At 37.4% G+C, this 60,948-nt stretch overlaps 4 protein-coding genes across 4 annotated transcripts; 2 read left to right on the forward strand and 2 right to left on the reverse strand.

The window, feature by feature from the left end:
• The first annotated feature begins 32,588 nt into the window (after positions 1-32,588).
• LOC124639371 (adenosine deaminase 2-like) lies at positions 32,589-41,190 on the forward strand. Its single transcript, XM_047176703.1, has 2 exons — positions 32,589-34,185; positions 40,746-41,190. Exon 1 carries the CDS (start codon positions 32,628-32,630, stop codon positions 34,137-34,139), a length of 1,512 nt encoding a protein of 503 aa, XP_047032659.1. The 5' UTR covers positions 32,589-32,627; the 3' UTR covers positions 34,140-34,185; positions 40,746-41,190.
• LOC124639368 lies at positions 34,248-39,829 on the reverse strand. Its single transcript, XM_047176700.1, has one exon. The coding sequence runs from the start codon at positions 39,739-39,741 to the stop codon at positions 34,453-34,455; it is 5,289 nt and encodes a 1,762-aa protein (XP_047032656.1). The 5' UTR covers positions 39,742-39,829; the 3' UTR covers positions 34,248-34,452.
• Positions 41,191-45,145: 3,955 nt separating the features above from the next.
• Positions 45,146-47,506, forward strand: LOC124639369 (adenosine deaminase 2-like). Its single transcript, XM_047176701.1, has one exon. The coding sequence runs from the start codon at positions 45,200-45,202 to the stop codon at positions 46,745-46,747; it is 1,548 nt and encodes a 515-aa protein (XP_047032657.1). The 5' UTR covers positions 45,146-45,199; the 3' UTR covers positions 46,748-47,506.
• A 9,071-nt stretch (positions 47,507-56,577) lies between these two features.
• Positions 56,578-58,264, reverse strand: LOC124639370 (adenosine deaminase 2-like). Its single transcript, XM_047176702.1, has one exon. It carries the CDS (start codon positions 58,190-58,192, stop codon positions 56,651-56,653), a length of 1,542 nt encoding a protein of 513 aa, XP_047032658.1. The 5' UTR covers positions 58,193-58,264; the 3' UTR covers positions 56,578-56,650.
• Between the last annotated feature and the right edge of the window lie 2,684 nt (positions 58,265-60,948).

The following is a 60,948-nucleotide window of genomic DNA, read 5'->3' on the forward strand; positions in this document are numbered from 1 at the left end:
AATTGAGACTAGAACATTTCTAGTGCTTAGGTAGGCTTGAGTTTTAACCAATGGTGTGGCGAAGATTTTATGGAACAACCCTTTGGTGGAAAGATGTCAGTTTGATGGGAGAATGAGCTTTGATGTTGACTGTGTTGTTTGATGTTTGGTTTGTGATATGTTTAAATACATATAGCTAAGGTACAATAAGTGAAGCTAGACAAAGGTAGAATAGGTATGTCGATGTACATGATAGATGGGTGTTTAAATACTGATGATTAAATTCTTGCATTACAAAAATGTGAATACAGAATAACAAACTTCTAAACTCAAAAAGAGTTCTAAATCAAACCAAAGTGAATTATGCAATAATAATCTTTACAATCAAATAATATCACCACCACTCATCCAGGCTATTAACTCAACAAATAACAACCATACAAACCGCTTACATTCGTAAATCAACGCAAAGGGACTTACTATAAATCCAAATATTTATAATGTTACAAAAGTTAACTTACGAAAATTCGCGAAAGGGTGCCTGAGACACGTGTCGCCCTAGAGGGAGCCCTTGCCAAAATACGTTGACCTACCGCAGGCCTTCGACACAGTGCAACACAAGACAAAAGAGGGGAAGATAGTCACATAGTTGAGGATCAACTTACGCTAGACGATCCCCAAAAGAGATTTCATTTAATACGTTTAAAATTTATTACACTGCTTGTTTGTTTGGCGGTCGAAAACAATTTCGGTTATGAAGTGGTTTTTTATGATCCCCTCATCAATAAAGTTTATTATGTTCGTGGCTATTGAATTATCATTGCGGTGATAAATTAAGTCGAAATGCGGCGTGGGAATGACCTTCGTCATCTTTGTTTGAAGTGATCACGTAGGTACTTTTTGTTGTTAGTTATTTGAATTAAATTAGGGTTTATTACTTGATCTTAAAAAAACGCATCTTTTTTATATTTATAGAGTTATAATAAATGTGACACTATTTAAATAATGGGACTCCTAAGTGAGTTATGCAATATGCATGTCTTGATTTAGTAAAAGTTAAGATTCTATATAATTTAAACTAAGTACAAGTTAGCAGCTTATTGTAATATAAACTACGAGCATATAGTGTTAGAAGTTTGCTACAACTTTCGGTACCTAGGTATCATTTGTTAAAGGTTTGTTCAACAAAACTTGACCATTTCAAGTCACAACCCCTCACTACAAAGTTAATCTAGCAGAACTACCAGCAAAAAATATTCAAAGCGCAAACTATTGTAGTCTCCCAAACCAAGGGGAGAGGAGACAAATTATTATTTTCCATAATATCATCACACGACCATTACGCGTCGCCAGCGATGCGTGTCCAAAAATTTATTAGAACATTTTTGCGTTTTTTCGCACGTCCGCCACGTCGCGCCGCCGGGGAGACACTGAGCTTTCCGGAAGTTGTAAAGTAGTGATTTGTAACGCACGCGCCGCGGCGCCTGACGCCACTTCCGTTCGAACGCCATAATGACACTGCAGGCAAGATCCTACGTCCAAATGTCTTGTCTCATCCCCTCATCCCACACCCTACATACATTTATTTCCATCGAAGCTTTTACTTTTATGCTCTGTTTAGCTAAAATTCTCTCTCCATTTAATTACGGCGGGAGTGTAATGTGTTTGGCAGATGACATGGCCCTTAATGAGTCGGATAAACGTGTTTTTCGACTGGCCGTTACGATGTCTGGCCTTTCAAGCGATTCGGGCAAATACGATGGTTTCAACGATCACTTGATTGATTGTTATTTTGTGTCTGTCTATTTAGTTAAATTCTGTTTATCGTCAATTTCAACGTTATTTTAGGAAAGGTTAAATAGGCTTTAAAAGTATCTCAGTATCATAGGTTTTTATAAAACATTAGAAGCTAAGTGTTCTAAAAAGTTTAATTATTACAATTACAATCAAAAAGCAACCCAAATTGTTGTTGCCTGTACACTTATTGCTAAAGTTTTTTAGAAATAATATGCACTTTATCTGCCTTACAGCACATAAAAGGATAACATCTCTATATCTTTAGTTCAAAATAATCGTCTTCCAACAGTAGAATCTCCACGTACATCTACACATATTTTGTAACCTCTGCATCAATCAACAGCTCGGCACATATATCTGGGTTACTGATAGCTTTAGTATCAATACACGAAGATTGCTCAGTTTATGCAAATTGCTCTACTAGAGACGGCTACTGTAATTTGAATTCGAAATTACCTGCGATCTGTTTTGTGGATGCTTGGCTATGTTTTAGCGGTAGTTGGTAGCTTGGTTGTATAGAGGAAAAGTTCTCTAAATAATTTTAGTCGTCCGAAGTCAGCTTATGGAACATCCGAAAGAGGATGAGTATTGCTAGTTTTGAAGAACTGCTTCTTTTGGCACAAGATAGGAAAAATCTCTGACGGCTATGGAGAGCCACTAAGAGAAAACGTCACACAGTGAATAGTATTGTTTTGTTTGTACATTTTTATCATTGTAAAGTCAGCCGTAGTTAACTTCTAAATTGCAAGTATATTGATATATTATGTATATTATATATATGTATATTGCAAGTTATTTGAGGAGAACTGTGTGTGCCTGTCGTTAGTGTCAAGAAAAATAATTATATTATGGTTAGCATCCGCATAATTTTGTAAACATTGTGCTCGCAAGCTTGCTTGAATTTCATATTTGTTATAGGTACACGTAGTTTCGATTTAATGCTTTTCACATAGTAAAATGACTGATATTTTAATAAACAGGCAAAATCCTAAAATACTCCCAAAACCAACCACAACCCAAAATCTCTACCCGCCACAACTGTGACCACACATCCTACGCAACTCACAATGAAATAGTTTCAATTCCTGAATTAAAACCTCCGATTGTGCCCTAAGCTATGACCGTCCATCTACCCGTCCACCCAGCCAGCAATTTATGGACCTCAGTATCACTCTTTACGGCTTTAAACCGATCGTGTTAAGTTTAAAAAAGGTTGCGACGCGCAAACCTTTTTTGTGGTAAGTGCAAAACTAGTTTGAATCAAGATTGCCGTGAAAAAAGGGTTCTTGATCTGCTAATTGGTGTGGATTAAGAGTTATTAATTAAAGGTCTATAAAAGTAAAGGATATAAGGAAAATTGAAGCTGTGTACTAAACACTGACAAATACATAAATAAATACACAAGAATCTAATTTGATTCTTAAAAGTGAGGAACCCATTTAGAGGCGTTTTTTTTTATTCAATGCAGAATTTTAAGCATACTTCTAAGATGTATTTTATCAAAATTGACTCTCCTCATGTTGCTGCCGTTGCTGGATTTTAATTCATCTTGGAAGCTGAAACAGATAGAAAAAGTAATAATTAATTTTACAAAACAAAAACTACTAGTTCACAACTTATTCTAGGAAACCCACACAATCCCTATACTCCATAAACGCTATACATTAATTAATATGCAAATATACATTTGATGTACATTGCGTGGCAATTAGCCGTCACGGCCGATATGTTTCAAACATGACGAGAAGTGTAATTATCAATGAATTTGTACTACATAATCTATTAGGACTATTATAACGCTATTAGGTATAATTTTTGTTGTTTTTGTGGAGTTGGGGATCCACAATATTATTTTTAATGATTTTTTTTTCTTTTGGTTGAAGTGTTATGGAAGAATTTTGTTAAGAAGATAAAAAATATGTATATTTGAGAACTTATTTTGATACAATTGACACTGAATGTATGTACGGGGTACACTTATGTAGTTTCTGATTATCATAATATTGGTTCAACTCAAGAAGTAAGTATGCAGCTCCCATCTGACTTCTCCACAACCAAGCTACCAGGACAAACCAATACCTGACGGTAAGACTGATTGTCAGACTAGAAAGTAAGTAACAAAGTCAGAAGTCAAAAGGCTTGTGACTACTTGTAACGACTCAAAACATATTTTATTTGACAGTCAGGATACAACAACTTAATATACCTCCCGGAAAATATTTAAAGAGAAATATTTTTTTTAAATAAAATACATGCAGAACCCACAACATTCATTCCACATTCACAACTCCTTAACTACGAACTTTTCGCCCTCACCCATGCTCCTTGGAGCGAAACTAATATATTTGCTTCAAACCATGATACTGCATCCAAGTGTTACAATATACCATGTAAATACAGCCCCATGGCAACTACGGTCACTTAGCACCATCATTACACGGTGTTATTATAGTTTTCTTAGTAAAGTTGGCAGTGACCAGTGTTGTTAGGTCTCCGGGATCGGGTAATGTAACGTCCTCTGTTTGGTACACAGGTGTATCAATTTAGAATAGGGCATATTAAATCATCCTCTTTCTCCTGCACTTTTAATTTTTATGTGAGTTTGGGCCAGAATTTATGTCTTCTTCTTCCACACTTTCTTTCCAGTCTTATCGTTTCCAAATAATCCATCCACCATTTCTTTGGTAGTCTTTCCTCTTGAATTAAACATTTATGTTCTCATAACATGATCATCATTCTTCCACATCTCGTACTGTATAACCTTACTCATTTCATTGTATATCGTGAGAGGAAAGAAAAACGTTTAAATCTAGTCCATGATTGAATGCTTTCTAGTCTTTCATCTGGGAAGAGGCACTGTCATTTTGTTTTTGATTTCGTAACAACGCTGGTAAAAAGGGAACAACATTAAAGTGAATTTCATAGAAAACTATTAACCTAACTCAAGTTCCGTAGACACATCTAGCAACTGTATACAAAGCAGAGTATCCGAGAGCTCACCTTACACTGGTCTTACAATACCGTTGATATGATGTTATTAAGGCGTTTAAACTTTTTTGCCGTTTTATTGTTAGAAAGCTGTAGCAAATGTCATTCGGACGCGTTCTTGTGGCTCCAGGTATGCATACTGCATAATAACCTACGTTGTTGCTATGCGGTAATTTTATAATGTACATGCAAGTTAAATTAAGATGAGGTTATGCTTACCTGGGCATTTTATTCTTTACTGTATTATATTCTAGAAGGCAAAATTCACCCAAAAAATAAGACCAGCACAAATAATAAGACACGGAATAAAAACAAGGCATTTACTTTCAGACTACCCACTTAGGTAAACCATCAGAGCAATCAAACCGAAGGGTAAATATTGTAACCAATAAACCACGCAAATAAAAGAACAGCAACAATAATAAAAATATCTCATACCTAACTATTTTACACCACTCAAAAGAAACCGCAGCGTTCATAATAACACACGAGCAGTCCAATTAAAACAAATCTCAATTAATAATCTCGATTGCAGTCCATTCGAATACAACAATACTCGAAAAAACCCAATGAAAAGGACATCCTTATTTTCATAATTAAAATCGACTAAACTGATTTACGAGCTCTATATACCCACATCACTCGAGATATTTAATTGGCAGGATCTTAGTGCTTAATTTTATGCACAGGAAATAAACCATTCAGCCTAAAGATTGTTTTTATTAGGTTGGCAGCACAAAGCCACAAAGGGCCATATGATATGACAGATTTACTGTAAGCCCCAATGCGTAGTCAAATTAGACGGATATATCCATCTACCTTACAAAGTTTTTTGTGTGATTAAGGTTTTTGATGAAACCGATGAATAGTAATATATTCCTTACTCGATTATTTATTTTCGGGATGCTCATGTCAGTTTTTCGGTAGCCATTTTGTTCTGGAATTAATTGCACGTTTCGAACGATAAGCCGGTGTGTTTTGTTATGTAAATTCTTGGTTTTTAGAGCGGTGCGGGAATCGCTTTTTAATATGGGTTAAGTTGGTAGTAAAGTATTTAGGCCTCGCAAAAACATTTCAGGATATGCTTTGTTAAGTTCAATATTATATTTGTCTTATTAGGAGGTCTGACTTATGGAAAGGAGAAAAGTTGCTTTAAGTATATTCAACTTTTTGTGTTGAAAATTTTCTCCGAATCCGATTACATTTACTTGAGGAATGAGGATCATACCGTGGGATTGAGCAAAAATCTGGATTGGTAGAGAAAGGGTACGACCAAAGAAACAATGGATTTTGGAAATAATGTCACTTGCGAGATGACGTTCGACAGAAAAGCGACGAAAAAGAATATGCTGCGTTGAACCCAAATGAAATTGGGATAGGTAAGGGCACGAGAACGAGGCATTAGCTAGCCCTTTCTAACTAGACCTTATACTCTCTCTGCAAAATAAATGATAAACCATCCAAACCAAAAACAATTCTGCCCCCAACTATTGACACACATAAACTCCAAATTCAATTGGCGCTAATACACGACACAAACCAGGGCTGCCAGACAAACAAAAGTGTAACAAACCCAACAGTTTTGTTGACATTGTTAGTGGTCAAATAGCAAAAATATACCGCGTAACCGTGGAGAATAAAATTACTAGCGGAGGTGACACGGAAAATGTACTAAGAAAGTAGCGCGCCAATATGCGGGTGTTTGAGGGCCAGAAAAAGTTACTTTTCGCCTTTATGCGCCTTCTTCAAATACATATATTATGTTGACAGATGTCTCAAAGAACCCGAACACTTCGTAAGTTCACTTGTAACTGATCGCTTTGGTCATGTACACCGTACGAATTTGACGTAGAAGAAGGCCCCAGACCTACGTGGCGCTCAATTCTGCTAATTTTACTTAAGCGACATACTATTGATATCCAACTCACATTCAATCACGACTGATTTACGATTGCCATACGATTGTAAAGCACCCTACCAAGGTTACCCTGTAGACCAATAGCAATCCAATGGAATGTCATTGGTCTTATATTAGTAGTAGAATGCCCGCTAAGGTTAAAACTGCTATTGAGATTTATTGATATGCAAAGGCCACAGGAGGATTATTGAATTAGCTGAATTGAGCTCCTGCATTATGTCATCTCCGCTTATCTTTCTTTACTCAATGCGCATAACGAACTGGTAATCCGATTCGGAGTGGTCAGTTCTGTAAAGTTTCGATCAGCAATCAACTGTGCCAACAGATCTGTTTCGTGGGCAAACAAGCCGGGGGCAACCCTATGGACACACATTGTTTGTGTGTGCGTGGAATATAAAAATATGGTTTTGATTGTGTGTGTGAGGGCTGTGATTTTTCTATCGTTTTTTTGTATTCTTTCAGTAAAATAATATTACTTATCTATACTAATATTATAAAGAGGAAAACTTTGTTTGTTTGTTTGGTTGTAATGAATAGGCTCAAAAACAACTGGACCGTTTTTAAAAATTCTTTCACCATTCGAAATCTACATTATCCACGAGTAACATAGGCTATATTTTATCCCGGTACGGGCAGTAGTTACCACGGGACGCGAGTAGAACCGCGGGAAAACGGCTAGTTTATTATATTTTCATTTTTAGTGTGTCTTGCAGTTCTCCGCATTTTCACCCGCGTCCTGAGATCTTCGAGGGGTCGTCCAAAGTGTAGTTATATGTCAGACAAATTAGTTTAACTTCACCTTCTCGGTCAATAGTTGGCAAGAGCTATGCTCTAGAATTAAAAACGTATTAAGATAAAGAGTAGCCTGAAACCTTGAAGGCTGGTAAGTAATGTAAGTATCTATAACCTACCTATTTCCAGATCAATTTGGATCCTAATCGATTCAGACGAAATACAGCCACATAATATATTTAAACCAACTTTTGTGTTCAAAATCGTGTGACGTAATAAATGACATCTACTTTGATGCACCCATCTCGACCCACACGACAATGATTGTGCAAATCTAAATAATCTCACAATCACAGCATCCCTTACCATAAATTATTCTCTAGCGAAGTCCCGGCACCCTCTAGCGTCATTTCCTGTTCTAACCGGAAGCAGACAGCCGCCATTTTGGCGAGCACGCGGCAGGAAGCAGGCGCACGCGCAACGCCGTCGTCACTTCCGTTTTGTCTATGACTTTAGGATTTTAGAGAAAATATTTTGAAAATTTTGTTGTGTCCAGTTAGAGTGATTGGTTTGAATTATGGCCATTTACGACCACTACTTATATTGGGGTAAGTTATATTTTTGCACTCAAATAGTACCTATTTAAATAGTTCTAGAACTTTAACTTCAGTAAGAGATTTGTTTCTCTATCAGATCGTCATGTTAAGTTTTTTTTATTGATATCTGACACTTATGCGAATATAAGACATTTGATAAGACCTAAGGATACAGTGAGCTCGTTTTGCGTGAATCGGACTGTCAATAATAATCAAAAAAATGTTGGGTAACTGTGTGTAACTATGTATAATATCAAGACGACCAACACCTTAGTCTGCCCGAGACCATGGATGCTGTAAAGGATCCGAAACGTCGGGTTTAAATAATATTAATAAAACCGCGATAAAATCCGTAAAAGTAGCTTAATTTAAGTTTTTTTTTCGTCATCATCATATAGGACGTCCACTGCTGAACATAGGCCTCCCCCTTAGATCTCCGCAGATACCTGTTGGAGGCGACCTGCATCATTCATTTTTTTTCATAACGATCGACTATTTTCTGTAAGTTCTGAAAGAAAAAGAACGTAATGAACCATACTTTATTCCACACTTTTACAATTTAATCTTATTTTACACAAAGTCATTTAAAATCTATTTAACTGGCAGAAATGAATAGTGTAGATTTTGTTCTCACCATAAACATCCAAGTATAAATAAATACCAAACAGCTACTAAGCAAGTAAGTACGTGGAAACCAAGACTTTTTTCACCCAGAGGTGTAGGATCCTATTTATTTCCCTCACGTTAACACAAACGTCATATATGGACAAGTGACAAGCTTCATGGTCTGTGACTATCATAGAGTAAGTAAAGATGAGCGGAGATGCCATAATACAGGAGCCTTCTTCTAGGTCAAATTTGTGCGGTGGGCATGACCAAAACGATTAGTTACGAGTGAACTAACGAGGCGTTCGGGTTCTTTGAGACATCTGTCAACGATTTTTGGTATTACAGAAATGATCGGGTGTAAAGAAGGCGTATAAAGGTGAAGATAAAACGTTCCTAGTCCCCCACATGACCGAATTTTGAAGCACTGCTTTCTTAAGGGTGCGTCCACATCTGGCGAATGTGCCGCGAATGCGCAGCTCGCGAGCCGTTTGCGACCTGCCCGCGAGCTGCGCGCGTGCAGTCACTGCAATAGCTTGGTGCGCCTCTTTAGCGCAACTCATGCAAGGCTCGTATAGAGCGCGCGAGCGGCGCGCGATCTGCGCGCACTCAGTTCTCGCCCTTACAGTTCCGTTTATCTATACATATAATAAATCTGTAAAAAAACTGTGTCTGTACATTGAATATATTAAAAAAATAATAATTGGGTGGGGTTTAGAAACAGTAATGGAGCACAAATCCAAAAAAAAAATTCTGTCTGTATGTCTGTATGTCTGTATGTCTGTATGTCTGTATGTCTGTTTGTTTGTACACGCTAATCTTCGGAACTACTGGATGGATTTCAATGTTTTTTTCTTTGTTGTATCAGTATTAAGCCTGGTCAACATATAGGCTATAATGTATCTTCGAAACTTGAAGACCTGATGCAGAACACCAACAGACCAACAAAACTATAAGAGATACAAAAATGATGCCATGGCAAAAATTGTTTCATGTGATGAGCATTTTCAGCTGAGATAATAAATTTTAAGATCTGGAACACCTGATGTGGAACCCCAAGAGCCCAGCTTCTCTGTACCATATACAGGTATGGCGTTTTAGCAAAAGTTGTTCAATTTGATAAGCACTTTCTATTGACTTATACAAATTGAAGATCTAAAACACCTGATGTGGAACTCCAGGGGCCCAGCTAGACTATAGAATATAGAACTATGACGTTTTAGCAAAAGTTATTCAATCTGATAAGCACTCTCTAAAACACCTGATGTGGAACTCCAGGAGCCCAGCTAGACTATAGCATATGAAGACATGACGTTTTAGCAAAAGTGGTTCAATCTGATAAGCACTCTCTATTGACGTATAAACATCGAAGATCTGGAACACCTGATGTGGAACTTCAAGAGCAAATCTGCTAAACTATTGCTAACTATGGAGGAAACTACTTGGGCTATTGTGATGGGATGTTAGTGGATGACAATGTATTAGGTACATGTAAAAATGGCAGGTGGAGACTCGCCACCTCACTTACTGGGCCCCCGGGAACCAGTCACTGAATAGCAACAAGAGGGCAACAGGGACATGAGCGGCTGAAGGGTGAGGATACCTCGGCGGACTTTAAACGCAGATTACGCGCTCCCTGTGCTTACCATGAGGCACCCACCCTCCGAGCAGGGCTACTAATAGTGCTCTAGCGTCTCCACTCTGGACGGCCAAGCCAAACCAGAGGCGTGAGACCTACCCCCGTCATGGTTCACTCCGACCGGCCGGAGATGGGGGCAGTATACTCTCCCTGGAGAACTCAGTATATATAGCCCCGCGGGGTCGCTACTCCCCGTCACCAGCCTCAGATGTCCTGCGGTGCCTATATCTCATTATTATCTCAAGAGCCTTTGTCCCAATTATGTTAGGGTCGACTTCCAGTCACAATGCAACTGAGTACCAGTGTTTTACAAGGAGCGACTGCCTATCTGACCTCCACAACCCGGTTACCCGCTCAACCCAACACCCCTTGGTAAGACTTACCGGCTTCTGACTATCCATAACGACTGCCAAGAATGTTCAATGACAGCCGGAACCTACAGTTTAACATCCCCTCCAAATAACGGTCATTGGTATCCAAAATATACGTAGAAAGTACATACGAACTTAGAAAACTTGCATTGGCAGGCACTTGCCAGACCTGGAATCAAAGACGCACGCTCATATTTGAGAGATTGGTTCTCTACCCACTAAACCACCACGAGTCACCACGACTTTGTCATCTATTTAATGTTTTTTTGCGTAATAATACGTGTAATATTTTTGCCACACACAACTTAAATGCGGACTAATTAGAATCACTACATTTTATCCCTATGGTCACGTCTATTGCGGTTCAGTTCTCAGCGTTTTGTTTAGTCTGCTGTGCTTTTGCCGTTAAAGTACAAAAATGAAATATATGGAACGTTTCTAATGGTTATGCGTATTCCGTTGTTTTCAAGTCAACGGGCCCTTAAAATTCAATTCAGATCTTTGATTTTGCTGACCCCGTAGTCGCTGGCATAAGGGACAGGATCCGCGTACGAAGTCGCGGGCAGAAGCTAGTTATTTAATAAAGAGCGCGTCGCGCGCCGCCTGCGCGCTGATCGCGTACGGCGCTTAGGTCGCGCGCGAACTGCGCGCGGGCGGCGCAGAAGCGGCGCACGAACAAAAATGCACGCGCGCAGCTCGCGGGCAGGTCGCAAACGGCTCGCGAGCTGCACATTCGCGGCACATTCGCCAGATGTGGACGCACCCTAAGAGATTTTCCGTTATGTGCCATAAGCTCCGCTAGTCATTTTGTTCTCCATGGCGACTACTTAGTAATTAACTCGTTTCCCTTATTTGACATAAAACGTGATCAGTAATAAAATCAGTTAAAGCTTAGACGCCATATTTTTATTCGACGCCTTTTATGTGCTTTCAAGAATATCCTTTAATTGGACTTGACATTGGTTAACATTGGACAAAGGCCTTACAGGTGAAGTTACTCGTGTTACTAGGGCGTATTTAACTTTTTACTGGTACTAAAAACTAGGAAAGCTTCTCAGAATCTTTTCAGGGAAATTAAGTGATAATATCTGTGTAAAGTTTGTAATAGTTTAAAGCGTTCTGCTAGATTTACAAAGTTAACTGCGGAATTCTAAGTAAGCAGCATTCTAAGAAAGTCTTGTGAGAAAATCTAAATTAAGTGGGTGTTTCCAGTATTTTGGGTGCGTTCATTATTTCCTAAATACAAGTATAAATTGTGTATAATGACGTCCAAATCGATTGACGACTAAGGCTGCTGTTCTCTCTAAGCAGATCAATCACCTACGTATTACATAACGTGTTCTAGTGTACTTACAAGATTTTAGTGTATTTGCGTAGACTAGGACGACACATACCAATATACGGGGAAAAATTATATAGGTATGTGTCCATGTGAAACAATTACTCGTATGTATCTACTGCCAACTAGGTACTCAACCACTGCACAATCTACCATCTTAATTTCCTTTCATGCGCTTTCACCAATCGCCAAATACATATCCGAATAACCATGCATGAATAGTTATTTATTATAATAACTGCGTACTCATGTTGGCTCGCATCGCCATCATAATTAGAAAGCAATCATTCAATGGTGGTGATTTACCAGAATAACTGAATCAGTATCAATTGATAGCGAATAACGTTAGGTCATTATGAAGATTGACGTCCGGCGCACTGTGGTAGCTCATCAATTCTGACCGGCTAGGGTGGGTAGGAGAATGGGGTTTGAGAGGACAGTCTTGGTACTTTGTGTACGGATACATGTTCGGCTTTTTAGTTTTTGGGAATATAAGAATAGTATTTTTGGGCTTGTAACAGCAAAAATGGTAAATTACCTAATAGGTAGAGTAAAGGGTTTTGCATAACTATACAGGTACCTTTGTAAGTTAATAATTGGACTCTCTAGTATGTAAACGGGGATAAAATAATTGTGAACATAATAACACCTTTTGTAAAAACGTCACTATTGTATACTGTTTTAGCAGAATTTAGGCACGAAAGGATTGTCTGACAGGTATCTACTACAAAAATGTTCTTGGTCTTGATTTTGGGAAATGCCCTGTTTGTGAAATAGGGCAACGTGTTTTGTTTAGTCCCACATTTTATCCGCAGTTTTATAATACGATGGCTGCCCTAACCAGCAGAGATAACTCATGGTGGTATATAGAATTACATCACAAATTGAGTTTTTATATTACGTATGGAAATAAATATCTATTGCTTGCGTCCGATGTGTGATCAGCAGTTTTTTCTAACTCTACGTAAATATAAACTTACTTATAGACTTCAATATAAGTAAAAGGTATTTACTTGCATCAAACTATGACAAAATATTTATCAATTGATAAAATAATCACTTTTTCATACTTGCTTGCAAGGATAGTTTTCTAATAGCCGATTTTTCAACCGCCAGATGACTTTAATTTAATCTTAAGAATACCTATATTTAACGATTTGACCGCTTTTAACCGCCATATTTAAGGTATTGAGATAAAAGTTAATTTAAGATTGAAAAATCGGTCCTAAAACACTAAGTATAAATAAAACTTTAACTATGCCTAACTGTAGGCACTTATGTCAATGGCATAGACAATTGGTTGAAGTGGCCCTTACAAGCGACTGGGCGACACTCGTGCGCAATTGTGATCATAGCCAATGACGGCCCGTGTATCATGCCTAGTTTATTAATATTGATGATGTAAATACTGTGTCTTGAGATTAATTGAAAAACCTATTCGTAATACAAAGTAGGGCCAGTTAAAGAAAAGATGAGAAGTAGAAGATTGTCATGGTATGGGCATGTAATGAGGAGGGATGATACGCATGCAACAGTGTGTGCTAAGTATGAATGTAGATGAATGGAGAGGAAGAGGAAGACCTAAGAAAAGATGGATGGTTTGCCTGAAAGATGACATGAATAGGAAGAGAGCGAGTGTCAGTATGACGAGTGACAGGGGAAATTCGAAGAGGGTGACATACTGCGCCAACCCCAAATAAAATTGGGAACAGGGCAGGAGAATGAAGAAGAAGATTCTTAATACAAAAAGCGATTTAAGTAAGTAACTATACCTACTATCGTTTTTCATCCGGGGAACTGCCTGCTCGTTTCATCTATATCCTAAAAAAAACACGTTTACGTAACATAGGAATGCTTTACGTTTAGTATTTACTTATTTGTTAACTGTGATCATCTAACATTTAAGACTACGACTACTACATATCTAAGATTAACCTCCCCACTCAGAGACATTTAATGGTTACTTAAGCCATTCCTTAGTGAAGCATTTGTATGAAATTCCGTCACTAAGGAGTGACTTAAGTAATCATTAAATGTCTCTGAGTGGGGTGGTAAGAGAAAGAATATGGTTTTAAGTTAAATTATTTAGCGTGAGTGTGACGCGTAAGTAGTTGTTTTCCATTATTTCTTTTACGTCTAAATATTGTTTTTCTGTTCATGATCATCGTCTTTGTTGTCTTTGCGTCATGGGCTCGTAAATAACTGACATCCTTCTTTCTAAATATTCTATTATTACTACAATTGCAGGCCCATCAGCTACTGTTTCAAGTTTTCAGTGTCAATCAAATGAGCCGTAGTTCCGTCTACAAAATCATTTTCATTTCATTCTGTTTACCTAAAAGCGTCGGTCACGCCTGCCGTGTGTGACCGCCATTACGATACCATAGTGTCCAATACCCATAAAACATGTAATCTAAGTAAAACGCCATAAAAGTCAGACTCGGACACTTTGTGGATATAATGCCGTAACCTTTGCCATCATATTATGGGGAAGCGTTAACTTTCCGAAATACACTCTCAATAAAAAATGAAAATAGAACATCTGATCCATTTTCATTTGATTCTATTTTTAAACGGTTTTATTTAGTTTATATTTAGACTAGCTTCCGCCAGCGGCTTCGCCCGCGTAGTGTGTTGATAATAAGTAGCCTATGTGTTAATCCAGGGTATCACCTACCTACATACCAAATTTCAATTAAATCGATCCAGCCGTTTTTGCGTGATTGAATAACAAACATTCAAGCTGTTGATTTGCATCCGTGCCATATTCAAGGAGGTAATTATGCTAATGATTCTCGACCCAAATCAATAAAAAAATTGGTACGTAATTTTTTTTCTTCATTTTTTTTCGGAATTCCGTAAATGTCATCTAGCCTTATTTAAACTTGACGCGTATGTTACTGGCGTTAAAACCGTGCTGCACCCTCACACAAACGCAAACACAAAGCATGCGCAACGATCACTCATAAATTTCATTCATAAAATTGGATTACTTCGGAAATACCACGACATTACAATGACAAAAAAAGCAGTGCATATTAGTTATTTCCCATCTACTGTAATTCCAATGGATTATTTAGGTATTGTATGTCCTCCTCCTGAGCTATGGCACAAATGCAAATCAACACCTTGTACATCCATACATTCTCACAAACTTTCACATTTATAATATAAGTAGGATTAAATCAAAGAAAATGTTTTTAACAATACTTAGGACAAAAATACATTCATTTATTGGTTAGCGACAAAAAACAGTAAGGTAGGTACAAAACTAGACTTATCACTAAAAATCTTAAATCTAAATAACAAATATGAAACCCTTACCATTGTTCACTGATCAACAAAAAAAAGTTTGAAAACATACTCGATAACTTATTTGTTATGACATGATATTGCATACACATTTGCCCACAAAACCGTTTCAGTTTGATCGTGAGTTGTTCAGTATGCGGTACATAGGCACACGTTCTTACCTAAGTATATCTATTTTTGATACATTTTGAGACCCAATACAATACAGAGGTCCAAAAATTCTTCACAAACCTCATCAAAACAAAACCTAGAACCAATCAATGGAACTCGAAAAAAAAAAACAAAAAAAAAAAACGACAGCACAGAATGCCGCGAAAACGGAAAAAATGGCGTTCCGTGCGTTGGCGCCAAATTAAACTGGGTTCTCTATGGTATCGCGCTTTGATCTCGGTTCACAGGAGTGTTTGCGCTCGGCTGTCTGTCTGTTTGTCTGTTCGCGTTGAAAAGAGCCCGTGAATGGACGCCGGGACTTCTTTCAATAGTAGATTTATATCGGCGAGGATGGTATAGCGCCGCAATTTGTGGGTAGAAGATACCCTGATAAACGTGCCATGGGAGGATGTATGGGAGGTATGGGAATGGAGGTGAAATTGTTTTGGTCGAGGTGTTAATGACAGAGTTAAAGTTTTGCCTGATTTTTGTTTGTCTACTGATAATTTTTCTGTAAAATAAGAGTTTTGAAGAGTTGGAATTAACTATGTGACGTCTTTTTCGACGGTTATATTCATGTACCATGATGAAATTGATTGGGTTACAATAATCTGACTTGAAATTGAACGAAAGCGGACGCATCTAAGTACCTATTTAATTTGTGCACCTAGGAAAAATAGTTGAGATGTCAAGACAGATGCAGATGCCACTCCCCATATTTTAACTCAAACATTTACATGTCGCATTCCTATCTCTAGTAAGTAAAACAAAAGATAGATAGAATATTAGGAACAGCCGTTAGCCACACAATTTACAAACACCATCTACCCATAGCCAATTTCTTTGTTATTCCACCTCTTACCCACAGACAAACAAACACGGATACATACATATCTTGAGTGCAGTTGACTCATCTCACCAGGGGTGCGAGAGTGGTGATGAGCTTTCAATATTCATGCACGAGGGTTGCAAGTGGCTTGAGGCTCGAAGGTGATGTGTTTCGGTACGATTTGAGGTGAAATTGGAAGAAAGAAGTATATCTCTAGAGATGTGGAATGTTTCTTGTGTGTTTGAAAGAAAGTCTTGTATGTTAATTTGACGTAGGTAACAAATGGTACTATCAGAGATTTAATTAGATACTTAATTGTAATTGAAAACTCTAAAATGTATTGCCAAGGTATTATTTTTATTCATTGCACTATTTACGTTTATTTTTTGATGAAATCGGCTAGACATTTGCTGATCCAGGTGTCCTGATCAGTGTACCTACCTACACTGAAGTTACTTAAAGCAGAGCACACTGCAAAATTTTAGTCGAGCGATAGTTTGACAGGGCACATAAAGTGTAGAGATGAATGATAATGCACACATTACCAACTACCAAAATAAACTGACAGCACACCATTGGGCCTACTTCCAGCAGACAGTTGAATGCTAATACGAAACACCTATTTATAACACTCCGTAATAATACAGTTTTGTTTGTTTATATACACGTAGTTTATATACAAGACAAGAACATAGGCCAAACAATAATATAACCGCAGCACAAACACGGGGTGCCAATGAATAATTCAGTAGACGAGACACTTGGCCCAACAGGGGTGATGTCTAGACCGATGTTTTTGTACCTACGTTCTTTGTTTACCTAATAAAATAGGTACTGTAATCGGAACTTTACGAATAAGTACTTGATAAATTGCGATTCTGAAATTGTTTGTTTTAAGATTCTAGGGCAAAATGGCCAAGCCTGTCGAGTTGTTGTGGATCAGAAAACATCTTGAAAAAATGTAGAATATAAAGTCTGGAATAGTCAATCCGCATTGATTATGATGATGATAATAGAATTATCACAGATTACTTAATAGTTACTACGCAAACATTATGGATTTAGGAAAATGGCAGTTAGTATGTCAGTCGACCATCAGCCGACCTTTTATTGAGCATATAAAAGGAAAGATTTATGTTCACGAAGTGTTTTTCTTTTCTGAATTCATTAGCATCAAATCCTAGTTACAGTACTGCTGGGCTACGTTCTTTTAATGCCTTTAACATTACATACATTGGACCTTTAGAATACTGAACCCCAAAAACCAACTTAAATTGCTCGACCAGTCTAACTTGTACGAGAACTAATTATGTACATACAAGAATGTATGTAGGTACATTAAAATCACCTGCCCCACAATCATGACAGCTCTTAAATCATTATACTACCTAGGCCTTAATTATTAATTAATTAGAACACTTTTTGCAACATCTAGGTACCTGTAATGGCCGTCATTTATTAGGTATTTTTAATTAGGAACTCATTTGTATTAATTGCTAAAGTGGCTGCGTTCGCACGAGTTTATGTCCTTTTTAGTAAGACCTAGATTTTTATGCGTACGTTTTAGAGTTCTGTTTTTAAAAAGTGGTTGTTTTATGTTTACTCTGAAACGGCTAGACTGGTCGAGATCATCATCCTCCGAGCCTTTTTTTCAACTATGTTGGGGTCGGCTTCCAGTCTAAACGGATGTAGCTGAGTACCAGTGTTTTAAAAGAAGCGACTGCCTGCCTGACCTCCTCAACCCAGTTACCCGGGCAACCCGATACCCCTTGGTTAGACTGGTATCAGATTTACTGGCTTCTAACTATCCGTAACGACTGCCAAGGATGTAGACCCGGTCGAGATGAATCTCCTTTTTTCTAAAAACTTTAGGGTTCCTTTTTTTTTCTCGTGTTCAATGATCAATTCATTGAACATACGGATAGAACTTGCCTAATAAGTACTCTTTGAATCATAAAAATGAAGAAAATCCTCAAAATGTGGTAATTTTACCTCAATTAAGAATTCCCAAAAAATAGAGACTGTCACAAAAGATTTCTCTGTGCTTGTTTCCCATATGAAAAGTTATTTTGGCAGATACCTATAATTAAACTTTACTCAGTAGGTGATCGACCTGGCTTAAGTATGCTACCTAATTGAAATTAAGTTTGACCCCAAAACGCGTCTTATAAGGTACAATAATTATTTAAAAATACTTTCGAGCCTTATTTATCATCCTGTAATGCAGATTTTTTGTAAAATTACGCAGTTTCATGGCCGCCTAGAGGTAATGATGATGAACCAGAATGGTGGACTCTTAATTCTGTATTTAAATTTTGTAATAATTAAAATTGGAACTTTTTTTTATACTCCAATTATTTTTATGCTACAATTTTGTATATTAATTTCGAGTTGTTACAATAAAATTAGTGTTTTATTTGCTTTTTATATGATACAGGAATAAAATAATTGTAGGATTTTACGATACTCCTACTTTTGGTACATTCTTACAGTTCCCGTTTCAAATTATGAAATGAATGCTTGATTAATAACTGGGAGCCTGTTATTATTATAATACTACTGCAAGATCTTATATGCTACACATATTATATATTTTTCGATAAAAAAAAAACTACATTGATACCAATTTAACTCAAAACATGAGTACCTTATGGTATAAAATGGTATTCTTGACACGATCTTATCACCTTATATGTTCGTTAACACGTTTTCTCATATATATACATACAATACAATACACATATACACACCCACAACTGTCTATCAAATACCAACTTTAAATGCATAACAATAGAGTATATTTTCTTAATATGAATAAGTTTTCTCGGCCCGCCCACTTGATAATGATGGCTGTGCCACCAGTTTTTGCTCGACGATGGTGTTTCATGGTGAAAACTAATGGGGGGAGAAACCTTCCCTTATTTGCATTTAAGTATGCTATAAATAAAGAGTTTCCTTATAAATGTTATGAACTCTTTTGAATGCGTTGGTGTCTGGCCGGAATTTTGTGAAGCTGGTGCGATATTCTTTTTTTAAATTCGAATTTTAATTTGGTCTCTGGTGTGTGATTGTGATTGTCTTTAGGACATCGGAAAAATTGGGGAAAATTTCTTATAAATCTACGGTATCATCTACAAATACACTGAATGACTGGGAAGCTCTGGACACTTTAATTTAAGAGCCTGAATTAGAGCTCGTATGCTTACCTACGTACGAAAACTCTAAAAAGCATTTCTTTGTTTTTGAGTAGGTGCCTCATTAATTCTACTTTACTTAAAGCTTAGTTTACGTGATATCATATGGTATGGTTATGAGCATCGATATGATATGGTTTTGATTATCTGTTGCTAGAGATGTTTAGAAGGACTCACCCCTTTTTTGACACTTTTATCGTGTTTCTAGCCATATAAAATCCCAGAACCATTTTTAGCAACCTTTTCGATTGGTCCGCCGCACACAATTTCCTAATTTTATTACCTAGAAAACTCCTTACACAGCCATTCGAAATTCAAATCAAATAAAAGAAAAAAAAAATAGCGTGCACAGTTTCTTGAACTCACACCGCCATGTTGGACAAGCCAAGCATGGACGCCATATTAACATCCGATGTCGACTGTAAACCTCGCAGTTATGAAGTTTATTATATTCCTAGCCACCATTAATTGTGCACTAGCTGAATGGTAGCTTGAATATAAACCTCTAGCCTATAGAAAACCAGCACACTGCACTGCAAACTTTAAGTCAGCCGATAGTTTATTTGGGCTCATGAGTCGGTTTAAAGATGAGTGGTAGCACGCACATTAGGAAGATCAGGTATTTAGCCGGTATCAGACAGACTGAGGAAACCTGAACTATAAAGTCTGAAATCATCAACCCGCATTGAGCAAGCGTGGTGATTGATGCTCAATCCTTCTCCGCCTGAGAGGAGGCCTGTGCCCAGCAGTGGGACGATAAAAAGGCTGTAGCAGATCAGAACAGAACAGACAGACTGAAAAGTTTGCTTAGAATCGATATTTTCTTTAAAATCATTCTTTCGTCTACTGTCGGCCGACTGTTTAGTCTCCAGTATGTAGGTGCTCTTTGTGTAGGTACTTATGAATATTATTGTGCCTATGTACTAGTTTTATACGGCCTTTTCATGTCTTGAGTCGGCTTGAAGAATGGGTCGTATTTTTTAACTCTGATGCAAAGAGGGGTGTTATGAGTTTGACCGCTATGTGTCTATTCTGCTGCAGCCACTGAAGTTCTTTAATCATACATATAGATATGTATGATTTGTAATCTTCATTGAGAAATTCGGTCGTTTTAGGATCTCTATATTGTCTGCCTCGATGGTCTAGTGGTCGCAAGCGTGGCTGCTGTGATCGAGGTCTCGGGTTCGATTCCCGGGTCGGGCCGAAATCGCTTTGTGGGTTTTCTTAAACTTTCACAAAAGCAGCCCGTAGTCTGGAAGTTGGTGATTGATTCACCCGTGCATCGGAGAGCACGTTAATGTCGGTCCTGCGCCTGATCTCTTTCCGGTCGTGTCGGATTGCCGTCCTATCGGGTTTTGAGAGTGAAGGAATAGTGAGTGCACCTGTGTCTGCGCAAATGCTCGAGCACTATAATATGACCTGCGCAGCTGGCTGATTTCCTTAAATGAGAACAGCCGCCGTGGCCGAAATCGGCCGTGGACGCCAGTTTTTTTTTTCTGTCTATAACGAGTAAAGTTGGTATAAAAATTACAGATTCTTCGGTCCCATGGCTGTGGGAAGATTCGGTTCGCCTGTCTTGAGAGACAAAGGTAAGTTCTTCACCCGCCAAAAAAGTGTTATTGTGAAACTAAGATAAACTTTAAAGTTTTATCATTTGTTTAGTAGTTTTTGCGTGGAGATGTTACAGACATCCATCCATCTTCAAATCCATCCAAACTTTTCTTTTATAACATTAGTGTGACGTGTAGATAAGACAAAGACATAGTGCGAAAGAAACTAATAAATAATAATAATAAATAAATAAAAATCTTTATTTTCTCTTCAATTACAGTGTACCCCTGTGTTACAGATCACCGTTTATCCTTTTGAATGTTATACAGCACATTTTGTAAGGAGAGAGGCAAATAAAAATCCTAAATACAACTAAGTATGTCTATTATCATAATGCCTGTATCACAAATAATTTAAAATAAAATAGGAAAAAGCTAACAAAAATAAGTCTCTGCACTTATTATTGCACATAAACATTTAGATATATAACCCAAAACTTAACATATAATTGTCTCTTCCACTTAAAAATACGCATTATCAAAGAATAAATAATAATAACACACATTTATTAACTTAATATTAAGAGTCACTTTTCTGTGGGAGCAATTACATACACAAATATGCATGTAGTATGTGTAGTATACGAAGGTGAACTTCTAATTTATAGTAACATTAGTGACTTAATTAATAGTGAAGTCATTTTGAGATCATGAACTGAAATGATTAAAATTAGACAGATCAATAAGTACACATTTATTATCATCCAGGTTTGACTAAACAATAACCAAACAAACCGAGTATGTTATCAATACTTTCGGCTCACGTCCGGGGGTTGATTGCAATCAGTCGTTAACCACCCTTATTGAATTGCGTCGATTCGAGCGGGACACAACGCTTGTTTGTTCGCGCTATTTGTTTGGTATTATCCAGACGTTGATTTAGAGGAAATACTAGATGTGGTAATCGTTTAAATACTAGGTAAGGCCCAAGTTGACCGATAACTTTTAATAAACGTCAGTTTGTCTTACAACAAATGTTTATTATGAATTTCTACCAAAACAAATCCACTGATTAAACACGGTAAAGGGCTCTTTTCGGTAATCGCGGCAGAAGAGGTTATTTTAACTACAGATGGATTGTCACACTACATTTACGCGACTTGAACCGCATTGCATTGTACCGATTGAGCTAATTAACGTTACGAATTGACCCCAGGATGCAAGGAAGAAACCTGTAAAATTAAAATTAGTAAGTACATTGAACAATGTCACATCCAGTTCTTCTCATTTCATATGACGAGGCTAAATTATCCTTATCAGATAATTTATCAGGTTTTATTTAGTGGTAAGCCACAGCGTTACAATTTCTATGATTTGATATACATAAGGCTGATTTTTTGTCAAAAGATTGTTGACAAATGTAATAACTGCCTCATAGCATGATTTTACCTGACACTATATCTAATTACCTACAGAATATGATTTCGTTTGCACACCGTGAAATTATCAAAAATGAATCTTTTGGAGATTCGTCATAATTTTCGTCCTCCTCCTGTTTACATAACATTGTTACACGATGCAAATTTTACATGCAAGCTAGAACTTTTAGGTATTAAATACACCATTTTCACGCTAACGGGCTTTTTCGCGCTCTAAGTTTCTCTACGTGCAAACAATCCTCGCGGCCAAAAGACCTATCGCATGGTTTCAGGTGTCATAATAGTTTATTGAAAACTGCTACACGGAATGCAACGTTTAACAGATATTGGCTTAGATGGGAAAGATCTTAGAATTATAAAGAATTTGTACTGGAACCAAACAGCGAATATAAGGGTGGAAAATTCGGAGACTGACCAAATTGATATCTGCCGGGGAGTCCGCCAAGGTTGCATTCTGTCACCGTTATTATTCAATCTGTACTCTGAAGCAATTATAACAGAAGCTCTGGAAGGTCTCGAAGTCGGAATCACGATAAATGGCAAGATAGTCAATAACTTGAGATACGCCGATGATACAGTACTTCTGGCCTCAACGCAACAAGACCTGCAGTATATATTGAACAGAGTTCACGAGTGCAGTCTAAGAGCAGGTTTGAATATGAATGTTACCAAAACTAAGTACCTGGTTGCATCTGGTACCCACATCTCGGCCCCTCAATTAAGTATTGCAGGCTCAGATCTCGAACAGGTTCAGCATTACAAGTATCTCGGTGCTTGGGTGAATGAAAAATGGGAAAGTGACGAAGAAATTTGTACCCGTATCGAAATTGCCCGAGCAACATTCCAAAAAATGCGGAACGTTCTGTGCAATCGCAATCTTGGAATTAAACTGAGAGTCAGAATGCTTCACTGTTATATCTGGCCAGTAGTATTATACGGAAGCGAGGCATGGACGCTTAAAGTGAACACCCAAAAGCGGCTTGAAGCCTTCGAGATGTGGTGTTACCGCAGGATGCTACGCATAAGCTGGATGCAGAAAATTTCCAACGAGAAGGTACTTCAACGCGTCGGTGAAACCAGGGCATTGTTGCAGACCATCAAACGCAAAAAAGTTGCCTATCTTGGTCATGTACTGAGAAACGATAAATACCAACTGTTGCAACTAATAATGATGGGCAAAATAAAGGGTAAAAGGCGCGTTGGAAGGCGCAAGAAATCTTGGCTGCGGAACATCCGAGAGTGGACGAGTATTGCCAGCGTTGAAGACCTGTTTCGCTTGGCACAAGATAGGAAAAAATTTGCTGAGCTGACGGCTAACCTCCAGTAGTGGAGAATCACCCGAAGAAGAAGAAGCTACACGGAAAAAGCGAGTGGAAAATCAACTATTGTAAAAGCTCTATACGTATCAAATCTTCATGTGCCATACATTCATTACCAATCTCGAAGCATACACCTGCATACAATCGTATTGACTCAATATTATGATACCCACACAAATTGCATGAAATCAAATTACTGTAACGAACAGACTGCCAGATCGTAATTCACTTTTGTAAATCAGCGCCTATCAAATGAACTCCGATGGGAAATCGGAAATTTTCCTCTTTATCTGTTCAATTTTCAACCTTATGACGTAGAACATAAGGTGCATGGATGAGTCTGGTATTGAAAGACCCGATTACTGGGGTTACTGATTTTGGTCTCATTACGCGAAAAATGTGATTTACTATGAATCAAGGGGTGAATTAAGTTTGGGTTTGTAGGTTTTCCTACTTCCTGTTTTAATAAGGTAATTCTTTAAGTTCTAGGAGTTTTGCTAATTTTATTTTTATAATGTTTTTACAGCCTCGTTGTTAGCACAGCTTGTTTCATCATCTGCCTAGCCAGATGCACCTGAGTAACAGTGTTTCACATTGAGCGATTGCCGATATCTTACACTTGGTATTACTTGGTAAGACTGGTTGTCTTCTGGCTTCAGAGCACCCATATCGACTGTGAAAGATGTTCAAATGACAGCCACTGTAATGTGCCTTCCGGAAAACGGCGGAACTCTTCATGAAGAGATGTTTACCCATCTACAGACTGCAACATAGTCTTCATCCACGTTCATTGATACCTTCTCACTATAAGCTTCTAAATTCCCCGTTAACTTAAACACCAAGAAAGCACACTACAGACAGACAATACGACCCATCCGTTACTCGCCATATGTTCCCGCAAATGATGAACAACCGCAATTTGCCTTGCACAAGCTCGAACCTGCGACCACACGATACATATAACGTGCCAATTACTAATTACGGCCACAAAAAATGGGACCCCAAAAGTAGGATGTTTTTTCAACGATAATTAGATCGCGTGCTACATTTTTTTGCTGGCAGTGTAATTTTTGGTTACTTTTTTGGATAGAAATTGATTATGGATTCGTTTGGGGGTGGATTTTGTGGGTAGGATAAGTGGTTTCCTATGAGTGATGATGTTTTTTTTTTTCAATTGAAGACTTTGTCAGGTAAATTTAAGATTTGTAGATCAAGAACCAGGTTAGTCAATATCCTATATTAAAAATGCAATAGTATGTGTGCTCTGTGCATGTCTGTCGATGCCTGTGTGTCGATTGAGCTTTCACGCCAAAACCAATTTAAATTAAACTAATATAGTACGTGATACAAATTATGTAGATTCTAAGAAAGGACATAGTTTACTTTTATCTGGGAGTAGTTTCCTCCTAGACAAATTATAAACATTTAACGGACATAAATTTCTTAGTATATGAAAATAAATTGTGGCTAGTTCTCCAACGGACGAAACATACCCTCGCAAACCTTCAAACGACAGTTGGCCCTACTTCTATAACAACAACAACTTTCAATTGTTTATATTTAAACCAGAACAACGAAAACCATTGTCCTCGAAACAGAAGACAGTTGCTGACAATTATCATGACTAACAAAGGACCACCATGAAAAGACCCCATAGTTATAGAAATTAATAGGTCATCAAGAACATGGATGACAAATGTCGCGGTTTTTTTATAAGATGGCATTGTTTTTGATAGTGCTATTATAGGTATTGTAAATTGCAATATAAAATGTAGCCAAATTTAAATAAAAAGTTCAAAATGTTAAATTCAATTAAAGTGACTAGGGCATCGAAATAGCATCTGACATCTGATATATTTTACGCTGTTACTGTTACAGCCTTTTTATCGTCCCACTGCTGGGCACAGGCCTCCTCTCACACGGAGAAGGATTGAGCATTAATCACCACGCTTGCTCAATGCGGGTTGGTGATTTCAGACTTTATAGTCCAGGTTTCCTCAAGATGTTTTCCTTCACCTTTTTTTTTTGTCAGCCATTGGTGTCTAAGATTACTTAGAAAGTACATACAAACTTAGAAAAGTTGCATTGGTACTTGCCTCACCTGGAATCGAACCCACACCCTCATACTCGAGAGGTTGGTTCTTTACCCACTAGGCCACCACGACTTTATATATTCTACACTACATATAATATTATAAAGCTGAAGAGGTGGATTGCTTGAATAATATCTCAGAAACTCTCGCTAATCTCAGGAACTACTATTCTGATTTGAAAATCTTTTAGTGTTAGCCTATTTATCGACAAAGGTTCGAGAAGCTGCCACGAGATGGAGGTGGAACTTCATGATCGTTAAACGCTGAAGACTATTCTGCAGATGCTAGAACTGAAATATATTCTTAATCTCATCAGGTACTGGTACTCAGTTGTCAAAATCCACTTCCTTACTCAAAAACCAACAATTACAAGAGCATACACAAGAACTAAGGAAAACCACAGTCTCTTCACATCATGGAACAACACAATGACGACATGTTGCAAACGGGAGCCACGGATTAATTCCTTACCAATCACCAACTCACGAAGAAACAGCAAACAAAAATGGACCTTATGACGTTAAAGTTAAGGTTGATGATGCTAATGATGGTAGTGATGAAGGATCGGTTGATCCCGAAGTAACAAATCGTACGAAAACGTCTTAAAAGGCTGGTTTTTCGTCAATTATGCGGCTCATTAGGGTACAATTTGAAAGGACGTGGTTTAGTGATGATCCGTTCATTGTCTCGTCACTTGAGCGGTTCGTTTGAGGAGCACGCGATGTTGAAGGTGACCTGACTTCGGATAATGTCAGGTGTTTGACAGGAGATCAAAAAAGGAGGGCTATGATTTTGTAACCCGAAATAGAGCGTCATCATCCGGTCAATAATTATAATAAGGATTCAAAATTGATATCAGCTTCTGTTTTTGTTAGTTGAGCTAATGTTCAAATTATCGTGATTCTCATGCATCATAATAAAATATAGGAATGTATGTCTTATCAAACCAAGATATAAAGTGTGTAGGTTAGGCGATTATCACACTGCCCCGCATGATGCAGCGTAGTGCGTGGATGCGTTTTTTTCCGTTGTATGGAAATATCTCCGTTTGTATGGAAAACACGCATAGTCCAACACACTGAAAATGCATCCACGCGCGTTCATGCGGATCACGCACATACATGCGGAGAAACACGCACCCCCGCGCGTAGGTGCGGGGCGAGACGCAAGGTATGGCACACTGAATCCCGCAATGCCGCGCGTGATTTTGAATGGGCGTAACGTGTATATTTGAAAATGGAACTCGCTGTGCGTGAATTTACAAAACGCACCTACGCGCGTGAGTGCGTGAAAAACCCGCACGATGATGCAGATCTGCACTTCCGCAGGAACGCGCGTAGGTGCGTCGACACGCAAGATGCAGCGTGATGCGGGGCAGTGTGAAGATCACCTTAGAGTCTGGATATTGGATTGTTTGCCATTAAGCCACAGAGTAGTAGGAACTAGGAAAATGTTTACCTTAGTTTGTTATTATATTTGTTTTAAACTTTTATCATCGGAAAACCTGAAAATAAATACTGTTTTATTAAAGATTTAAGTATTTTCAGATTTAGTTTAACAGCATTCTTGCCTTTCACAGCGACCGTTCGTTCACCATAGTTCCCTTAATTATCCTTCATCTCTCAAACCATGCACTTAGTAATTACCTACTTCAAATTGCTTTACTGTTTTTAGAAAAACATAAAACCACTCTTCCTAACAACTGGTAGGCAAGTTCTGAACATCTCAATCAACACAATTTAGGATCTTTTAACTTTATTTACTTAGTATGCAAATATTGACAGTGGGGAGGGGGGCGTTACAAAGGGTACCGCGCTCTTTAATCTTGCCGCTATCACCTGTGGTCGTAAGATTTATAACTGGCGTCTTGTTCGAACTTATTGTGTGGAGACAACCGTCTTCATTGCGAGCAAAAACTCTGATGAATGGCTTTTCGGGTAAGCAGTCTGTAGGTTCACATTTTGCCTGTCTATCAATTTCGAAGTACTTAAGTATTTGTTGTGTTTGAATTTCGACGACTGCTGTTTGTGATCTTCGTTTGTTTTTTTTTTTCTGGTTTTTAGTGCATGTTAATGTTTGGGACTTTGGTAGGTTATGAAGGTGTAGTAAGAGAATGAGATGACAAAGAGTATTGTAAAGTATGATGTCTGGTGCATTAGTGGAAATTGATCGTGTGTCAAATAACTTTTTTATATTTGCTTAGAGCCGTTAGAGCATCACGAAAGGTTATTTTTTTAGGTTTTACTGACCATATTCTTGCGTTTCATACATGTCCCTCTCAAAATATTTCCCACAAAAACACGACAAAACAAAAATCAAGGGCTTACAAAATATCACTTACCAAAACGAATGTCAACCGTGCAGTTTCCCCCAAAATACTTTAATCCAACAATACTTCCATTCATTCATTCGTTCCCCCTACAATCATTCGGTCAATTTGACAATGGCGGCTAGACCCCTGTTTTGAAAATATTTGCCCGCGGACCAAACAATTTGATTTAAGTGGTCGCTACCAAAATGATATGAATTGAATAATATTTCCTGCGACGATTATTTTAAATTCTGAAATGGATTTATCCTGTTAGAGTGGTCTTGAACCTTGGTTGGTTGTATGTAGGTAAGTACCTAATACGGTCAGAATTAAACAATGATAGTCAAGTGTTATCTTAAGCACAGATTCACAGCTATTCGGATCTTCATATTTGGTTAACTATCAATGAATTTGTTGTAGTCGTTAATCCTGAAAAGACAAGAAAGCTTGTGGTATGTAAAACATTTTATGTATCGGGCACTATACGGCTTTTGTAGTCCAATATCTTCAAACATGTTTAAAAACCTATGATGGGAGAAGTAGATGACTATTGCAATATTTTAATAGATGCAAGTAAACCCAGTTAAAAGTGGCCGCAAAAACAGAGAAACACAAATCTTAATATTCCAACCTTAAACTGACAATCTTACCATTTCTATATCGTAAATCACACAGATTCGTGGTAAGCAGACTTTCAAGCCTCAACGCATCGTACACTGTCACGTCATTGTCACGACTTTGACCCAAGATGACCCGCTCAGATATCGCCCTTATTACGACGGTGTAAGACCTATAATTGGGCAAAAGAATTACTGCGTCGTGACGCACTTTTTGGGAGACGGACGACGAAATCTCTGATTTTTCTTCGCTGATAAGTTTTGTAGTTGGGTGAATTGTAAAAGATGGGTTTTTACTATTGTGTAGGTAAGTAGATTGCCTATAGTTTTCATAAAGTATTCCAATTATAGCACGAACATGTTTGGTACCAATCGTTGTAACACCAAAGCTATTTTTTTCTAGCAGATTATTTCTTGGACTTTCTCTCATAATAATGAATACTCATTTGATCTACTCAAGAACTACGCTAAATAAATTGAGCTTAATCTAAATAAAACCTTCAAAATTTTGTGAAGAATATAAAAGAAGTGAGTTAGACAAATTAAAGAGGAGTACTGAATTCATAGGGCCATCCGTAAGAAGAACCTTACCTAAAATTTAAATATCCTTTATAAGTACGTGTGAAGTTTTTATTTTACAATCCATTGAGCAACATAATAATCACTAAACATGAAAATGCTTCAATGATACTCAGATGTGTTTGCTTTCCACAGTATTTTTTATTTTTCGATATACTAGTGCAGACTACTCACTCATAGATGGCGTTATCTACGCGTCGACGTTCTTACTTTGTCACAGTAGCGACATCTAGTACCAAGTAGAAACAGTCATTGAGAATATTATTTGCTTTATATTAAAAAAAAAACTGGTTTGCATTAAAATCTGGCAAGTAAATAAAAATACAATATATAATTACAATATACTTGATTGTAATTATTAAAGTACCTATATATTACAGACGTATTTTTATTAACTTGCCAGATTTTGCTGCAATCCAGTTTTTATTTTTTTGATACAATTTTCGTTGATACTATGACAAAAAAAAAGTTTGTTGAGTTTATCAGAATATCCAGTCGCGTGTAAAAAGATATATATTTTTATCTCACTCTTTTGCACTGAACCTTTGCATAAATCAGAAAATTATCAAACCAGGATAGCATTTATTATATTGTTGCTAATTATAAGCGTTGTGACATCACTATCATATCGCGATAAACTTTAACCCTAGAAATAAATTATATTACTACTTAGAAATGAGACCTATACACGTAATAAATGTTGGATTACTATATTTTGTAAATAGCAGCTCTTGTTTTTCTTTTCTAGCTAATAAGTATTATATGTACATGCTATAGATGGAATGTTTATCACGTTGTCATAGTTAAACTGTTAAGGTACGAAGTCTCAAAGCTCAATAAATGACCTGTAATCTATAAATAATCTTGCTTCTATCTTTTCAGTTCACTTGCTGACATATTTCTCGCAGTCGGGGATTTTGCTCAGTAGCTTTTTCCTTTTTCTCGTATAAGTTTGTGTGATTTTAATTATTGCAACATGAATAGTATCTATAACACTGGTCAACAGTGGTTTTGGTGCCGAAAAGCTGTATTATTTTTTTAATTTAGGACCCTATAGTAATTACATAAATAGCAAAAATTTTGATTTTCTACGTGTAGTTTTCTAGATTTTTTTATTAAACAGAAAAAACCATAATTACACCAAAAACAACATATATTAAATTCTTATGTACACAAAAACTTCTTTTTACGCGATTTTCGTGAATGAGGAGTAGCAGGACAATCACGCTGCATCCCCCAGCAGTAGTCAGCCATCATATGCTGATCCCATCGGCCTTGGTACCTCTCTTCCATAGTTTTTAGGTCCTGATGAAACCGCTCCCCTTGTTCTTCGCTATAGGAACCAAGATTCTCTGGAAACTGGTCAAGGTAACTGTGGAGATAATGCACTTTGATGGACATGTTACATCCTAAGTTTTTGAAATTCTCCAGCATGTTGTTAACAATTTCAGAGTAGTTACTAGACTTGTGATTTCCCAGAAAATTTTTTGTAACTTCAACAAACGAATTCCACGCAAGTAGCTCCAAACTGGTCATTGAACTTGAGAAATTAGTATCATTTATTAATATTCTTATCTGTGGTCCATCAAAAATACCCGCTTTTATCTTTTCTATGCTTAGACTACGAAATTTTCTCGTTATATAAGAAAAACATTGCCCATTTTTATCTAACGCCTTCACAAATTGTTTCATTAGTCCTAGTTTAATGTGCAAGGGGGGCAATATAATTTTATCTCTTGGAACCAAAGATGGGTTTATTACATTCTGCTTTCCCACTTCCAACATCTCACGTACAGGCCAATCTCTATTTCTCCAGTGTTGCTGTTTAGCACGACTATCCCACAGACAATAAAAACATGGGTATTTGGTGTATCCACTTTGCTGTCCTAATAAGAAGTTAACCATTTTTAGATCTACACAAATGCTCCATTTGTGTTCATTATATTTGATTTTTCCTAGAACAAGTGCAATATTTTGATATTCTTCCTTTAATTTGGTTGAATGAGCAATGGGAACTGAACCAAATTGGTTGCCATTGTGTAAAAGAACACACTTAAGGCTTCGTTTAGAACTGTCTATGAAGAGACGCCATTCACTTGGTTGGTATTTTGAAAGACCCATTTTGAGAAGTAGGCCTTGCACATCCGAACAAAAAACAAGATCATTTTCCGAATTAAAAAATGGTAGCAAATCTTGCTCTCTTGTACGATAGAATGTCACTTTCGTACCTGACGCCAACAAGTTTTTTTCTTTTAATCTAGAAGCCAACAACTCTGCAGATTCTTTAGGTAGTTCGAGATCCCTTATTAAATCGTTTAATTCGACTTGGGTAAAAGGTTTTGGCTCTGAAGACGCTGTTTCTTCAATGTCACTATCGCTTGACGCGTTACTATCGGTTTCTTCACATGATGATTCATAGGTAAAACAAAACGTTGGAACAGGTACTTCCTCTGAATGTGGTAAAGGTCTTCTAGCCGATTGTAAGTCTGGATAAATCATTTTTTTAACGTTAACACCATGCAAATTGACACAGCAGAAGTAACAGTCATCGAAGTGATTTTTTGGTTCTCTCCATTGCATAGGCACCCCGAACCTCATACGGCTTCTTTTACCACTGACCCATTGTCTCAAGTGTTCATAGCACATTTTACAAACAATTTGCGGTATCCATGGCTTGTTTTTATCTTCAATTTGCGAGTTAAAGTACGAAAAATAGGCACTTTTTATAAAATCTGTAATAGGTTTCCTAAACTTTTTGACTGTATATTCCCCACAAATGTAACAAAACATATTTGGATCATTGACACAACTTCTACGCGATGAAGACATTGTATCAAAATCGATTTATTTATTGAAAGAGACAAATAAGACTTGAAACCGTGCTCACGAAAGTACTATTTACTGCAAAGTTAAAAAATAGAGGGTAGACAAAAAACTACACGTAGGAAAAAAAAAATAATATATTTTTAGTGTTGTCAATGCATACCTAATACAAAACCGTAAATGACATCTCGGCACCAAAAATTTTTTTTTCTTTTGTTGACCTGTGTAATAAGTTACCTCTATCATCAAGTTCAGACCGAAATATTTAGTATCAGACCAATTGTTCGTTTATCTCCGAATCAACAACAATTATCACACTGGTAAAAAACTCATTAAATAAATATATTAAAATTACTATCACTATATTTAGCATTTATTAAAACAGTTCAGTTCTGACGGTTGTTACGAGAACACTCGAAGTTAGTGCCGATTAAGATAGGCTAGACATGTATATATTGACATACATTATCGCGAGTCTTATCACCCTTGACGCACGGATCATACCAAACAAATACAATGAAGAAAGACGAGCATTATTGGATGAAGAAATTCTGATAGCTGTTGGTGGAAAAGTGCATTTAAATGCAAATGAAACAATTGCCAACGATATTCTGATGAAATGGAAAATGAAGGAGCACAACGCTTCGCACAATAATCCACAGTATTTCAACTACTCCAAACATTACTTTTCATACAAAAAAGATTTGGAATACTCCAAGGTGTATCAAATTATTCAAATGATGCCAAAAGGTGCAGCTTTACACTTGCATAACACCCTACTGTTGCACGCAGATGTCTTGGTGCAGTTCACTTATGAAGATCACTTGTACGCTTGTCAAGAAGACGGTACTATGCTGTTTCATTTCTCGGAGACAACCCCTGATATGCCTTGCCTAACTGAATGGTCTCAAGTAAGCCATCTCAGAAATTCCTCCGGGAACACAACAGCTTTTGATGCACAATTGAGAAACTATTTCACAATGTATAGAGAAAATGGAGAAGATTATAAATCTGTGGATATCAATACAGTTTGGAAGAGATTTCGAAAAGTCGGCAGAGCAATTGGATCATTGATTGCTTACAGACCGGTACGAGAAAAATACTGGTACGAAACACTGAGGCAGTTCTACAATGATAACGTTATGTACATAGAAATTCGTTCAGGAATATACAGCTTATACGAATTGAATGGCACACTACACGATAAGAAGTATTTAATGGACCTTGTCAAGAACGTTACTAATGAGTTTATTGCGGACCATCCAGATTTTATTGGTGTGAAAGTTATTATTTCTCAGAGTCGGGCTAGAAGTGTCGATCAAGTATTAGAAGTTTTAAATATGACAAGGAGATTGAAAGCCGAAATGCCAGATTTTATTGCAGGATTTGATCTTGTTGGACAAGAAGATGCAGGCAAGCCATTAAAAGAATTTCTTCCTGTATTATCTGAAGCTAAAGATGAGATAAACTTCTATCTACATGCTGGAGAGACTGGTTGGCTGGGAACCTCTGCCGACGAAAACTTGGTTGATGCGATTCTCTTAGGATCAAAGAGGATTGGTCATGGCTATGCATTGACGAAACACCCGAGTTTGATGACAGCTGTGTTAAAAAAAGACATTGCTTTAGAAGTGAATGTGATATCAAATGCAGTGTTAGCATTAGTGCAAGATGTGAGAAATCATCCCTTAGCTTCATACTTAGCTTTGGGACTACCTGTAGTTTTATCCAGTGACGATCCAGGAGCTTGGAGTGCGAAACCTTTGACTGATGACTTCTTTGTAGCTTTCATGGGAATCGCCAGTCGGCATGCAGATTTAAGATTGTTGAAACAATTGGCTCTTAATTCTATAACCTATAGCTCATTAGAATGTGAAAGAAAAGATAGACTTTTAAGTGTTTTTAATGCACGTTGGGACAAGTTTGTGATTGATGTGATTTCAGATTCATCTTTATGATAAACATTCGTCATGATGTGGTTAAGAGTTCAATTTGTTGGTTATGTTATTTGTCTGCTTGTTAGACATAAGAGGGTCCTATTCTGGATGTAAATAAAACCCGGGAACTTGATTTTACGTGTGTATACTTGCAAAAACTTGAAAATACATGGATCTGATGTGAACAGCATAAAAGTGACGGTGAATGAATATAATAAAAAATAATTTGTAACGTAGGTATCTCCATAAAAAATGTACGTCATTTCTTGACGCCTAGAACGATGAACCGTGACCCGTTGAGATGCGCGTTGCTATGAAAAAATGTATTGGCGCTTCAGGCCGCGCCATGCTCCCCCCTTTGAAAGGCTTCTCTTTCAATAGAGATCTCTTCTTCTGGACCAGGAAGGGGACACAAGCGTACCAAAGCTCGTCGAAGGCAGTTGGTTGAAGTCCTCACATCTGCCACTCGTATTACCCCATCGGGACCCGGAAACAATTTCGTGACTCTTCCTAGTCTCCAACACAGCGGTGGCAAGTTTTCTTCCTTGATCAGGACTAAGTCGTCCACTTTGAGTTGTGGCGTATCCTTTAACCATTTCTGTCTTCTCTGTAATTCATTTATGTATTCATTTTGCCAACGCCGCCAAAAGTGCTGTCTAATTTGTTCTAATCTCTGAAACCGCTTCAGCTTGTTGGGGTCCACCTCTTCTATTTGTGGATACGGAAACGTAGTTAGCGCTCTCCCTATGAGAAAGTGTCCAGGAGAGAGGGGAAGGAAGTCATTGGGATTTGAAGTCATGGGACATAAGGGTCGGCTATTTAATATTGCCTCCACTTGCGCAAATAATGTCTGCAATTCTTCAAAGGTCAGGTGAAGATTGCCTATAACGCGTTTGACGTGGTGTTTTGCGGATTTGATGCCTGATTCCCAAATGCCGCCGAAATGAGGGGAGTAAGCAGGGATGAAATTAAATTTTATACCCTCTTGTGCAGCGAAGTCGGAAAACAAGTGGTTATTTATTTTTAAAAATGATCCTAACTCCTTATCAGCTGCGACAAAATTACGACCGTTATCGGAGAATATTTCCGCTGGCTTGCCTCGTCGTGCGATAAATCGTTTTAAGGTCATTAAAAAGTCATCCTTGGATAGGCCACCTACTGCCTCTAAATGTATGCACTTGTAGCGCATGCAAATGAATAAGCACAAGTAAGATTTTGTCAGTCTCGCTCCTCGTCCTCTTCGGTTAACGATAAAGAACGGGCCAGCGAAATCTACCCCTACTGAAACAAAGGGAAAGTTCACGGTAATACGCTGTGCAGGAAGATTCCCCATTTTAGGTTGCAGGGTCTTTCCTTGCACTCTTCTACATGTTGTACAGTTGTGTACTGTGCGGCGAGCCAGATGACGACCGTTGATAGGCCAAATGGTATCTCGAACGGTAGCTAGTAAAAGTTGTGGCCCAGCGTGCATCTGACGCACATGTTCTTTCCGAAAGAATAACTTGGTTAAATGGTGAGAAGAGTCAAGAAGTATTTGATGCTTCCTATCATATGGAAAATCAGAAGCTTGAATTCTGCCACCAACCCTAATCAAATCATTGTCATCAATAAATGGTGATAACGGTAAAATTTTGGACTTAGCGCTTAATGATTTGTTTTGTTTTAAAAGTTTGTACTCTACTGAAAATGTTTGTTGTTGAGCTATAAAACAGAGACTATGGAAAGACTGATTTAATTCTTCCTTTGTTAAAAAGCCCGTACGTTTTACATGTGGGTTCTTAGAGTTATTAATAAATCTTTTGACAAATGCTATTACGCGTTGAAGTTTAGTAAATGATGAATAATTTTCAAAGTTAATTAACTGCTCAACAGTAGTGTGTAAATTAATCTTCACTTCAGGTAAGTTTTCTTTATTTGCCATATTTAAATTTAATGAAGGCCAGCCTGATTCATCTTGATACAAAAAACTTGGACCATCCCACCATAAGCTTAACGTTCCCAGCTGACTTGGATTAACACCCCTTGAAATATGATCAGCTGGATTCTCTGAAGTGGGTACGTATCTCCATGATGATGGCTGTGTAATTTCTGTGATTTCTCCTATACGATTTGCTACAAATGTTTTTAAATTTCTAGGTACACTGTGAATCCAGGCAAGGACTACGCTGCTGTCACACCAATGGACTACGCGAGAATATTGATGTCTTATAGCACTACAAACTGCCCTAGTCAATCTAGCAGCGAGCAACGCAGCGCAGAGTTCCAAACGAGGAATCGTTACCGGTTTCAAAGGTGCAACCTTGGATTTTGCACATAACAATTTAATGCTAACCTCATTATTTTGGTTTACAGTTTTGACGTAAACACAAGCACCGTAGGCGCATTGTGATGCATCACTGAATGCGTGTATTTCAATAAATTTTGCGTTGTCGCAATTAACGTATCTAGGAACTTGTAAGGTGGCTAGATAATGTAAATTATTTACGAAGACGTCCCAAGATTCTTGTATGTCTTGGGGAACAGGATCGTCCCAATCTAATTTAAGAAGCCACAGTTTTTGCAGCATAATTTTAGGTATTATTATCGATGGACTTAATAATCCTAGCGGATCAAATATTTTTAACGAATTTGACATTATAATTCGCTTTGTTAATTTACCACTAACTGTCAAGGGTTTTGTTTGAAAGTGTAGGTTATCAGTAGAAGGATTCCATCCTAATCCGAGGGTACTCGACGATTCACTTATAATTAATTTATCCTGCTGAATGTGAGTGCTATCATGCAAAATGCTTGTCAAGTTGCTTTTATATTTCCGCAAAGGAAAACATGCTGAACTTAATGCCTTTGATACTGACTCTTTTATGTGGTGCAGCTCCTCTTCATTATTAGATCCGGTGATGAGGTCATCCACATAAAAGTCGTTTTGTATTATAGATTTGATGAATTTGTCCCCACATTCCTCTCCGACTTGCCACAAGCACCGTGTACTTAAATAACTCGCACTTGCTGTACCGTAAGTGACGGTATTCAATTTAAGGGTTTTAATTGGCTGCGACTCATCCTCTCTCCATAAGATCAGTTGTAGATTTTGATCATCAGGGTGACACATCACTTGGCGGAACATCTTTTCAACATCGCCCGTGAGCAGAAACTTGTATTGTCTCGCCCTGATCAGAATGGAGAAAAGAGAATTTTGCTTATTAGGGCCTACCATTAGCATATCATTAAGTGAGCGGCCAGAGGAAGTGGGGGCGGAACCGTCAAACACTACTCGAATTTTGGTAGACTCACTTTCTTCCTTAAACACTGCGTGATGACACAAGAAATAACTTGGTTTAGGCTTTGCAATATGTGATTCTGATAAATGGCCTAATTTAGCATATTCATTAATAAATTCTGTGTATTGTGTCTTGAGTTCTGGATTTTTACGAAATCGTTTTTCCAAGTTCAGTAACCGTATTTTAGCCAAGTCATATGAATCACCGAGAGTATTGGGATCGTCAAGCAACGGTAACTTAACGCAAAACCTACCTGAACTTAAGCGTGTGGTATTTGCTATGAAGTGTTCTTCACACAACCTTTCAATTGGGGAAAGGCTAGTTTTTTGGGGAAGTTCTTCGACTTCCCAAAATTTAGTCAAATTCTGATCAATATTTGCAATTGAGTCAGATTTGTATGACCCCTTTGAACTACTGGAAAGGTTACATTGAATGTATTTAGAATAGCTTGAAAACATGGGACCAGCTACAAGCCAGCCAAATTTTGAGCTTATTAATTTTGGGTTCTTGGGACCCAGGGAGTATTGTTCCGAACCTACAACATCCCAAAATATATCCGCCCCGAGAATAACGTCTGCCTTTGCTGGTACGTTAAAGCTAGGGTCGGCCAACTTGATATAGTCAGGTAATGTAAAATTTTTAATGTTAATAGGAGCCCTAGGTAGCTCTCCTGTTAGCTCATCAAGCACTAAACAGGTCAAGGTAACACTATATGGCTTGTTCATTGAATTAAGTGTGATTTTACATGATTCTGTAACCTTATGACATAAGTTATTGCCTATACCTATAATGTTTATTTCATTTGTTTGATTTGTATCTAACTGTAATTTCTGTTTCAGGGCTTTAGTGATGAGTGAAGATTGACTGCCGCAGTCCAAGAGAGCGCGTACCTTCTCTGTGACGCTGGTCAGCGGGTTTGACACTTCGATGACGACAGTGGACAGAAATACATGATCTGTGTATGGCTCTGAAAATGATGAAAGAACTTCAGCGGAGTTCGTCGATAGAACTGCACGCGATTGATGCAGAAGAGAATTATGTCGCTCATTACATTCTTTAAAAACACAAGGCCCCAATGTGCAGTCTGCTGCTTGATGGCCCTCTCTCAAACAATTATGACACAGATTATATTTCTGAACATCAGCCAATCTTTCACTAACACTTTTGTTTTTAAATGTAGGACATGAATACAATTTGTGTGACTCATTACAAACGACGCAATTAATTCTATTTTGACTCTGTTGTTTACTAATAAAAGATTTAACGTATGACTTATTGTTTTTGTTAATGAAGTTATTATTTTGTTGCTTATTATTTGAATGAGATTGATTTTGAGAACTCTGGCTAGGACGCGATATCTCTCTAGGCACTCTGTTGGTACCGTCGGTTTTACCTCGGTTAATTGCTTCCAATACACCAGCACGGTCCGTCAAGAATTTATGGAATTGAATTAAAGTTGGCAGATCATCGGCAGAATCAAATGTATTTTGTAGCTCTTCCCACTTCATTAAACTATGACTATCTAACTTGGATGTCATCAAGAATATGATGATATCATCCCACTTATCAGTGGGTCGACCCAGGTTAGCAAGTGCTCGTAAGTTCTTTGTTACGTGGTCCGCTAAAAATCGTAATGATCTTTCGGATTCATTGGTGATCGGTTTCATGTTAATTAATTCAGACAAATGATAATTAATGAGTAACCTCTTGTTGTCATACCGCGCACATAATAATGACCAGGCCTCTTTATAATTTGATGATGAAACTTCAAGGTTCGAAATGATACGAGCCGCATCTCCTTCCAGATATGAAATCAAATAATGAAATTTATGAATATCGGAAATACGTTCATTATTATGCACTAACGCCTGAAAAGTGTCTCGAAATTCAAGCCAGCGAAAATATGCTCCGTTAAACTTAGAAATCTCAATACGTGGTAACTTAAAACCAGCTGGCTCAGGGTTATGGTTATGAGGGTGATGGCATGAGAAGTCTGAAGACTTTCGTCGCGCTTCAGCTTGATTATTTGCGTCTTCAATAACATTCTTTGCCGTGGCTATACATGAAATAATGTCTTGCTCAATGCTATCACGCTCATCGATCTCTGAATCTAAATTTTTATGATTTAAAACTTCAATTTCAGTTTGAAGATCATCGAACTTGCTAGACAAACCTTCAAACTTACTTAACTTTAACGATAACTCGACTATTTGTATACTAGACAGTTGCACCGATTCTAAAGATGATAAGTAGTTTTTAAACTTTGTTATTTGACCTTTAATAGAACTACGTTTCAAACTTAATTCTCTAAACTTCATACTAACTTTGTCCGACTCAGTCGTCATTGTTGTGTTTTAATGTAAAACAAATAAATAAAAACTTGTCCACTTAGCTGCACTTTGTTTACAATAAGTAATTAGCTGTTATCGTTACACCACTCCCGTCAGCTCGGCGACATCCGCGGCGAAGAAACCGGTTCCACACAGCAGATAGCTCGAACTGCAGGCAGGGTCGTGTTCCAACGCCAATCCTGGAATTGTCGGCAAAGCGGATGAAAACCAAGAAACACTAATGCGCTAAAATTGTGGGCTATTGAATGGACAAAACACCTTCAAATTATTAAATGAAATGCTAATGGATTCGGGATATAACTATACGAGCAAATAATCAAATGTTGCGGAACTAACTTATGTCTTATAACGAATTATAGTATATACTTTAATCGTTAATGGGCAATCTATGTATAAAATACGCTAATCTGTGTAGAAAATAATGTTTAAACAGTTTTTCCAACCATAACACAATGAGTGACCTTTGTACTTTACAAGATTTAGACTGTGGAGGCAATATAATTGCGATTGTGGAAATGTAAATAAACGAAGGAACAAAGGATTAGGACACTTATCTCTTTTGAAGGTTGCTGCCGTGGTCGTGACTAAGTCGTGATGTAGCTTAGCCGCCGCTCCTGACGATCTTCAACCTCGAATGAAGCACGTCCTCCTGACTATAGGGAGTAGTGACTCGTCGATATTAACTTTGATGAAATCCGTGTCCTGTCACGGTCGCCAATTTATGTCTGCTTGTTAGACATAAGAGGGTCCTATTCTGGATGTAAATAAAACCCGGGAACTTGATTTTACGTGTGTATACTTGCAAAAACTTGAAAATACATGGATCTGATGTGAACAGCATAAAAGTGACGGTGAATGAATATAATAAAAAATAATTTGTAACGTAGGTATCTCCATAAAAAATGTACGTCATTTCTTGACGCCTAGAACGATGAACCGTGACCCGTTGAGATGCGCGTTGCTATGAAAAAATGTATTGGCGCTTCAGGCCGCGCCAGTTATTTTAGTTTTCTCTAAGTGCAGTGAACCTATCAGTGTTTGTTGGACTGATTTTAAAAGTAATCCTATTTTTAATTTTTGTACCTATTAAGTAGCATTATTATTGGTTAGCTCTCTAAGACCTTCACAAATGTCAAGTAAGTTTTTTTTTGTGATATATTTACATTATGTTTTTCCTTATGTTTTATTTTTTTAACAAACCTAGAGACTTCGCTTTCTTTTGAGGTTGTTGAGTTTAAAATGGTCTAGTTTCCAATAGGAAAAAGTGGGAATAGTAGGGCTCTAAAAACTCTACCTATTACACAATTTAAAATGTCTTAGTAAACCATATCTGTATGAAGAAAAACTGATCAATTACTGACGACCCCTCATTGCTGTACGAATGCACCTACTTCTTACCATTTCTTACACTTCCAGCAGGTGGCGCCACTTTCGGTACCTCAAGTAGAATACAAAGGAACTTGAGTGACCACTAGAAACACAATTATGTTACATTTCAAACAGTACTTATAAAGATTGATAGATGGCGCTGTTCTAAGTAAAGTTGAACTGACCAGTAGACTACTTCGGTCTGGCTAGTAGTTGGAAGCTCGAGTGTGGGGTCTTAAGTTTGAATCCCGGGTCGCGTTAAAATAGCTTTACATTTCTTGTTAACAATTAGCCAGTGCATTTTTTTAGTAGATTTTATTTTATGGCAAATTAACATGTGTTTTAAATAAACATAAAAATCCTGTAAATATGTGTGAGTATGACAATGTGTGAGTAACTAGTTATGAATAAGGGAAATTACATTTATCATGATTATGACATCTCAATCGAGCGATGTCAGTAACCTTTGACCTACGGCTCTAATTCCATGAGCAATAGCATCCAAGTACTTTGCTTGCTATTACATACTTAGCCTGACAAACTGCAAACATTTCTATGAAATAGTGACGATCGTAATTATTCCGCTTATAGGCAAAGTTCTGTGTTATCAGTTTTCATAGAGGAACTACATGTTATGAGTGTTTATTGTTTTTAAACTGCTGTTTATCTAATATCTAAACTGAGTCATGTTAGAAGTACCTACAGTCGGAGGCATACATTTTAGGGCAGTGGGTGATGATAGCGTTATTTTTTCGTTTGACTTTTTAAAATAAATCGAAGGAGTCACTTTTTTGAAGTATTTAAAAAGAGTAGAATAAGTAGATAATGGAACGCTGGGTGTCTGTTACAGTTACAGCCATAAAAAAATGGTTCCGAGATTTAAAATTAATCTTAGTTCAGAATTTCCTTTTGTTATTTGTATGTAGCTGACTGTCCCTACCTAAACTAAATATTAGTGTTTTATGTTTAGAACAATAAACTTATTTCAGAGTATTTAAATACACAAAAATAAATAAATATGAACTTGACTTATGAGAGTCTCATCAAGAATATCATTTATTACACATTGGCTATGTAAGATGGTAATGTAGGTAACTCATACTAATTATTATTAAAGATAGGTACTTCTAAGGCAACAAAGATATTAATCATGTTTCCACTTTCTGTTTCCCACATACTTTCAAAGATATAAAGACCAAAAAACAATAAATAAATAACACCATTATCAAAGGAACCCTAAACATGCGTACTTACCACAAAAAAGTTTTAAATAGTAGAATGTTCCAGAGTTAGAAACGAGCTCAGTAAATAATATCACACCTCCTTACGCAAAGCATTCACCTTGAATTTCACTACGATTGACTAAACCCTTGAATGGCGTTTAGTTTCTATAGGTAGGTACATGCGGTCCCCTCAGTTTTACCTATGTCACTAGAGGACTACTTTTCACATCCAGATAAAAAGTACAAAGGTACTCTGTAACCGTGCCACACACATGTTAAAAGTTATAAATACCCAACAGGTTGCCAAAAAGAAGTGTCGTGGTGGCCTATTGGGCAAAGAACCAACCTCTCAAGTATGAGGGCGCGGGTTTGATTCCAGGTCAAGCCAGTACCAATGCAACTTTTCTAAGTTTGTATGTACTTTCTAAGTATATCTTAGACACCATTGGCTGTGTTTCGGATGGCACGTTAAACTGTAGGTCCCGGCTGTCATTGAATATCTTGGCAGTCGTTACGGGTAGTCAGAAGCCAGTAAGTTTGACACCAGTCTAATCAAGAGGTATTGGGTTGCCCGGGTAACAGTGGGTTGAGGAGGTCAGATAGGCAGTCGTTTCTTGTAAAGCACTGGTACTCAGCTGGATCCGGTTAGACTGGAAGCCGACCCCAACATAGTTGGGAAAAAGGCTCGGAGGATGATGAGGTTGCCAAAAAGACTCGGCATTCCCTAAAAATATAAATAAATATTAGTATGGCTTACCATACGAATCTAAATATTTATTTATATTTTATATTTATATTTTAGCACTATTTATAGTGCTAGTTACAGGGCAACCAGGAAAACAATATGCAGCTAGGTTTTAGTACCTAAGTAGAATAAAATTAATTTAGGTAAACGCTTTGAGAAGTTTCTCATAGCTTTGAATAAACGGATGCAGTACATTATAGTGTTTAAGTAAATACGTAAGTGAATCATATTTTGTTAGTTTTTGTGACATTACAATAACAATGTTTTATTATAAAAATTGGAAAATGAATGTCAAGTGTAAGGTCAAAAGTATGTGGCAAGAACCTAAAGTCAACCTACAAAATATAATAAATGCTATAGTCCATTAGAATGGGTCGATCTTCTGTCCATGGTAATTATGTACACCAGCATCCCAACTCCCGAGAGAACTTCTCCCGCTCATCGATAAAAAGTAGCATAAGTATTTGAAATTCAGATACTGTATTATTGCCTAGAATCATCATAATCCATTACCTATCTAGGTACGTAGTTTTTGAGTGAAAGCTCAAACTCAAACTCAAACTCAAAATCGTTTATTCAAATTAGGCTGATAAATCAGCACTTTTCGAACGTCAAAAACAAAAGACAGCCCCCAAAACGCCCGCCCTTCACCACTTCCTATGTGTTTTTGCTGGGAAGAAGAAGTGGCGCAACAAACTCCCCAGCAACACATGTCTGTCTGTAAGGTTTGAAGAACCAGAATGTATACAAAACAAGTCAAATAAAAATATCATTATCACATGATAACCATTATATAAAATTAGGAAAGAAAAAACAATACAAACTTAACACAAGTAGGCTAGCACACAGATTTATACCCATAAATACTAAGCACTCAAGCATTACTTATAGTCTATTAACTGTATCTAAAGCCTCCTGTTACTGAAATAAAAATGTATTTTTAACATAAGCATAAAATCGGCGTGCCCACCTACATGCGCAGATGGTTATGTTGTAGCTGTACAACACAAACAAGGTGTACCTGCTAGGACTACAGTATTATTATTTTCTCCAAAAAAAGCTAATAGAAAATTATACTATTATTAATAGTGTCAACAGCTACCAACACGACCTGGTACCGCCAGCAGCACCCGTTCACGAGTATAACGCGAGGATCAGCCATCGCCCCCTTCGCACATTTTTGAGGGAAGGGGACAACCCGACCCCCAACGCTACCGCTGGCCATACCGTCTAAGGGAGCATGACGTGCTTGCAGCTATTCAACAAAAGTAGAACATGTAAGAAGTACTGCAGTACTAGCAAGCCATAAAGCAACAACGCTAAGTAAAATTTAACAGAAGTTCCCAAAGTAATTAAAAAAAGAAAAAAACAGAATTAATGTCTGAAGTAATGTCAATCAATGTAAAAAATAATCATAATAAGTTTAAGATTTAGTTATAGCGATAACAAGAATGAGCTGCCTTGCGTTCAACTTAGCGACCAACTATTCCTATCATTTAAATAATCATTAATGCTATAATAAGCCTTCTTTGAAAGAAGAAAGAATAACAAACATACATTTATACAAATTGCGGCTATGTCATTAATTATCGTATTGGCAAGAACTACTTATCTTCTATACCACATACAGGTACAAAATGATATAGCAGCTCATTGATATAAGAAACACGTAAAACAATCAAGATAGCATGATAGGTAATCTATGTTTGTTTTATCGTTAATTAACTATAATTGATAATATCTCATCTTATCTAGATAATAATTGATTCTTAAAATTACACCTTCTGCCAAGGTTAGTACATGGCCAAATATCAGTTAACTTTGGATTAAATAGTTGACAATTAGCCATTTGCAAAATGCGCGAAAAGTATGCACAGCACAATATTTCCGATAGAAACCTACTTCTAAATATTGTTTGGTCAACTAAAAACAATTCTAGGTAGGCACAGTAGATATTTCGCTGTAAAATCAAGCGTTCATTAACTCTGTACTTGTACTTGTCCACTCAACAATAAACGTTTTACGACATACATATATAAACGCCGGCTACATACAGTTCCGTAGTGGCGGCCGAGGCGCGAACACTTACCGACCAAGTGGCCACGAACCCGCAGACATGTACAAACTGACCGCTTACACTATCGCGTGTCTCCTTATCTCGCTCGACGCACGATCCGTTCCAGACAATTACAATGAAGAAAGAAGAGCTTTATTAGACGAAGAGACGATAACAGCAGTAGGAGGAAGAATAAATTTAAACGAAGATGAAAACAAAGCAAATGATGTACTAATGAGATGGAAGATGAGAGAACTCAACGATTCCTACATCAATCCACAGCATTTCAATTTCTCCAAACACTACTTTTCCTACAAGAAAGATATAGAAGACTCGAAGGTGTATCAAATAATCAGGCGCATGCCGAAGGGTGCAGTGTTACACGTACATAGTTCTCTTATGTTACACGCGGATATGTTAGTGAAATTGACGTATGAAGATCACTTGTACGCCTGTCACACTTACGATGATTTAAAATTACAATTCTCGGAGACGACCCCAGAGCGACCTTGTCAATCTAAGTGGACTCTTGTTAGTGATATGAGGAATTCTTCCGGAGATCCAGCCGCTTTTGATTCACAATTGAAGAAGTATTTCACACTGTATCGCGAAGATGGAGAGGACTTTAATTTTGTTGACATCAACACAGTTTGGCAAAGATTCAACAAAGTTTATTACGTCATAAAATCTTTGATCTCTTATAGACCGGTTAGAGAGAAATACTGGTATGCAACACTGGAACAGTTCTACAACGATAACGTTATGTATATAGAAGTTCGTACAGGCTTACACGGCCTATACGAGTTGGATGGCACACAGCACGACAAGAAATATTTAGTGGAACTCTTCAAGAATGTAACTAACAAGTTTATCGAAGATCATCCTGACTTTATTGGAGTGAAACTGATTGTAACAAAACATAGGGCTCTTAGCATCAATCAAGTGTTTGATGCTCTAAATCTGACGAGAGCAGTTAAAGCTGAAATGCCTGATATGATAGCAGGGTTTGATCTTGTCGGTCAGGAAGACATAGGAAGGCCATTGACAGATTTCCTTCCTGTACTGTCGGAGGCTAGAAACGACATAAACTTCTATCTACATGCTGGAGAAACTGCCTGGTTAGGAACATCAGCTGACGAGAACTTAGTGGATGCTATTCTTCTAGGCTCAAAGAGAATAGGACACGGGTACGCTTTAACAAAGCACCCGAGTCTGATGTCTGCTGTGATCAAAAAAGACATTGCTTTGGAAGTGAATGTGATATCAAATGTGGTGTTATCGTTAGTGCACGATGTGAGAAATCATCCCTTGGCTTCATACCTAGCTATGGGACTCCCTGTGGTGCTGAGCAGTGATGATCCAGGAGCTTGGAGCGCAAGACCTTTAACTGATGACTTCTTCGTAGCTTTCATGGGAATCGCAAGTCAACGTGCAGACTTGAGGATGCTTAAACAACTTGCTTTAAATTCCATAACTTATAGTGCTTTGGAAGATGAAGGTAAAGAGAGACTTTTCAAAGTTTTTAGTAAGAGATGGGATACGTTTGTAAAGGATATCATTTCTGATAAATCTTTGTCAGAGATAGATTTTGACCGTAATGTTGATTGAGTGTACCTATTGCGAGTGTGAAAGATTATCGATAATATTTTGAAATAATAAGTTGTAGATCTTTTGAAAATGATAGGCAAATAATTGTCTCATAGAAAGACTTTCAAGAAGCCTTCGATTCGTGTAACGTGAAGTTAGAAAATTATATAGGTAAAGAGTTGTGTATTTTGTGATGTTAGGCTAAAAGTGTTGCCTTTAGTTTCTTAATACGTACTATTGTTTGCTTAATTATAGACTTTATTAGTGTCAGCTTAAGATTGTAAACAGATTTCTCCGTGGAGAAGGTGTCGAAAATCGTTTGAGCTAGAACTATTTTCTTTAGAAATTCAAAGTGCTTGAATGAATATCGCTAAACTCCGACTGTTTTAGTTTAAGGCAGATTTTATTTTTAATGTTTATAAGATATAAGATAGTTTAAGTTAAAACACGTAAGTATGTCTAATGTAATTATTTTAATTATAATTTATTAGGTACTAGCTTTTGCCCGCGGCTTCGCTCCCGTCAACTGACTTCTCTACTTTACCCTATTCTTTTCCTTTCATAAGAACCTTCTCCTGACAATAACAAACACAACAAAAAAAGAATTAGCCAAATTGGTCTAGGCGTTGTTGAGTTATGCTCTTACCAACACATTTTGCGATTCATTTTTATATTATAGATTATGCCTATAAGGAAAAAGACGACGCAATGCAATGACCTATAATGCAAAATATAATTATTTATCACCCAGTTTATTTTATAATAAATGAGATGCTGTCACATAATATTTATTATAAGTAGCTTATCTACTTATCAGGGGCCCGATTCTCCTAATTTTACTTAAGCGACATACGATTCATGTTCGACTCGATTACGATTGAAGCGTATGTGGCATTCCGCTATTTTTTCTTTGAAATAAACCTTTTCTGTCATTCAATAATGAATCATTTTGTCTGCAAATGATTTACGATTGCAAAATGATTGTACAGCAAACTACCGTATAGACCAAAATTACCAAATTAGCAGACCAATCGCACTCCAATCAAATGTCAATCGAATACGATTGGTCTTTTATTAGTAGCAGAATGCCCGATATGGTTAAAACTGCTATTGCGATTCGATTTCGATTCGATTTCTATTCAATTTTGACATTATTAACTTAGGAGAATCGGGCCCCAGTTTTGTAGGAAAATATAAGTATTTAATTTACTTGTAGAAGGTTTTAATAAGATCAAGTCAAGATCTCCAATTTAATTCAAATGGATGATCCATGTCACGTTCGTTGACCTCGTAAGAATGCGAATTAATTTAATTAAATCTCTTCAAGTAAAGTAATTGTCATTATTATTTTTCCTTTAAACAATTATCCGGTTTTTATCGTCCCACTGCTGGGCACAGGCCTCCTCTCACACGGAGAAAGATTGAGCGTTAATCACCACACTTGCTCAATGAGGGTAGGGCTGCCATCTCGAATTTCGCCAAACCCGGACAAATATAAAAAAAAAACCCGGACATTTTACGTAAATCGCATTTTTTCCCCGAACGAGTACGATTATTTTTAAACGAAATAATACCTAATTTGTAATCCATTTACTATTAACATATACTTAAATTCAATGAGGTGCTTCCTTATATGAAAAGTGTCCGGGTTTTCCCCGGGCACTACTTGAAACCCCGCCCGTACGGCCCCCGGACGGCCTCCAAACGAGGACAAATCCGGGGAAACCCGGACTGATGGCAGCCCTAAATGAGGGTTGACTTTTGACGTTATAGTCCAGGTTACCTCGAGATGATTTCCTTCACCTTTAATCAGTCTTTGTTGTCCAAGATATACTTAGAAGGTGACATACAAAGTTAGAAGAGTTGCACTGGCTTGCCTGACCTTTTTTTTTTTTTTCTTTCTTTGAGGAGCGCGTTTGAACAACGCGCGCCGTCGACACGGGTCTGTCGTCTAAGCAGACGGAGGGACGATGAGCCACCCGAACTCACCGCCCACAGACCCACGCCTGCGGTGGCCGGGAGTCATCACGCGACACCCGGCGCCCATGGTGTCTACCTGGTCCAGCGCGGCGGCCGGGATGAGAGGTGCGTACTCTCTGGCGTTCCGCCTCCTCCTTCTCGAGCATGACCGCTTCGCAAAAGGAGGCGACGGCATCCCATTCCTTCTCGCCCCGGACCATGGCCTGAACCAGGGCCGGACGCGAGAGGTCGCCGCCGCCCAAAGCCTCGACGAGGACCCGGCGGTGCCCTTCCCATGCGGGGCACGCCTGGACTGTGTGGTCCACCGTGTCCTCGGGGCTGTCCGCACGATGGTGACACCCGGGCGCCTCCTCACGACCGATGCGGTGCAGGTACCCCCCGAAACAACCGTGTCCGGTGAGGACCTGCGTCATGCGGTACGTGAGGGCGCCATGGCTTGCCTGACCTGGAATCGAAACCACATTCATATTTGAGAGGTTGGTTCTTTACCCACAAGACGACTTCATACAGTGTTTTAATAATAATAATTTAATCTTTCTAGATAGGTATCCCGTAACAACTGGAAGCTTCTTACTTATCTCTCTTTGCAGACATGGACAATAGGCATGTGTATGAAAAAAAGTAATTAGTCCGACTTTTAGATAACCCTAAAATAATGGACACGTATTGTTTCTTTTCTCCCACATGCAAATTACAAGGAAAATTGAACATGTATGAATTTTGTGGTATGTCACTTTTAGGTACCTTATTTATTTAATCACGACGTTAAGCCCCAACTTTACTTTTTGCGTTATATCTTAGTAAATATTTTTCTGTTAATGTTTGAGGTGTTTTTCATGGTTTTCCTCAGCAAGTTTTCTGCTAAAATACTTATAGTCCTCTCTAGATGAAAAAAAACAGATAGGTACTGTAGAGATGTAGTACTGAAGTAGATTAGAAGTAGGTTTTATTAATTGTAATTGATACTGGCCGGACAATGATATAAATAGAAATAGAATAGTTTTTATATATTGAAGTATGTCACTTCACCTCCGAGTCAGAAAATAAACCAAAGTTAAAGTTCCTTTTAATGTTTTAATTGAATATCCTGAAGATCCCCGGTCCCTAGCGCACCACGCGCTACTAGTACCAACCAACATTTATCTAAATTGGTTCATTAGTTTTGGCGCTTTTGAAAAGATTTTTTATTTCATGAGTACAACGGTGAAATATAATGGGTAGGTATTTATCATATGGATTTTTTAAAATGTTTTAATCAATGATACTGAGAAGTTTTTCTTTATAAGTGAAACAGCCGCATACCTAAGCGTAAGTTTGTGACAAAATTCTACGTGCTCTATAGAAGAAACTGATTACTTTATTCATGGGTGTTAACAAAAAACGGTTCAAGTTAGGTACTATTAACTATTAAGATTTAAAATTTAATTGAAGAATGTTCTGGAAGCTTCAGTTCTTCATTACTTAATGTATTGTGCAAGAAATTGTTTTGTAGTAGGAATCGTGAAGTAAAAAATATGCAATAGGTTCGTCTTTCGGTTATCTTTTGTATCGTTTTTGGGAAAAAACTTACGAGATACAGTTTGTGCCAATTAACTATGTGTTCATGTGTTAGAAGTTAGCCTATTAATATGGCTTAGGTAATTGCTCTATTGATACGTAAGAGGTTCTACCTAATTCGGTTCGTAGATTGTCCCCTATAAGCTCACAAACTTTACCCTTTTCACTATACTTAGTATAAAAGTAAGTAGATTAAATCATCATCCTCCGAGCCTTTTCCCAATCATGTTGGGGTCGGCTTCCAGTCTAACCGGATTCAGCTGAGTACCAGTGCTTTACAAGAAGCGACTGCCTATCGGACCTCCTCAACCCAGTAACCCGGGCAACCCGATACCCCTTTATTAGACTGGTGTCAGACTTTCTGGCTTCTGACTACCCGTAACGACTGCCAAGGATGTTCACTGACAGCCGGGACCTACAGTTTAACGTGCCATCCGAAACACAGTCAATGGTGTCTAAGATATACTTAGAAAGTACATACAAACTTAGAAAAGTTGCATTGGTACTTGCCTGACCTGGGATCGAACCCGTGCCCTCGTACTTGAGGTTGGTCCTTTACCCACTAAGCCACCACGACTAAATAAATATATAAATTAAAGTAAGTAAATAAAAGTAAGGAAGTAGATTAAATAAATATATTTTATATTACTTATCTGTTCTTTCTTAAAAGGTCACGAGGTCAACGAATTGTTAAGTTTATCTCAGTATGTCACAGATAAAAATATATGTACCTATCAATTTCTAACAATAGGTAAGTAAGTATTAGAAATTGGGACATTTTATCTATCATGAGAAATATGTATACCTACGTTATTATGGGAACTTGAATGAAAAACAAAACAAGATCAAGAAAACATAATTGTATACCTAGAGGATTGAAATTCGGGCAATGACTCAATGTTTAATTACTAAACTAAAGAGTACCAGCTACTCCAGACAAAAGAGTCGGCCGATAGTTGTAATTTTTTTTTAAAGAAAATCTTATATCCGTTCAAAATTTTCATTCGGACTGATACCGGCTAAGTACCTGATCTTTGTAATGTGCGTACTATCATTCATCTTCATACCGATTTATGAGCCCAAACAAACTATCGACCGACTAAAAGTTTGTAGGTAGTGTGTAACTTTGTTTTTTTTTTTTTGTGAACTAATGTCTTCATCGAGAACGAAAATTTACAAGTGTGAAACTACTAAGCATCATGTTTGTCCCAATCTTATGGCACAATTAAGAAATGTACGTACGCAATTTGTTGTTGTTTGCATACACCAGAAAAAAAAACTTTTGTATGCGTCCCAAACATGTGATTCATCTTCATATCTACTGATTAACGAGCCCAAACAAATTATCAACCGATTATAAGTTTTCAGTGTGCTCTAAGGTCTCTCAAAGTCGTGGTGACCTACTGGGTAAAGAGGCGTAAAAAGAGTAGTAAAAAGGCCAATCCTTGGCAGTCGTTACGGGTAGTCAGAAGCCAGTAAGTCTGTCTGACACCAGTCTAACCAAGGAGTACCGGGTTGCCTGGGTAAGTAGGTCGAGGAGGTCGGATAGGCATTCACTCCATGTAAAATACTGGCACTCAGCTGCATCCGGTTAGGCTGGAAGCCGACCCCAACAAACATGGTTGAGAAAAAGGCTCGGGAGATGATGATGTTCCTTCTAAAGCCCTTTATTTACCAGGGCCGCGGTAACTCTTTCGAACGATTCCGCAGACCCGGGTGCTCTAAGGATCAAGTACAATTTTTCAAAGTCAGTAAGTATGTAGGTTATGCACGACTGGACAATGTAAGTACGTAAGTAATTTTAGTATTTTCCTAATTTAATCAGTTTAGTACTGAGTACAGTGTGTAATGAGTAATTACGTATTTTTTTACGGTAATTACACTTACATAAGGCACGTGAACTAACCTGCGTTTGATAGTGATGACGTAGACAGTTTATGGTAAAATATATTTACAAACTAGTTTTTGATATTTTAGGTACCTTCTTAAATCTGTAACGAATAATTTACTCCTACTATATTAATGATGCAGGTTACGGGTAGTCAGAAGCCAGTAAGTCTGAAACCAGTCTAACCAAGGGGTATTGGGTTGCCCGGGTAACTGGGTTGAGGAGGTCAGATAGGCAGTCGCTTCTTGTAAAGCACTGATACTCAGCTGAATCCGGTTAGACTGGAAGCCGACCCCAACGTAGTTGAGAAAAAAGGCTCGGAGGATGATGAGGTCGCCTCCAACAGTTATCTGTGGAGATTTAAGGGGGAGGCCTATGTTCAGCAGTGGACGTCCTATGGCTGAGATGATGATGATGATGATATTAATGACCCTTGCCATCGACTCTCCAAGAAAACACTTTATCCGAAGTTAATTTCAGATGTGACAATGTTATCATTCACCCTAAATTATACCTGAAAGCCATTTTTCATGTTTTTATATAACTCCGAAAGTTTTTCAGCAGGTAGGTACTGCAGTTTGTAACGCCTGTAAAAATACTAATAGCATCAGTAGCAAATGACAGTTGCAGTTGTAAAGTACGAAAGATTCGAGTTCGAGAATGGCTTCTTACGTAGCTAGGTAAAAAAGTAGTCTTTATTGAGATATAAGAATCTCCCTAAGCCCTAGAAATTATCAAACCATTTAGGTTTTTGTTTCGAAAATAAGAAAATGTCGTTAGTAGTATTAAACTGATGATTGAAAAATCGATCCTTAGACGAGTTACGACCCTCAGCAACTTATTAAGTCCTTACATAATATATTTTCTTACCGTTTCTCCTTACACTTAAGTATTACAATAACAAGTTTGACCTTTTCATATCTTTTACTGAAAAGATTATCGAGCAACGATAAAGACGATATCTCGAACACACACGAAACTTAATACGCATATAAATCTGAGAAACTGAATTTAAAGTCACTAATAGTCACTTATAAATAACACAATTAGTTCTATTCACGGATGAGCACTATTTTAGAAATGTGCAGAAAACTACAGAAGGCTAACTTGGTACATTTTTGTATAGTGTTGCTATGGTAACATCCATCTATGCTAGCCAAGATAGCAAAAATAATAATTAAGCTGTATGAATCTCATAATACATAATAATAATCAGTAAATAAATATTAAAATACAACTATCCAAACGACCACCAAAATAATATGAGAAGGGATTTATTTTGACCTAATCAACTTACCGATTTTATTACCATTGCCTTGGAATGCAATACATCGTCCTGGACTTTTACTCTTCAACAATTATAAACTGTTTATTGAAGAGAGAGACATTTGTTCAAATGGAGGAATAATATAAATTTGATATCATCTAGTATGTCTTTTATCCTGAACAAAACGTTTAATGAACTCAAATTAAGTTTGCATTTGAAAATATCTCTGACAACCGACGACTATTGCGATATTGCGGATGGCGTTTTGAGAGATCCCTTCAAAAAATAGACGCAAACAATCAATTTATTCACACTTACATTATTAGCCATTCATTCTAATGGTAATGGCGTCCACGGCCGATTTCGGCCACGGCGGCTGTTCTCATCTAAGGAGATCAGCATCAGATCAATCACCAACTTCCAGACTACGGGCTGCTTACAGTTTTAAGAAAACCCACAAAGCGATTTCGGCCCGACCCGGGAATCGAACCCGAGACCTCTGGCACAGCAGCCGCGCTTGCGACCACTAGACCAACGAGGCAATCATTCTATAGCCATTCATTCTATAATTACTGTAAAACCTTTGCATAAAAAAGGATATTATCCTTCTGTCACAATTTTTGCTGAACAAACTCCGAGCGTCAGTGTCGGCGCGTCATCGCAGCGTGAATGTTCACAGTTGTGCATCATTACATCTCTGTCGACCCCCTAATTAGTTGCACTTGCAACGCATTCGCAACTGCATATGTGCTGCACCTAGGGCTGCCATCCGTCCGGGTTTCCCCGGATTTGTCCTCGTTTGGAGGCCGTCCGGGGGCCGTCCGGGCGGGGTTTCAAGAAGTGTCCGGGGAAAACCCGGACACTTTTCATGTAAGGAAGCACCTCATTGAATTTAAGTATAGTAAATGGATTACAAATTAGGTATTATTTTGTTTTAAAAAAATCGTACTCGTTCGGGGAAAAATGCGATTTACGCCAAATGTCCGGGTTTTTTAATGTTTGTCCGGGTTTGGCGAAATTCGAGATGGCAGCCCTAGCTGCACCGTAAATATTATACGTTTCCTAACATTTTGTTAGTTTCATTCACCATTTCACACCTACCTTTAGTACCTAAGCACTAATTAACTTAGCATTTCTGAAGGTAACCTTTGTTCCTGCAGAGCATGTCAAGAAGCTTTACTTATCCTCAATAGTCAATTGATTCGGTTTTATGTTCTTATTTTCCCCCGTGCACCCTGATAAATATTTAAGTAACTTTACAAATTAATGCAAAATAATCCAGAAAACAGAGAAAATTTCAATCTTAAAATAATGAAGGAAAGGATTTGAATTATTATTTTAATTTAAGTAAGGTATTTTTTTCTATAGCCTATAATCTCTTTTTTGATAACTGCCACCTACCTGCTACTTTTGTAACCACAAAAATTGGTGTTCCTCCAGAAATTCAATAATTCCAAGTTACGCCACTTGTGCGCATCGGCGTTGGTCTAATTAAGCTGTGTTCACACATTCTGTCACGGGCGGTTTGTGTTCATAATCGTTAGCAGTTCACACTAATTGGTGTCAACAGTGCACACTAAGATTTATGTGATGACGTTATTTAGACCACACAGGTTCTGTTAGTTTGTTTGTGTAAGTGGAAAGTTAGGTGAAAATATTGTAGTTTCAAATATTACAAAGTTGAAGAGTTTGAGCGTGCTAATTTCGGGCAATACTGAACCGATTGAGAGGACTCCGAAGCTAACTGGTTGGTAACACAGTGGTAAGGTATGAGCTTAAAACGCTGGCACTCTAGTCTTATGAAGGAATATGAGGTCACCCAGGTAACTGGACTGAGTACTTCAAATAGGCAGTCGCTCCACGTAAAACACTGGTACTCAGATTCATACGATTAGAATGGAAGCCGACCCCAACATAGTTGGAAAAACTTTAGGCGATGATGATGATTGAAAAAAATATTTAGTATCTTCAAAGGGCTCGGGTGTTACCTTTTATCTTATTACCATGTAAAATATTTCTTATCTTTATTGTGTAAAATAAATCGATAAAGAGATTACACATTGATAATACTGTTACCAAGTAATCAATTAATTACGATATTCTTAGTAGAGTATTTAACATTTTGAGTTTTCCTAATACCTGCTCCTCCTCTATAATTTTTTGATTGTCACCTGGCCTCTCTTATCGTCACTGAAAGATTTATACCGTATTATCTATGTTTTAACGGAAGGTGTAGAAGTTCTTTTTAATTCTATTGCTATCTCGGATACCGCAGACTTTTGGTCGGCCAATAGTTTGATCGGGCGCTTGATAAGTATGGGTATGTATGCGATTGAGCACATTACAACGATCAGGGGTTGATTCTGAAAATTTTACTTAAGCGATATACAATTGATATCCAACTGAGATTACGACTCCATTACGATTGAAGTATAATATTATATGGGGCATTCGGCGAATATGAAATATTATTTTGTTTTAAATTAGCAGAATTGAGCCCAAGTATACAGTCGGTTTCAGACCAACTGAAAAGATTGGAATCAAGATTTTCGGCAAGAACTAAATAGTTCTCACCAACTAACCGTCCCGAAAAAAAAATGCTTAACTTGTTTAACTGGTGTAACTGGTTGTGTAACTTGCTTAACTGGTGGGTAAGAAACTTCAACCTTATAAGTAGGTACAGATGATCGATTTAGATAGTAAATCCTCTAGGTATATATTTAATGTTCGTCAATTCTTATGAATCGGAAATGATATAAATCTAAAATAAGCTACCTAAGTATAGGTAGTGAGATAATAATAAAACACGTAATCCGAGCATACTGACTTGTGGAATGTGGTCGATCTAGGTCTTGTTGACAGACTAAATTATTAGCAAAGTTGTATCATAGACCTAGGTAATAAGAAATCACTCTGTCTGTCCGTCTGAATTTTAAAAGTTGGCGAGGTAAGAATCAATCACGCTATAATAATACTTGAAAAAGATTAACATTCAATTTGGCACATAATTACTCCATATTTTGAGTAAATCCTCTATCAACAATGATTTGATAATATAAAGAGAATGGCTTGATAATACAAAAACTCAATAAACAAAAGATTTGAGGCACGAGGTAGAAAAGTCGGAAAAAGTTAACACAAGGAAATAAAACACGAAGCTAAAACTGAATCTTTAATGCTAAAAAATACAATATGATCAACATACCTAGAAATAAATATTTAGAGACACTTATTAAGACAGAAACGTTCGATCGTTGAGATTCTTACCGTGCCAGTGATCTTTCACTATCGAATGTATAAACTTCGTCCAACGGATATCAAACTCATGCACCAGCTTATCTTTTTCAGGGTACGAACTGTAAAACAGGGAATTTAGTGCTAACTGTTTCAGTAACCTAAGGTCTGCGTGACGACTGGCCACACCAACAAATGTGACATAAAAATCATGGGTCAAAGGCTCTGCTTCCCAAACGCCGGGATCGTCACTCGATAAAACTACAGGCATGTTCAAACTTAAGAAAGCAGCTAAAGGATGGTTCCTCACATCTTCAACTAATTTCAACACAGAATTTGACACCACGTTGATCTCCAAAGCTATTTCCCGTTTCTTTACCTCTTCCATCAGCAAAGGATGTTTTATCAAAGCGAATGCATGGCCTATCCTTTTAGCTCCCAAAGCTATGGCGTCGAACAAATTCTCATCTGACGTTGTACCATACCAGTTAGTTTCTCCAGCGTGAAGATATAAGTCTATGTCATCAGAGAGGCGCGACAGCTCAGGCATAAACTCTTTTAATGGTACTCCTAAGTCTTCTTGCCCGACTAAATCAAAACCGACCAAAAAATCTGGCATTAAAGCTTTAATTTCCATAGCTGTTTTTATGTATTCCTGCAAAGTTCTTTTATTTACTAGTTTTAGTGGTGCATATATCAATTTAGCGCCGAAGAAATCAGGATAATCATTCATAAACTTTTCTGTTACGCGCCTGTAACTTTCAGCCGTAGCAACAGGGTCGTAAGTATTCCCTTCTAAATCATACAGGGATGGTAAAACGCTTCTAATTTCAAGGTACATTATATTATCTTCTCTCAAGGCCAACAATGTATCGTAATAATATTTTTCCCATACAGGTTTAAACGTCAACAGTGGACCAGAGCTAATAAAGTATCGCTGGAATTTCTGCCATACCGTATTAACATCAGTGTAAACTTCATTTGGTTTATCAATTACCAAAGTAAAGTGTGTTCTTAAATTTGCGTCAAATTTTGTTAAACTAGGAGCACTTTTTCTTGCATCTTTCATAAGTTTCCACTTAGAGCCACAAGAACTTGTTGGTGTTCTTTTACTGAACTGAAACTGTATATCATTGTTGCCTTTAAAAAAACATACCCACAGGTTATCCCAGTACGTCAATTCCACCATATAATCTGGACTCAAAATACCTGTGTCATGAGCATGAAGTATTGCACCTTTCGGCATATCCTTTAGCACTTTGTACAACTTCTTTTTCTTCACTAGGTCCTTGTACTCGAAAAAATGCTTCGATAGGTTAAAATTGTTCGGATGCAAAAACCCATTCTCGATTTCATTCATTTTAAGGTCCATTATGATTTCATTGGCTTTTAATTCACTGTCACTGAGTTCTATGGAGCTACCCAACATCATTGATAGTTCTTTTTCCATAAGATATTGTCTTTCTTTGAGCACTTTTTCTACATTTTGGGCACCACTTAGTACGACACTGGAAAGTATAAATATTGGTAGCAACCACATTATGACGGTTTGCGATCAAACACCGGACTAGACTATCTAGCAAGATTGGTATGGCGAAACTGATACCTCCGTAGATAAAATTTATTTGTAGGTGAGATATGACGTAACAATCAATGAGTGCCACTGGTGTTACTTACATAGCTTGGCCGTGCTTGTGTAGGCAGTATTTTGTTCTATTGCTCCGCTTAGCATTTCTCAGCTCTCAGCTCCAAGTCAGCAAAATCTACAACAATGTTTCGTAGTTATTGCACCGTGGTTTATGTCATCTTAGTACGTAAAGTGTACGTGTAATTTATAAAACGAATTTGTATTGTGATTTGCGATTAGACACACGACCGTATCAACGGCTAGAACATCGATTTAAGTAGAATAGGCATGATGACAGTAATCAAAAATCATTAAAATAATATATTTATTATATTAAACTTGAAGCTTGGAATATAAAACGCGCATTGTTTTCTTTATTAATAATGTGATTAATATGTATTTTTATAAAATAAAATTACGAAATAAGGCAATCCGCCATGATATCCTGAACACCAATCAGAGCTCGTGACGTCATTTCTCAAAACAACTCGCGCGAATGCGCGCGAACGTCACATTTCGTTATTGTGAACTTCCACTGCGATCTTTGTTTTTAATTAATTAATTGTTTATAACACGAGTTATGGAGCCTGGATTTATCAAGGCAAACAGCGCTAATTTGCCTAGAATTGATATCATAATGCTGGGAAAGTTTTTGGCATCAAATAAAGATTTTTGTTCAGCTGAATTTAGAAATGTTAAAACTTCCATGTAAGTATACTAGTTTAATTATAAAACAATGAGAGATGAAACCTAACCTCGAAATAGTTATTTACATTATAAACTATGCTAGAATCTAGAGAACTATGTAATAACTTACATCAAAGTGATCTTCACAAAAATAAAGTTGTACCCTGGGCAATATTGCTTTTGAATCTCGCCTTGCAAGTTTAAGCCAATTGTTTCGTATTTTTTTATTGTGAGGAACGTACACAAATAACTCATCAGGAGTTGTTTTGGATGTGTTCTTACACTGGGGGACCCCACAACACCTATGCCCTTTCGAATTCATATTTAATAACACAAAAAACTTAATTATTGCACGAGCGTTGTTTACTTGCGTCTTGTAATTTCAGTTGTGACGTCACAAGTGACGACATGACACTGACAAGCGTTTTCGCGCCGGATTCAAAGTGGACAGAGAAAAATGCAATTATTTGATAAAAAAACTTCGCATTTTCTTAAAATTAATGATTTTTCATATAAAATAGACGTATACCTACATCATACAAAGGAATTTAAAAATTTGTCATCATGCCTATTCTGTCATACTTGACAGACAGATCTTTACTGTATTTTTAATATATATTTTTGGTGGTCAGAAGAGAGAGTTTTTTATAACTTATCAAGTTAACTTATAGTTGTTTATTATGTCAAGAACTAATGACACGCTTGGTTGGTTTCGATCGTAATTGTCAATTTTACCGTTGATAATAAGGTTCCTACAAAATAAAGTTCATTGACCTAAATACAAGTAGGCTCATGTCAAATGACTTTGTCACTATAGGTAGGTAATATTAGTTGGCGATAACTAAACCATAACCAGCCGAGATATAGATGCCCATTGGTCAAATCGGCACTTTGACACTTAACTGAAAATGGTTCGGTTATCGTTCTACATAGTTAAATGGTGCAACTCACCGTAAGTGTTTCGAACAGTTCTAAGTAGGTACATTAGTTCTCTCGGGATACAGGTAAAACTCCAGAAATCAGGGGCCCGATTCTCCTAAGTTAATAATGTCAAAATCGAATAGAAATCGAATCGCAATATGATCGCAATAGCAGTTTTAACCATATCGGGCATTTTGCTACTAATAAAAGACCAATCGTATTCGATTGACATTTGATTGGTGTGCGATTGGTCTGCTATTTTGGTAATTTTGGTCCATACGGTAGTTTGCTGTACAATCATTTTGCAATCGTAAATCATTTGCAGACAAAATGATTCATTATTGAATGACAGAAAAGGATAAAAACGTTTATTTCAAAGAAAAAATAGCGGAATGCCACATACGCTTCAATCGTAATCGAGTCGGGATCGGATATCAGTCGAATCGAGTCGAACGTGAATCGTATGTCGCTTAAGTAAAATTAGGAGAATCGAGCCCCAGTTAGTTCTTCATAAATTATGTAAGTACATACGTATTTTATGTAATTAATGATTGACAAACAGAAAAACAGCTACTTACTTTATATTTTAGTAGTAATAAATTACAATTATTATGAATAAAACAAATCGATCTATTGTATTAACACTGTATCCAATCCGATATTATTTGCAACCTCTAATCACAAGAAACGTGCAGGTTTAACTTAAACTTTTGTTTAAATACCCTCTTTTAAGAAGTCTTTCTTGGAATCTTTATAAAACTACCTAATTAAACCGTTTAGTTAATCGCAGAATTATTAAACAGGTTGTTGACAGTTGTAATAATGTTTGAAAGGAAGCTTCACAAATTTTTGCATGTTATTTAACGAAATATTTATATAGGAACTTTCTGCTTTTAGCTGGTGTTTCAGCCATTTCCGAAAGGGAACTACTTACCTACTTCCCGCAGTGTAAAAAGTAGCTTAGGTGCCTACATATTATTCTAGTAGGTATAGATAGGTTAAGCTGTAGCTACTCATTAGATACATATGGTATAGGTATTACTGCCAAGTTTCAACTGGTT

This window comes from Helicoverpa zea, chromosome 19 (assembly GCF_022581195.2).
Source record: "Helicoverpa zea isolate HzStark_Cry1AcR chromosome 19, ilHelZeax1.1, whole genome shotgun sequence".
Taxonomy (NCBI): Eukaryota; Metazoa; Arthropoda; class Insecta; order Lepidoptera; family Noctuidae; genus Helicoverpa; species Helicoverpa zea.

Excerpts from the sequence above, each read along its gene's own strand:
- LOC124639370 (XM_047176702.1), bottom strand. The coding sequence starts at position 58,192 with ATGTGGTTGCTACCAATATTTATACTTTCCAGTGTCGTACTAAGTGGT.
- LOC124639371 (XM_047176703.1), top strand. The coding sequence starts at position 32,628 with ATGTATATATTGACATACATTATCGCGAGTCTTATCACCCTTGACGCA.
- LOC124639368 (XM_047176700.1), bottom strand. The coding sequence starts at position 39,741 with ATGACGACTGAGTCGGACAAAGTTAGTATGAAGTTTAGAGAATTAAGT.
- LOC124639369 (XM_047176701.1), top strand. The coding sequence starts at position 45,200 with ATGTACAAACTGACCGCTTACACTATCGCGTGTCTCCTTATCTCGCTC.